Below are 72,089 nucleotides of genomic sequence, written 5' to 3' on the forward strand. Positions count from 1 at the left end.
AAGGGTTTGCTGGGTGGACCATGCTTAATTGACAAAGTTTGAGTTTAGTGGTTATACCCTAGTGCTTGTTATGCGGCCGGATCAAAGCTCCATGGTGTTAATCGACCAAAGAGGTCAAGTCTTTCTCCAAATAAGCTAAGGTAGGGCACGAGGACCAAGTTATAATCTTATTTTGTACTAATGTTAATTAAAGGATTATTAATTAATTTTTAAATTAATTAATAATAAATTAATTAACTAATAGCTTTAGTATAAAGAAGAGTAAAGTGTGAGTGAAAGTTGAAAGGATTGACTTTTGAATACCAAGTTGGGCCTTAAACTCTACTAAGGAAAAAGAGCAAGGTCAGACTATATTGCCTTAGAATCACAAAAGGGAGAATAAGAGTCATTGAAGCTTGAGAAACGCTCAATCAAGCAACAAAAGGTGCTTGAAATGAGGGGGGAAGTGCCATATTTCTAAGCCAAGGGGTGCAAAGTCAAGGCCACGTCAGTACCAAAGTCCCCTTTTTCGGTACCGAAGTGCACCTTTTCAGTACCGATTAGGGCCTTTAGTACATGCCATTTCGATACTGAAATTGGGGTGATCGGCATCGATCAGGGGCAAATTACTTCCTTGCCCTTACTCTTTGATTTAGGGTTTTTGAGCTTTCAGAGGTCCATTCAAGGCCCAAACAACATCTGATCGAGCTAATTCTTGCGTCGTTGGAACCATAGCAAAATTTCCTAAATTGCTAAAATCATGGTCAAAAGCTTGCCCCCTCCTAGGGATCAAAGCCGATCAAAGCTCGATCTAGCAAACTCCAATTTTAGTACTTTAGAAAGGAATTTTGGTTTGAGAACCATGCCTGACAACTTGTGGTAATGTCTGGAAAATCCTGTGTGAATCTCAACTGATTTTGAGAATATTTTTCTACGGCTGGTTCAATCCATATGATTTTTCGAGCCCTTTCTACAAGCATCTGTCAGATAAAAGGTAGGGCTACATTTGGGAATTTATCACGAACGTTTTGACGATAACCATGCATCATTTTGAATCTAGATGAGTCCCAAGAGCCCTGATCTTCTGGGTAAGGGTGAGGCTCGCCCACCCCTTTTCCTATAAATAGTGGAGGGATGAGTGCTAGCCCATTTGCTCCACACATTCTCCTTCTCTCTTTTGTCTTCATTTGTTCTTTCCTCTGCCCAAATTCTGTCAACATGAGTTCTCAAGTACCCTCATCCTCATAGTCTCCTGCTAACGATTCTAAGCGGAGCGTGAATGCATCCTATCCTTTGCTACTGACCAGGCAAGTTGAGTAGGAGCGGCGCCCACCGTCACCAATGAGGCCAGAGACTGGTCGTTGGGCATCTGTAACTGTGGTGCCGGACCTGCTATTCTAGGATATGCAGCGAGTGAGATACGTCACTCAGCACGGCATGGCCTCATACATCCTGACGGACGACATCCCTGACCACTAGCCAGTCTATCCTTAGGGCATGCCAGTATATATATACATACGCCCCCCCCCCCCCTTTTTTGCTGACTATGAAATTTTATGTACTTGGCAGCCTCCTCCAGGTTGGTGTGAGGGGACGATATTCCTGGTGGGTCAACTTAGTGGAGCGCTAACTGAGGCCCTAACTCGAGAGAACTTCCTGGAGGACTAGGTCTAAACACTATAGGATGACCTTAGACGACGCTGAGTTCCCGGGTTCCTACCTTTGTTCGTTTTTATTGCTTTTTAAGATAGGCCATAGATTTAGGTTTGAACAATCTTAGGGACTAACTTTATAGCGCTTTTGAGTTGATGCTGCTCTGATAGCAGCATCTTCTTTTGTACAGTCTTGGAATATACCATTTATGAAAATATCGGATTGTTACTTCTGTGAGTCTACTTCGCTTATTTCATCTGTCTGCAATGAATACTTGACTTTTTTATTCTACACTGATTGCCTGTTTTGTGTAAGTTTGCACTAAATGCCTATTCTAAGTGAGTTTGCATTGAATGCCTGATTTATGACTTTTCCTGAGTTTAGCACTGATCGCCTTGTTCATACTAAATTTACTCTGATAGCTTGCTTTGCACTGAACTGCCCATTTATTCTGTCTGATTTGAAAACTACACTAACTGCCTGGTTTGAAATTGATCTGATTTGAACCCGCACTGAATTGCACTAAGAATTGCACTGACTACCTGTTTCAAATTTGCACTAAATGCTTGATTTATGATTGTTTCTGATTTTGGCATTGATTACGCTATTTATACAGAATTTGCACTGACTGCTTGTTCTGAACTTGCACTGACTACTTGTTCTGAAGTTGCACTGACTGCCTGATTCTTGATTCGAATGACATCCATACTGAATTGCATTGGGATTTGCACTGGCTATCTGTTATGAACTTGCACTAAAAGGCGTTGTACCGCATGTTTTCTTGTGATTGCAGTAAATTGCCTGTTCCAATTCATTTTGACCCCCTCCTGAAAGTCATGGTTAGGTAAAATAGAATATTTGTGCATGATCCATGAGTGCCCTTCTTGATAATTTGGCTTAATTTTTGAGAGTTAGGGGATATGGGCCTAGTTTGCCAAAATCGATAGTTTTTGAAAGTTGTACCGACTTTTGAGTAAAACTCATTAATTTTGCGGCCTGAAAAACACCGGCTTTTGTGAAAAACGGTTGATTTTCTAAGAAAAAGACATTTTCGTTGTTCCGAAAAAGTTTTGGAGAAGGATTTCAGGGGGGACAATCGGTACCAACCGGAAAACCAGTAGTTCCATCCTGTTTCGACCAGCTTTTGGAACCGCCGGTTTGCGATTCCCAAAATGTTAGAACCGAAATGAACCGTATACCTCAAGTTTCGGTTTCGATTCCCACGGTTCCAGTTCGGATCGATTCCGGTTCCCACCGTTCTAGTTCCAATTCCGAACCACCGATTTCGATTCTGGGTACCGTAACATGGCCATGCCTACGCATAAGTGCTACTAAGATAAATGTTCTTGGTTTAGTATTTACAATTTAGTCCTTTGTTAAATTACAATTATGCTCTCCGTTTAGTAAATGTGATCTGTCAAATGTTTTCCCATAAATTTTTGGACATTTGTATTCTAATATGGGCTTGATCCTATGGAGGTCTAGACCAAATGCGAGCCCATAGAATGAATAGGCCCACTCAATGTGCAAAAGCACACCTACTATTAGGGCGATTCGGTTGGTGAATAAGGGTTTAAAAGTTTTTGGCGCGATCCAAAATTTAAATGAAGCATTAAATGGAAATAAATTCCGATATAGCCAATTCTTGGGTTTTCCATTTTTTCAGCCTATAATGAGAGTCTTTTACATTGTTCGCGCACTCTTCAATCTATCTATAATCAGAGCATATCTCTCTCTAGTTCTTTAGTCGACCCTAACTAAGATTAAAAGTTAGTTGTTGTTTCTTTGCTTTCTTTGGGGAATTGAGTCAATCTCCTAAAGAGGAGATTGTATATTAACCTTATCCATGTGAAAATAGAAACACTCTTTATAACCAATTATTAATTGATTACTTTCAGAATTATTGAAATAATCTTAAAATTATAAAAGCAATGTTATGCTTAAAATTCTCTCGAATGGATTCTATGTAACATTTTCACACTAAACATAAAGTTCACAGCTAACAACCTCAAAAGATGCCAAGTCATAAAAATATCCTTAAGAATACTTTAGTCTCAAATAGCTTCTGAATGAATTCCAACCTTTGTAAGGACATTTGAATCATTAAACTTACGCCAAATGTGAACATAAACTACAAATTCATAAAAATAACCAAAATACCGTTATAAGAAAAATATTTAAAAAATCTGAAATTTCACACGACTAAACGTGTCTCTATATATGACTAAAGAATACAATCACACCTATGTATCTCGTCCATAATTAAGAAAAAAATACATAAAACAGTACTAATGTATGCTAATAACTTAAATATGAGACAATTGTATCATCTCAGATTTAAAAGATCACATATACTATCTAATTAATCATAAATCATTACGTCTCAAATCTCATAATGTAATTAAATTATGTTCTAATTTGTGTAATTTAATTTGAGATTAATTGCACTTGATAATTTATAGATTTATATTGACCATTTTTTGTATTCAAATTTTTATTTTTTGAAAATAATTGTCACGACCCGGAACTATATGTCAAACCGACACTAGGGCTCATGTAAACTTAAAACCCCCGAAGACTGTAATAAGCCTAAACCACATAAATCAATCACACTAGACGAATACCTAAGAATAGTAAACCTATAATATTTTATGCATGGGTCTAATAACCACAATATTCCCGATCCAATTTCAACATCTCAAAGTAATTCGTAGTTCAGGCCTAGATATAATATACATCATTCATAATATGGCTAACTGGATCATATACATGCATAGATAAATAATTAATAGATATATATATATATATATATATATATATATATATATATATATATCCTACAACTGCGGAGTTCAAAAATAAATAGGTATAGAAGAGTATTTATATATAAGTTACAGAATTTAAATATCTATGGAAATTAAAAATTACTATTATGACCCTGTGGAGAATAATCAAAGCTCTAGATGAACAACGGAGAACCTACTTCCTAAAATTGGTCAAACAAAAGAAAATTGAGTTTTGCAACTCAGTGAATAATAATAAATGGTGCATAATACACACCTGAAATGCTTCATAAAATACTAAAATGAACGCACAACCAATCAAGCATATGGCACAACCTCGGCACCTACAGATAATTACACCTTCACACAATCAAACAAGTGGAAATTGGTCAGTGATGTCACCGAAACCCTCGACGAGCCGTCCTCACACATGGCTCGTCCTCTCAAGACGTGTGCACCAGGAGCCGATCTCCTATACATGGTTGACCGATCTAATCCTCACTTGATCATCCCTCTCATTGTTTTTTTTTCATTCTCCCCATACATGGCTGACGGTACCGCAGACCGCCCTCACAAACCCATGGTGCCCACTTCATCTCAATCTCACATAAATAAGGCACAACAATATCACAATACAAATAATCAAACAATTCATTTAGTATAATGCATCAAATCAATAATTAATATGCAAACGTAAAAATAGAAATATGATGTAAATAAATATATAAATATAATCATATATTAATAATAACATAGTAATATACAAATAAATGCTAAATTATCATTTATATATATTTTTTATAAAGTAAATAATATATAATTGCAAGTGATAATATACATTATTTATTATTACTCATAGTGATGGTAGTGTTGGAGGAGGGAAGAAGCGATAATACGGATTTTGACTTGTAGAAGCGATAGATGAATTCGGATGATCTTAGATAAAATATAAATGCAAAGGAAAGGACACAATTAAATAAAGAACTTTATCTTAAATAAAAGAGTTAAAGAACTATTGTAAATAAACCTATCTACTCAATCTTTAAAAATCACTAGCCTAGATTTTATTGAAATTTTAGCAACATTTCCTCTAAATATCAGATTACCTCCCTGTTAAGAATGTACAATAAAGCGATATAAACACGGCCCAATCCATGGGCAACCAATAACAAAAATTTCCCATCCTCCATTTTCCTCCTCAGTATCAACATCAATAACAATTTCACTTTTAATATCAATTCTAGTTAATCTTCAATTACACTTATAAATAATGACTGCATATTAGGAATTCATTCACACATAGAGTATACTCAAACATTTCCAATTACAATACAACTTCTTGTGATAACATTCAACCTTCAAGACCAAGCTTACAAATCATATTTAACTTGAGTATACGTATGGCATATCCAATTTGAGCGTAACATGTTTAAAATTTATTGTCCAGGATCTACATAATCCTAGTTAAGTTATAGTAGTTTAAGTTCTACTTACTTTCTAATACAAGGTCAAATTCTCGTTTGTTAGCAGTTGACAATTTAAGAAATTAGAAATCAATTTCTAAAACTAAATTCTAGACAATTCAGGACTAAAATGCTTACCTATTTCATTTCCATTTACAGATTCAGGATCGGCATGGCAAGGGGAGGCTTCTATGTCTTATGCCTCGTCGGAGTCTCACCAGACTGTCGTCAGACAACTGGGACAGCTGCCGTGCACGGTGGCCGGAGCTAGGTCCTTGCCCGGAATCCTCAAGTCTATGCATATAAATGTTCAAAATTTCGTAAGGATTCTTAATCTGCTATCAATTACTAGAACAAACAACTAATTCGAACTAAATTTCAAAATCTCCAATTCATTAAAACCTAGCTCTAGCAATAATAAATTCTCAAGGGAAAGCGAAAACCGACTAAAGAATACTGATTTAAAGAGGCTGGAGAGACGATTTAAACTCACCAAGTCAGATTATGTCGCCGGAAAAGCATTGAGGTCGCTGGAAGTCGAAGAAGAGGAAGCTGTCGAAGGAGGCAGCTTTGATTCGCGCCACTGGAGGTCTGTTTGGCGTGAAGGAAGGTAAGAATAGAGTTCAGTGACAAGAGAGGGGCATTCCTATACCAGTCTCACCGACTGGGACTCGTAGGTAGTCGGGAAAGCGCGCAGAGAGAGACAGCGGTGCTGGAGGGAAAAGGGGGCGTCGATTCGCATGAAGGAGAGCTCGGTCGGTTCAAAGGAGACTGGAATGCTGTCTAGCATCAAAAAGGGCTGATCGCCACCTTGTTCTCGCCGAACGGTGGCCGGGAACGGGAAAAGGGGAGGAGCGGGTTGGTTGTGTGCTGCGATCGCAGCTTCGCCGAAGAAGAGAGTGAAATGGAATGATTCGGTCCGATTCAAGTTTTAACTAAGTGATTTTGGTTCGATTTGAAGAAGATTATAGGCTTTTAGCGATTTCGGAATGGCTTTGGTTTGATATTTGGTTTGCTTTTCGGTTTATGGTCGGTTCTTTGGCTTAAATGGCGGTTTGATTTCCTCTATTTATTTTTTATAGAGTTTAAAATTTGAGTTATTATAATAAAATAATATTTTAAATTCTCAAATTTAAATTGAAAACTTCTAAATTTTATAAATCAAGTTATTTGGATAATAGATTTAAATTATTTTGAAATTTAATTTTCTGTTTTGAAAACCCTTGAATGAAGAAAAAGATTTAGTAGAGAAAATCACAGTTCAAATTAAAATCTAACCGACATTGACCCTTGAATGAAGAACATGTAATTGTTTTTTATCAATCAACACAATCATGAAAGAGATTCAAGAGAAGCATATGGGTCCTAAAGCAAAAGGCTCCATTTCCCATGGGAGTGGAACAATGACAATGCATAACGACTTCATGTCTAAGTATGTTATTCCGTGGACCATAATAAATGATTATCTATTAAATACTCGGTCACAAATAAATAGGACGCAATCCATCCTTGCGTTCACCAGAAGTGCTAATTGAATTAGAATTGAAATTATAATTGTATAAGGTGAAATTTGAATTAAAATTGAGTTTTAAATTTCATTTTGTTTGATTTACAAGTTCATTCTGATCATGTGATTAAATTGCAATACTAAAATTGAGATGGTATTGAAACAAATTCAATTGCAACTTCAATTTCTATCATATAGTATAATTAATTTGGTCCCATATAAGGGTTGTAGCATTTAAATGATATGTGCAATTACATTAGTCCTTATATGTAATAATTAGAATTAATATTATAATTGTAGATGAAATTGCAACGATCAGGCAAAATTTGAAATTGAGGTTTGAACTTCAATTCTTTTGAAATTAGAAGTTTATTGGAATTATATGATAAATTGCAGGTATTAACAATGATGTGGATTAATTTAAATTGTCCAATTCAAAATTTTAATTTATGGTATAATTAATTTTCTACTATTTAAGGGTTTTAGTATACAAATGATATGTGCAATTACCCCATACAAGTGGTAATTTAAATTAGATTGAAATCGTAATTGTAGGATAAAATTGCAAGTATAAGATGAAATTTAAATTAAAATTGAATTTTGAATCTCAATTTTGAACTTGTAATTATGTGATTAAATTATAAATATTGAAATTGATATGGTGTTAATAAAAGTTGAATTACGATTCCATTTTTTTTAAAATACAGTATAGTTAATTTGGTATCAGAATTGTACCAAGATATGGCCCAGTTGATTGAACTGCAAGTTCTGATTTATTAAAACGATATTTTAAAAATTTTAAAATATTAAACTTAAACCGACTCTTGAACTCTAATTTTTATCCGATTTCGATACTAATCGGTTGCGGTTCATCAAATGGTAATATTTATATGTCTTACATATAACTATATTTTGCCATGTTCACCAAGCAATAATCGCAATTTACAATGTCACTTTAGTGTGGTTCTTATTCTTACTCTAAAGGATAATATCGGTTATTATATATATTTCAAATTCTCATTTTCTAGCATACAATCTTTGACTATGATATTATTGGCATTTAACTTTGCAAAACAACTTATGATCTAAATCATAAGTGGTTTTGATCCGGATGATTATGATCCAAAAATATTTTCCATATGTATATTTAATTAACAATGAATATGAAAATGTATACCATATAAAAGCTATATATATCAATAAATATAATGCATAAATACCCAAAAAAAAAAAATAATCACATAAAAAGCAAACAAAAACTAGCAAAAGTTCAGTGGATTAAAATTTTATGAATATATTAAATACAAATAAATAAATAGATAAAACATAAAAATATTTTTTAAATAGACAATTAGTTATTAAATAAACGTAAAAGCAAAATGGATCTTGAGGAGTTAAGGCCCAGTTAAAATCCTGATTATCTAATATGCCAAAAATAAATTTGTAGCTGAAATTCCCACTTCCATTAATTGTTATTTGTTTTGGAAGGATTTAACTTATCCATTCAAATCCAACTTCTTCTATAGGCTTTTACTATTGTACAAACTTAACAATTTCTGTGTAAATACGGAACTTTATTCAAATGACACCTCTTCACTATAAAATTGATTACCGTTAAACTTATAAATTACCTTTTCTTTTATGTTTTTTTAAATAACTTTTATTTATCTTTGAAAGCACATGAACTTCAAATTTATGCTTCATTCAAAAAAAAAAAAAAAAAAAATCATGTATACAATATGCCATTGAGATTTGTATAAATACTAAAAATAAGATTATTTTTATAATTATATAATCTCATATGAAAATATGTAAAATCAATTTCACTTTAAAGATAATTTATTAAAAAAATAGATGTAAATACTACAAAATATTATGATTTAGTATTTTTAATAAAATATATATTAAATAAAATAGAATATATATATATATATATATATATATATATATATATATATATATATATATATATATATATATATATATATTGAAAGATATATTTACAAAGTTAATTGAAATTTTGAAATTATACAATTTTTCATAAATCGAAAGCAAATTTGGCATTATAAAAAAAAGAGAATTAATTATTCGTTAGTTTTTAATTAATTTATTTTGAAGTAGGAACTGGTATCTTAAAAGTTTTGTTTTTACTTTTTAAAAGGTTCAAGTGATGCGTAAAATTAATATTTAAATAATCTAAATATAATACATGGAGAAAAGAAAATTATGTATGGGTATTGAAATTTTTAATTTATTTCTCTAATTTTATACCTCAAGTATTTTTGAATCTCAAAAATAATGATAACAAATGAATAAAACTGAATTTTTCTTTTAAAAAAATGAATATAACTTGTTTTAAAGGTAAAAGGTCATTTAAATATTTTTAAATCTATGACTTATATTTAAATAATGTTATCTAAGAATCACTACAAACTTCTGTATGGATAAAGAAAATCGAAAATCTCCATTATTTACAGTAGTTTCACCCTCTTTTATAAAAGGCAAAACCCTTGGTAAGGGGCTTCACGATGAATAGGCTACATTTAGTAAAGCTCTAATAACCAAATGCTTTTCTAACATGAACTAGAAATACATTGAATTTTGTTATGAAATAAATGGATGTCTTATACAGGCTAGAAGTTTGTATTCTTAATTATTGTGAATTCTATTTTTGTAATTTATGCAGGGCTCTATTAGGGTTCCACTTATGTAACTATATATATGTGGCTTCTCGTCAATAATAATAGCACTCTCATATTCTGAAACAACTCGAATTTTTATTTTCAAAGATTTTTCAATTAAATTTAATAAACCGACAGCCTGAAAATTTATTTCAATATTTTAATGCGAACACTGTGAGAAACTGAACCGAAAACCGATTGAAAAAGCCGAAAACCAATTGAAAATCAAAGATTTGGGTCGAATCGAACCGAATCGAATCGGTTCGACCCAAACCATCTAGAAAATTCCCTTTCTTTTTTTTATCTCCAGCACTGCACCTCTACTCCTCGCCCTCACCAGCGCCTCACCTCTACTCCACCGACACAGCCACCGCGCCTCCTCCTTCGTCTTCTTCTTCTTCTTCTTCTTCTTCTTCTTCTTTCTTTCTTTCTTTCTTTCTTTCCCTTTTCTTCTTCCTCTCTTCTTCTTTCTTGCTGTGACTGCGCCTGCGTCGACCTCAGCCAGCAACAGCAGGGACGCGAACCACCAACACCTGCGCCACGCCGGTCGCAGCCGCACGCAGCTCCAGCGCCACGCCAGTCGCAGCCGCACGCAGCACCAGCTCGAGTGGATCTCCATCACAGCAGCGCCTCCTCCATCTTGTCGCGCCATCGCCGGCCTGCAGCAGCTCCAGCAAGCCTCTGACCACCGGATCACGCCTCTGCCGCCGCTCCAGCGTGCCTCCGACCACCAACAGCTACTGCTCTCCGATCCGGCACGCGTGGAAATTTCCGATCTAGCAGAAATTCGACAAAAAAATTATATTGGGGTATAAATTAATTTAAATACATTTTAGTTAATTAATTTAATTTTATTAATGATAGTTAATTAAATTTAGTCATTTTAGTTAGTTTAATCTTAATAATTTTAGTTGATTAATTTAATTTTAGTAATATAAGTTAATGAACTTAATTGTATTATTTGTAGTTAATAAGTTTAGTTAAGTTAATGTTAGTAATGTTAGTTAATTAAATTAATCTTATTATTTGTAGTTAATTAATGTAGTTAATTTAATTTGGTAAATATGAGTAGTTAATAGCTTTATAATTTTAGTGTTGATTTAATTAAGGTAGTTTAGATATAATGCTATTGTAATGTATAATTTGGATTATGTGGTGATGTTGAGATTGAAGGAGGATGGGAAAAATGTTGTTTGATTAATTGCCCGACGGATGGGCCGTATGGATTGAATATTTGTGAAATTGTTGATATTTTAATAGGTAGATAGTCCAATTTTTAGGGGAGATGCTGCCGAAATTTCGGTAGAAGAATAAAATAAATATTTGTAGAAACTAAAATAGGAAATAAAATATATTGCAGATGAAAACAAATAAAATAGAGTTAGATAGAAAAATAAAAATTTTAGTACAGAAAAGAAATTAAATATCGAGATTTATTTACGTAGAAAAAAAAATGTAGAATATAAAATAAAATTCTTAGAGTGGTAAAGAAATATTGTCTGATAGAATTATTTTCTTTTGTGTCGTTCTAACTTTGCGTAGATCGCCCGGGTCCATCTAGTGCTCCTCCAGGACAGAATCAAAGCTAGAACTTCGCTCTCCATCACTGTGAGTAATAATAAATAATGCATGTCAACACTGCATTTGCATAACATTACATTTTTATATATTTACATATTGTATTTTCTCAAATATATTATGTTATGATCACTATAATTATACTTATGCATAATTGTGCATTTGGATGAAATTGGTGTATTATGATAAATGAATTGTTTGATTATTTGTGTTGTGTATATACTGTGCTCTGTTTGTGTGGAGTTGGGATGAAGTGGGTCACCCTGGGTTTGTGAGGACGGTCGATAAATATGGATCCTGATGAACTGATGAAATTGGACCGTCGGCCGGGTAAATGGGAGATCGGCGCCCCCGTGTGCACCTGATGAATTGATGAAATGATGTTGATGATATGGAAAAGAAAAGAGAGAATGTAAAATAAAATATTGAGAGGACTGGTCAAGTGAGGATTAGACCGGTCGGCCAGATATGGGGGATTGGCTCCCCGGGTGCACATGTTTGAGAGGATGGGCTGTTTGAGAGGACGGCTCGTCGGGGGTTTAGGTGACGCCACTGACTAATTTCCACGTGATGTGATTATTTGAAGGTGATATTGTTTGTGGGTGCTGATGTAATGTCATATGATTGACTGTTGTGTGTTTATTCAGTATACTAGGGTGCATTTTGCTTGACTGTATGTGGTGTGTATTATTTATTATTATTCACTGAGTTGCAAAACTCACCCCCCCAACAAACCTCCCAGGTACTAGGAAGCAGCTGATTCGACTGAAGCTCTGCAATCTTCTCCGCAGAGTTACAAATGTAAACTTTATATTCATGTTATTTAATTTTGGATGTATAAATTATTCTGTTATCAGATTATTTTTGGACTCCGTAGTTATAGGGTTGTGTATTAATATTGGACTTATTGTTAGCACTACACTATAAATTAAATATTATGTAATTAGCTGCAGGTGAACTAGTAAGCCCATAACGTGATTATAATTTATTGTGAATAGGCCCTGGTTATACATTATGTGTTATTTGAGTTTGGGCCAGATGTTTGTATATGGGTTTACTGTTTTGATGAAATTGGAAAAGATAGGTAGACATATTTGATAATTTAGGCTTACTATGGGCCTCGGGGGCCTTAAGCTTACCTGGGCCCTAGTGCCGGTCCGACCCATGGAAACGGGTCGTGACAAAGGTGGTATCAAAGCATAAGTTTATAAGTTTAGATGTAACTACGGAGTAATTCCTGTCATGTCTTGACATCGTCTTCCTTGCTTTCCCCTTCAGCGTTATTCGCAATTAGGTTGAAGTCGAGTTGTTTAATATAATATTCATATATAATTTAAGTATGTAAGAAAATAAGTTACATATGATTAATAAGTTGAAGTCAAATACTGTAAGTGTGCTATGTTATTTAATATGTGTTGAATGTAGAATACATACATAAAAATGCATGAGTGCGTGTATGTGTGTGCCTGCAGAATTGAGAATTAGTTACTAGTTTTATTTAATAAGATAACTAAACGATTCGGATTTGAGGACATTAGAATCTATTTAATTGGTGCCTTGAATTAATATATGTATTTGGTTAAATTTACATGATGTTGGTTGGTGGAATTTATTATAGTTATTGGGGTAAATATTTTTCTGGATGGAATAGTTACATTAATTAGTATAAGTACATAACTGATTTTTATAAGGTTTAAATATTGAAGGATTTGGTGTGATTTGCTATAATAATTGGTGATGAGTGTTTTTCATAAAGAATAATATTGGTGGAATTATTATACCAAGTGATTTTTAATTATGAGAAGTAATTACTGCTTGGTGGAGAAAAGTGTATTGTAGCATTCATCAGCTATTTCTTTTCAAGGGTATGAATATAGGGAATAATATAAATTATTGTGGTTATAAGAAAAGTAAATTGTGATTCGTAGTAAGAGACAAATTACTCTACTCTGTATGCATTTAGTGATGGATATTGTGTGGATTGTGGCATCTTATGGTCTAATATGGTACAAGTAAGAATTAAATCTGATGGTATTTAGCCGTTTGATATTTAAAATAATTGTTGCACACTCGATGGTATGTGAATTACAAACAATGATTTTTGGTTTAACGGGAGATTCTATGATCTGAGGAGGAGTTAATGACTCCATAAGGGAATTAAGGTAATTATGTTATGTAAATAGTGGGCTATGATAATTAAGTGTATTGATGAATGACATCGGACATGGAGAGATAATTGTCCAATTATTGAATTGATGTTATACTAATGAATTAGATAAGTAAGGTTGGATTTAGTACTGATATTGTATGGATATTAAGAAAAGAATCAATTACAGAAATGTGAAGAGTATAAATTAGTATGATTTAAATGAGGATAGTCAGTATTTAGAGTTTTAACAAATTAGGGATCATGGGTAACAAGATTTGAGAAAAATAGGAATAGTGATACCTCAGCAGCTTTAAGATAAAGACTTCTATACTTTGGGAATTCATGAGTGTATTTGACGGGATATAAGTAAGACCCTAGTACATGTAGGATGTTTAATAAGCCAAACTAAGCTTATGGACCAAGTATAATAAAATAAAAGTAAAAGATAGCAAAGGAAATTCGTGGTTTTGGGATTGAAATGCTATTATATTAGGTGATACTTATATTAGGAAAATTATAGCTTGAATATAATTTGAATATAATTTGAATATAAAGAATAGAGGAGAATAATATTTGTATAATTGAACAGTGTCTTGTTATATCTCTTGAAGAATAGAGCTAAGGTAGATATTAAGAATTTAAATGATCATGAATAGTAATTTTATGATGTAAATAAATTTAAGATTTATGAAAATTTAGAAAGTTAAAAGAAGTGGAGTATTATTGAAGGTAGAATGATGGAACATGTATACTATGGAAGGTAGGAAAATGGCTTTGAGGTTTAAAATAATTATCACTGTCGGTAATAATTCTAATAAAATATTAAATAAATAATTGATAATGTCATAACCAAACTTATGAGTTGAGTTAGTCGGGTCTTTGCGAGGTGAGTCTTGAGAATTTCGTGGTTCATATATAGTAAATTCAGATTCTAAAAAGAGATCAAGTGTAGGAAGTCATTGAATGTCTGGTGATAAACAAATAGATAAATGATTCAAGGATTGTAATTCCGATGACAAAAGAACTTAGTACTTATATTCAGAAAGAAAGATAGATTTTCTACTTGAGAGAAAGTGATAAGAAAATTTTGACTTCTGTGATTTGATAGCATCTAGTTAGAAAATAGTTTTATGAGTTATATTAATTGAATCCATATATCGAGCTTATGAATGTATTATGTACAAGTGATAAGTGTTATTAATAGTAATAACCGGAAATATGAGTTGATAAAGAATCAGGAGATTCAGCTTGAGATGGCGATGAATGTGAATAAATGTAATTTCTTAATGCAAAGAAGTTAGAATAAGAAATTCCTATTACTTAGTGCATTTTTATAAGTTACTTAGTTTATTGGATGGAGAAAGGGAGATAAAATTACGCCTCTAGGGAATAGAAGGGTATCTGGAGTATTTTATATATCAATGAACTAACTGAGTTTTAATTACTATTCATTTGGAATATTGAAATTTGTGTAAGAATAAACAAGTGAATTTGGGATAATTTTAGCAAATTTAGGGAGAAGAATAAACGCAAGTATTCAATGACTGAACATAAAGAGTATAAGATTAGTGGATGTGTTAACAAGACGATCTAAGAGTATATCTTAACTATACTTGACGCCTAACTTAAGTGTGATAATCTGGTGATTTATTAATTTAAAATTTGCTCATGGAATTATTGAGATATCAATTAGGATGAGAGCCATTAATATATGATTTGGAGTCAATGTAAAGCTATTCTGAATTCCTTAGCAATTGGTAGCAATTATGATTGAATGAAGAGAATTGTGTTATAAATGGCTGTTTGCGACATATCTAATGGTTTAAGGGAATACTTAATTAGTTAGGTCCATTTGAGAACTGGTACATTAAAACTCAGATGTTGAGGAATTCAATGAGGTATTAACCTTGTTTGGAATAAAGAATATAGAGAGAACATAATTGAGGTTGAGGATATTCCTAGATCATATTAGGTATAAATTTTACAGGTGATAGACATTACAATAGACTTGGAGAAAAGGAATAACCCAATGATATTATTATCGGAATATTCATGGGCATTCATGGGATTAAGAATAAACATAAGACAAAGGACATAGTCTAATCAGGAGTTGAATTATGGGTTTAACATTCTTAATCTCTTACTTAGCTAGAGCAAAAGGCACTACTTAATTTAAGATTCTTGATTTCTGGATACATAAACTTAGGTCTAAAAGATTGATTAAAGACAGAAGAAATGAGTAAATTGGTTTGTAGAATTTTACATCTCAATTAAGCTTGTTAAAAAAAAAAAAATGTAGGCTGGATTTCTTTATGGAATTGAGTATAATAGAATGGCGTTTGCAAATTTTAGCAAAATGAATTAAGAATAATCCGGCATGGTAACAACTAACTTGGCTAATTTCACAAGTTCTTGTCATAATTAGTTAAGAAATGGTATGGTATGACAATTTGGAAAGAGGGATAGATAAGTTAATAACTAAAATAGGGACTTGATGGTGAATTTAAATTCTCTCTACATAGTTGATGTACTACTAGTTGTTATGGGATTCTTATTAGTAGGATTTGAAAAGAGATTGTATATCTATCTTTCGTTGGAAAATGGTTAAGTTGTTAAATAGGTGATGTGCTTGGGATAGAAGCCAAGATCTCTTATCAGTTGATAGCAATTAGCTAGAGAAATGTCATGATTTTGTTTGAAATAAGCTTGTAGTAGTGGCAAGAATTTGTTCTCTTTAATTGGAAATGATCACATAGTACTTAATGGCAGAATTTGATAAGAATCGAAAACTTTCTTGATTTGGCAGCCATCATCTTATTTAATTATGAACAACTTCAATGATTATGAGGGCAAATATATGGAATTGGAATTGATGGAAAATGGATGAGTGAGCATGTAGGTTTTGAATTTTAAAATAAGGAGTCCAACTTGAGATAGTAGTAAATTTGATTGCTTATATCAGTAAGATTAAATATTGGGTTGGTGTATGAGTTTCTTATTGAGTGATGATCTTTGCCTATGATAGCTAGTGAGAGAATAAATGACGATACATCAATGTAAGGACACATGATTTAGAGCTAATGAGATTAATAACCCTTACTTGAGCAGAGGTTATAAGTGATTAAAATTCTTACGTGTAGAGGTGAATACTAATGTCGAATCTATACTTTAGGTAATGAATATTTGACTTGACTTAACGACTTATAGATATAGTACAACTCAAGTTTAAATTAACTATGGTAATAAGGTAGGTAACTTTGGGGCTAGATTCATCTCATAATCATCCTACCCTCCCTATAAATTGAATTTTCTTCCCATTGGTTTGTCTTCATAATTTAATAAAAATTAATTCCACTGGTTTGACTAACGAACTCAAAAATATTTATCTCATCTTCTTGATTCATCCTTCTAGCTGCTCAGAAGAACATGTATTCTATTTCAAAATTCGAGGACGAATTTTTATAAGGGGGGAAGACTGAAACAACTCGAATTTTTATTTTCAAAGATTTTTCAATTAAATTTAATAAACCGACAGCCTGGAAATTTATTTTAATATTTTAATGCGAACACTATGAGAAACTGAACCGAAAACCGATTGAAAAAGCCGAAAACCAATTGAAAATCAAAGATTTGGGTCGAACCGAATCGAATCGGTTCGACCCAAACCATCTAGAAAATTCCCTTTCTTTTTTTTATCTCCAGCACTGCACCTCTACTCCTCGCCCTCACCAGCGCCTCACCTCTACTCCACCGACACAGCCACCGCGCCTCCTCTTTCGTCTTCTTCTTCTTCTTTCTTTCTTTCTTTCTTTCTTTCCCTTTTCTTCTTCCTCTCTTCTTCTTTCTTGATGTGACTGCGCCTGCGTCGACCTCAGCCAGCAACAGCAGGGACGCGAACCACCAACACCTGCGCCACGCCGGTCGCAGCCGCACGCAGCTCCAGCGCCATGCCAGTCGCAGCCGCATGCAGCACCAGCTCGAGTGGATCTCCATCACAGCACCATCTTGTCGCGCCATCGCCGGCCTGCAGCAGCTCCAGCAAGCCTCTGACCACCGGATCACTCCTCTGCCGCCGCTCCAGCGTGCCTCCGACCACCAACAGCTACTGCTCTCCGATCCGGCACGCGTGGAAATTTCCGATCTAGCAGAAATTCGACAAAAATTATATTGGGGTATAAATTAATTTAAATACATTTTAGTTAATTAATTTAATTTTATTAATGATAGTTAATTAAATTTAGTCATTTTAGTTAGTTTAATCTTAATAATTTTAGTTGATTAATTTAATTTTAGTAATATAAGTTAATGAACTTAATTGTATTATTTGTAGTTAATAAGTTTAGTTAAGTTAATGTTAGTAATGTTAGTTAATTAAATTAATCTTATTATTTGTAGTTAATTAATGTAGTTAATTTAATTTGGTAAATATGAGTAGTTAATAGCTTTATAATTTTAGTGTTGATTTAATTAAGGTAGTTTAGATATAATGCTATTGTAATGTATAATTTGGATTATGTGGTGATGTTGAGATTGAAGGAGGATGGGAAAAATGTTGTTTGATTAATTGTCCGACGGATGGGCCGTATGGATTGAATATTTGTGAAATTGTTGATATTTTAACAGGTAGATAGTCCAATTTTTACGGGAGATGCTGTCGAAATTTCGGTAGAAAAATAAAATAAATATTGTTAGAAACTAAAATAGGAAATAAAATATATTGCAGATGAAAACAAATAAAATAGAGTTAGATAGAAAAATAAAAATTTTAGTACAGAAAAGAAATTAAATATCGAGATTTATTTACGTAGAAAAAAAAATGTAGAATATAAAATAAAATTCTTAGAGTGGTAAAGAAATATTGTCTGATAGAATTATTTTCTTTTGTGTCGTTCTAACTTTGCGTAGATCGCCCGGGTCCATCTAGTGCTCCTCCAGGACAGAATCAAAGCTAGAACTTCGCTCTCCATCACTGTGAGTAATAATAAATAATGCATGTCAACACTGCATTTGCATAACATTACATTTTTATATATTTACATATTGTATTTTCTCAAATATATTATGTTATGATCACTATAATTATACTTATGCATAATTGTGCATTTGGATGAAATTGGTGTATTATGATAAATGAATTGTTTGATTATTTGTGTTGTGTATATACTGTGCTCTGTTTGTGTGGAGTTGGGATGAAGTGGGTCACCCTGGGTTTGTGAGGACGGTCGATAAATATGGATCCTGATGAACTGATGAAATTGGACCGTCGGCCAGGTAAATGGGAGATCGGCGCCCCCGTGTGCACCTGATGAATTGATGAAATGATGTTGATGATATGGAAAAGAAAAGAGAGAATGTAAAATAAAATATTGAGAGGACTGATCAAGTGAGGATTAGACCGGTCGGCCAGATATGGGGGATTGGCTCCCCGGGTGCACATGTTTGAGAGGATGGGCTGTTTGAGAGGACGGCTCGTCGGGGGTTTAGGTGACGCCACTGACTAATTTCCACGTGATGTGATTATTTGAAGGTGATATTATTTGTGGGTGCTGATGTAATGTCATATGATTGACTGATGTGTGTTCATTCAGTATACTAGGGTGCATTTTGCTTGACTGTATGTGGTGTGTATTATTTATTATTATTCACTGAGTTGCAAAACTCACCCCCCCCAACAAACCTCCCAGGTACTAGGAAGCAGCTGATTCGACTGAAGCTCTGCAATCTTCTCCGCAGAGTTACAAATGTAAACTTTATATTCATGTTATTTAATTTTGGATGTATAAATTATTCTGTTATCAGATTATTTTTGGACTCCGCAGTTATAGGGTTGTGTATTAATATTGGACTTATTGTTAGCACTACACTATAAATTAAATATTATGTAATTAGCTGCAGGTGAACTAGTAAGCCCATAACGTGATTATAATTTATTGTGAATAGGCCCTGGTTATACATTATGTGTTATTTGAGTTTGGGCCAGATGTTTGTATATGGGTTTACTGTTTTGATGAAATTGGAAAAGATAGGTAGACATATTGGATAATTTAGGCTTACTACGGGCCTCGGCGGCCTTAAGCTTACCTGGGCTTTAGTGCCGGTCCGACCCATGGAAACGGGTCGTGACATATTCTCTCATATTTCACTCTCTATTTCTTCTCTTTCTTCTCTCTAATTTTATATTATTTTATGACACGTTATCACCACGATTAGTTCTACCACTTGATCAAATCGCTTAAAAGAAAGAGTAATCATTGTTTCAATAACGAAATTTAAAGTTGGTGTGATTGAATTTGTTTACACTTGAAAGATTAGTTTATAATCTTTCGTCCATCAAAAAGTTATAACGACCAAAAGCTCACATGAATGGATGTATTATTGCAAGATTATAAAACTGCAAGTTATTTTTGATTTTGCAACATTAAGATTATTATTTTTTATTATAATTATTATAATATATTTGCATTTGTTATTAATGAGCTACCAATTTTGAGAATTGATAGATTTATGTTTAAATATAATTAAGATATTATCGTTATTATATTTGGAGCTATATTAGCTTGATCTAGATTGTCAATGATACTTATACCTCGAATATGCTCATGAAGTAGCAATTTCGAGAGAAAGGTTTTAAGATATGTTTTGAATTTATTTCATATCCTTTTATCATTGAGCAAAATAAAGAGCTCTTATCATGAAGCTCGTCCAATTGGATCTACTCCATTTCTTGAAGTGAATGGAACCATATATAATAATGGGCTTGGGGATAGTAAAACCCACCTAACCAGACATGAAATATTCCCTGAAGTGAATGCAATAAATGTACGTGGGTGTGAATAATAACAAAGATATACTTATCATTGGGAATATTAATAAGGTCATAGTTCAACTAATGATCTTGACAATTATAGTGAAACATAATTAAGAATAAATTTTACCACCAGAAGTGGAACAAATAATGTGGCATATATGAATATTGGTTATATACTTAATGTACACCAAAATATGGAAAGACAAATTTGGCTTTGATAGTAAAAGAATATTTAAAGGCTCCAGAAGAGCAAGTATTACTACCTAAAGGAATAAATTTTATGCATAATGCATTATTCCGAATATATTCATTAAAATTTGTATAGATAATGATTTAAACAAATATAGTTGTAAATCAGAAATTTGCAAATCTAAGTACTTTATTATTTGACATGATCGGTTGGACCATCTCAATCAATAATGATACAAGAAGAAAATTTAAATCCTTATATGGATATTTATTGAAAAACCAGAAGTTTCTTCAACTGTAATGAATTTTTCATGTTTAGTTTGTTCTCAAAGTAAATTAATTATTGAGCAATCACCAAATAAAGTTTGAAAGAACTGCTTACCTTTTTTGAAATATATAAAATGAAATTATTGATCAATTCATCCATGATGTGCATTGTTTATATATTTTATGGATGCATCCAATAGATAGTTATATGATTACTATTAATTTGCAACTTAAATTTTGCAAAGATTATTATCAGCATGCAATTAGAAGTTTGTATGATTATTTGCACAAATAATTTGATAAAGAATATAATTTTCAGATTATGCTATTAAGATAATTTAAAGAGTGATGGCGAATTTATACATCGACCTTTAATGATTATGGTATGTGTTAATTGAAATAATTATAGGGCAACCCGTTGTTGCTTTTATTTATGCTCAAAATGATTTAGTATAATCATTTGTTAAATAATTGCAATTAATTGCAAGGATTATTATAAGAATGAAACTCCCTATTTTTAAGAGGGACATGCTATTAAATTTAATAGTACTTACGCGAATCAGGCTAATAAGTTATTATAAGTTCTCCTCTTTATAATTGATTTTTGGATTAGGAACTAAATATTACTCATCCAGAAATTTTTAAAATGTGCGGGCGTATGTTCTAATTGCTCCCCATTTTTTAGAGGTACATGTTATTAAATTTAATAGCACTTACTTGAATCAAGCTAATAAGTTATTATAAGCTCTTTCTTTTATAATCGATTTTTGGATCAAGAACCAAATATTACCCATCTAGGAATTTTTAAAATGTGCAGTGTATGTTCTAATTGCTCCACCACAACGCACTAAGATGGGTCCTTAAAATGAGGTTGAAAATATATGTCGGGTATAATTTATAATTAAATATGTAGAACTTTCAAATAAGAAATTTATATATGTCAAATTTGCTAATTGTTATAGATCTCGACATGAGGGGAGAAAATAATCAGCTAGAAGAATAATTTATTGGAAAAAAATTATCGTTATTATATCTTGATCCTCATACAAAGTAGTGTGAATTTAAATTTTAAAAGGTAATTCATTTGCAAAATATTGAAAATTAGTTGCCAAATATATTTACTGATCTAAAAGGAGATAATTAAATCCTACATACTAGCTGTAAATCCCTTCTATTATAATTGAAGTACCTAAGGACAAATTGCCTATGTTAATGAATCTACAGTATGCCTGAAGCATGGTAGATTGGTTCCAAAGATGAAAGAAAAGGAGCAAATATTTAAGATGGTCATGTCCTAGAAAAGTAAAATCTAAAAGAGATTCTAGACATGACTAATAAGTTTTCCAAAAAAACTCAAGTAACTGAAATGAATATAAAAGAAATGTCAATAATATTTATATAATATAACGCTTGAAATTGTGAAAAAAGATGAGGATCTTGAGCATATAGTCTATTGGAGAATATAGATAGGGAATTGATTGGCCAAAATAGAACAACACATATGGTATTTAATTTACTTGAAAAGTAAATTTTGAAATTTTAATATAAACATCAAGAGATGTCAAGCAAGTAGAATACAAATATGTATTTGTGCGAAAGTAAAATGGGGTCATGAGATATAAAGCAAATTTGTTGTGCAAGTTTTTCACAAAGAACTGGCATTGATTATGAGGATAAATACCTTTTATAGTGGATGCAATTATAATTTGATATTTGATTAGTCTCACAATTTATAAAAATTCAAAACGTGTCTAATGAGTTAATGACTGCCTATTTATACGCTAACTTGATGTAGATATCTATATGAAAATCTTTAAAGGATTCTAGTCGCTTGAAGCATAAGGTTAAATTCTCGAGGAATTTATTCAACTAATATTATAGAGCTCTATATGGATTAGCGGATAATGATATTCATGAAATATTGAAAAAAATGCTTGAAGCAAACAAATCAAGACCCGAGAATATATTCAAGATTACTATACGGAATAAAAAAATCTCAATACATACGGTATATGAGTAAGAAAATATTATATTATTTTATGATTATATTATTTTTATAATATTTTATTATTGAAAGCATATTTGTACTTTATATGTTATAATGAGTAAGGTGATATCTTGATTAGTGAATATCTATTGAAAGGATGTTTTAATAATATTGTTATATGTTCATTAATTTTTATGAGATGTTTTAATATGAATTTGTCATTATTTAGTTTATCAACATTATTGGAACTCTTGAAGAGTTTCTAAATATTATAAATTCTTTAAAGCAAGAGTTTGAGATTAAAGACATTGGAAATATAAAGTTTTGTCTCGGTCTGAAGATCGAGCATTTCATGAATGAAATTCTGTCTATGAATCTACATATATGATTAAGTTATTAAAATGATTTTATGTGAATCCCAAAGATCTCAAGTTCTATCTTTATGAGGGGAGTAAATACGTACTGTACTCTTTTTTCTTTTAACCAAGGTTTTTTCCACTGGATTTTTCTTGTAAAAGTTTTTAATGAGGCAGTATTTTAACGCGTATTGAAGAAAAGAATAATGTACTCTTTTTTCCTTCACTAAATTTTTTTTCCCACAGGGTTTTTTCTTAATAAGATTTTAACGAGACATATTCTTTTTCCTCGTAGGGTTTTTTCTTATAAGATTTCCAAGGGAGAGTATTGTCCCACAGGGTTTTTTCTTAGTAACATTTCCAAGGGAGAGTATTGTGAAATAAGTGGATGTTCTATACAGGCTACAATTCTGTATTCTTAATTATTGCGAACTCTATCTTCCTAATTTGTATATTATATAGGACTTTGTATATTATATAAGACTATATTAAGGTTTCACTCATGTAACTATATATATATATATGTGTGTGTGTGTGGCTTCTCATTAATAATAACAACAGTTTCGTATTCTCTCAAATTTTGCTCTCTTTATTCCTCCACTTTCTTCTCTCTAGTTTTATTTTATAATAAATTTATTATATTTCATCACAGTTCAAATTTATTACATTACATTTCAGTTCGCCAGACTTATTTTATAATAAATTTATTATATTTCATCAAAGTTCAAATTTATTATATTACATTTCAGTTCGCCAGAATTTGTAATTGACCGTAATTGTAATAATAATACCTTCATTAACTATAATCCGCAATAATAAAGAAAAGGATTCATTCATAACTAAAAGGTGAAACACAATAAAATTGGAAGCAGAGAATGAAAGGAAAAAGACTAAAAGACACTTTTTAACCAGAAAATTACATTTCATTCAAAACGATTTTACCATGTTCATAGCAATTTGCACAAGGAGAAAGATTGCTAATCCTCGATCATCAACAGGATTACATAATGTAGTAGTACATCTATTGATCAACCACACTGTAAGATGGACTCAGTATTATTATTTTCACAAACTAAACAAGCTGAAAAACTTCTATTCCTACAGCTTTGAAGCTGCATCTTTGTCCAAAAACCACTTCAACTCCCCTTCTGGTGAAACCATTTGAACAGGCAGCACATCAGAGCTCTGGGTTTTTCCCAAAGCTTTTTCAACTGCATTAGCTTTACCTGCACCACATACAACAAGGGCAATATATGCGGATGAGTTTATCACGGGAAAGGTGAAGGTAATTCTCTCTGGAGGTGGTTTTGGTGAGTCCTTAATGCAGGTAACCCATTTCTCATTTTCCTTTACAAGCGGATGCCCTGGGAACAGAGAAGCTACGTGTCCATCTGGACCCATACCCAGAAGCATGAGATCAAACTTCGGAAACCCAGTTACTGATGATGTTTCTACCACCTTCATGCCAACCAAATGTTTAAGACAGGTTTCATAATCATCAGCTGCACCCTCACATGAGAGGGCGTCATTGATGGCATATACATTACCAGGAAGAATTGGTACCTGCCAGAAATTGAAAAAGGAGTTAACATTTTTGGTCAGAGAAAGCCATTGACTAGCAGCTTTGAGTAATACATTCACAACCACGAAGGAAAGTTCAATGCTAATATTGTATTGAACATAAGCAACTTCTTATGCCTCAATTACATAAATATATAACTGTAAATAGTAGATTGCTCATTTAATGGCGAAAAAGATCCCAAAGGGATACCATGGAAATGAAGCTTCTTAGTACACAAGACATATATTTACATGAGTGCGAATCCAAAATCTCTCACAAAACACAGCCAAGAAAGGAGTCCATTATAATTTTATAAGTCCCAAGTCAAAAACCAGCAAGAGCAGATAAATTCCTCTTCCTGAAAAGAGGTCATAAAGCTGCATTGCCTCAGAAGTCCAAACCACCCAAACAAGTAATAAAGAGGGATTATATGAACTCTCCTTTTCACTCCATCCCCTTTGAGAACACAACTGCTCCCCCTACAAGAGATTTACTGACGTGCATATCTGTCAAAGCCACCAGCAAAAATCAAAATAATAGTGTGGCAGATGGTTTCACAGGAAAAACACGAGAATAGGCATTGATAATAAAAGAAGTCCACCATCAATCAATTCTGCAAAGTTCAACAATCAATTCTCATTAACTGTCTTCCTCCAGAAGAATGAAGGCACGTTTACATTTGTTAAACATATGGTCACATTTACACATAATTGCGGCATCTTATATTTTCTTCAATGGGCAATTCCACAATGCATCAAGTGCGAGAAAGCTGCCAGTGTTTTAGCATGAAATACTTTCATCCTTCTTTTTTTAAAGTAGACACTTTAGTCTCGATGTTTTAAAAAATTACGAGTTCTAGTCCAAAATTGGTAAAAAATGGATATAAAATGCATCGTTTTGGACTGCTAAAGGATGAAGTTATCTCTTTCTAATTAACTCATATCAACATTATTGCTTTTGTATAAACATGTTCAAAAAAGCATGAGTCGGTAAATTGCTTTGCTCTTTTACTAGAAAATACTCTCCTAAGAGGAATCTTCATTTGATCTTCTTGTGTAAAGTTTATTATGCCACTTTCTTAATTTAGCAGAAAATCTATCCCATCAAAGGTGGATGTTCAAATCAACATACTATATGAAAAGTTGTAGATGTACACACTCATTGTATCACGACACATTACACTCCGTTAATGTACCAAAAGAAAGAATTCTGTGATTACAAAAACACGTATACTGTTTAATTAACATGAACCATTGCAGGTACCCCCAAACAGCAAAATTTATTCTCTCAGGCAACTATTACAACAAACTATTATGCGCATAGTTATTGAATGACTAAAGGGGGAAAAAAAAATAAAAGAGCTAAGCCATCTTTGAGCATAAATTCTAATTCAATATGATTAAGCTATTCTCTCAAAATGACAAAAGTTAACGATCTGAAACTACACAACACTGTTATCAAAATTGCGGGTGAACTCATAAAATCATTCGAGCTTTTGGTTTCAATACGGGAAAATGTATCAAGTCGTATATAACATCTTAATTTCATAAATCATAGTAAAATCGTTAAAATCGGATGGTAAAACTTGTTAAGATCATCTAATCAGTATATTATAGATTGGCACTAAAATTGACTAAATCGGCTGATTGTTTATTAAATCAATGGACTTATTTCTGCAGTTAAAAAACCCTTTAAAGGACCAAAAGACATTAGCCAAAAACAATGCGTTTTAATGAAATTAGGGATTCCAAATTGAAGAATTTTTGCTTCTTTCTAATGAATATTTCTAGTTTTTAATCTCAATCTATTTAGTCTTACAATTTATTTTTCTATTATGATTATGTTTGATATTGTGAACTTGGATTATTAGGTTAGGGTGAGTAGAACTGGTAACTCTATTATGTATGTTCTAGTAAGGATTGTATTTTTAATCACTGGCATAGGGTGTGTGTTGTAGAATAAGTTTGTGCAATCGTTCTATTTTAGGTGGTTTACAAAATCTTATGATTCTTCGATTCAATTTTACAATTCAATTTTATGGACTGTCTACTTATTCTAGTTGAAAAGCGATTTTGATAACCTTGCTACGAAACAAGAGATAACAGAAACACATACTTGACAGTGGGTGATTAGTAAAGCGTGAGCAGACTAATGTAATATTTCTTTGTTATTCATTAGGAACCAGATGATACGATTGAGAAAGGGAAAGAATTACTGTAATGCAGAAATTGAATACATATGAAAATAATATAACTACTGATAAAATCATATTCTTAACAATGGCAAACCTAAAAAGCTCATCTTATGTAGCATAGGATCATGTCATGCCCAATACTGACATCCCTATAATTTGTAACTAATTCTATGCCAATTGAACAATGAAAAACAACATCTTTTGGAAATAATTCCCCAATTTTTTCCCAATAAAGAATGCATATTAAAAAAAAAAAATCCAGGCTAATCACATAAAATGTAAATAATGATAATAATAATGACAATAATAATAAGAGTCATAGTAAAATTAAATCTCTAAAGCAAATAGGAAACTAGAGAAATAAAAATAAATATACCTGACAGAGAAAACCATCATATGCCAGTTTGTAGTTACTGTCAACATGATCTTTAGGTACCACTCTCTCATCCACCCATAAGACGTGCCATTTTGACCATTCTATTGAATCAATATAAGGAGGCTCCAATATTTTTCTGAAATTTCATAAAAAATCACAAAACCCCAATTAATGCCTTCTTAATTCATTTCAAACTACACTATTTAACAAGAAAACAAAAAACAAGTACACGTAATTAACCTGAGGGACTTGATGAGAGAACCACCAGATAAAACGACACTGAAGGAGCCTCTTTCTTTACAAAACTTTTCAGATAAATCAGCAGTGTACTTAGCCAGAGAAACCGCCAGATCCTCCTCCGAGTCAAAGACCTCCACCTGTTTCTTCTCAGTATTCGCCGTTGTTGTCATCCCTGCCGCCGATGATGCTTTTGTTCTGCAATCGAATCTCTTAGAATCGGTTCCAACAACCACCGAAATCGCTCCTCTAAGTCCGGTCGAGTAACTGAGTGTCCTGAGATTAAATGATAGCTGAGTTGAGATTAGTGGAGTGTAGGGTTTACGCAGTCTTCGTACAGTCGTTGACAGAGTACGCAGAGTAGAGGAAGAGAGAGATGAAGAGGCCATTAAGGAGAGTGGAGTGTTGTTTATTTATAGCCGTTGGATCTTTAATGGAAACACTGAACCGTAGTCAAGGAATTGGACACTGGCGAAAGAAAGGAGAGCGAGCGTGGGTTCTTGGGTTGGTGAGTTGGCGTTACCAGCTATGCAGAGGCGCAAGTGAAGGACGCGTGGAGTTTTCTCAAAACCTTTTGACGGTTCTTGGCTTCTACAAAAGGCCAAATAATAAAAAAAATAATAGTTTTTAACTACTGTTGCCTCCGTTCCACTTTAATATTAACGAAATAGTATTTTACCATACAACTTATTTAACTACAAAGTATCCCTTAAATTGAATATTTCTCTTATGATATGGTAAACTATTCAAAAATTCAAATTTAAACATCAATTTCCTTTAGTTTTGATTTGACATAATACACTGTGGTCTATAAGTCATAGTACTAAAAGTTTTAGTTCTTGGTGTATCTGTCTCTAAGTTTCATTGATAGTTTATCTCGTTGTGAACCCCTCCCCAAAACATCAAATGGCATGTGAATGCATGTGACTAAGGAAGAAATGCACGTGATGTGTGAGTCGCCACCTTGTTTAATTATTTTAGGGTAAACTAGGAAAAAACCCTAAGTGACTCCAATTTTAATTAACCTAAATGCTAGATTAATTAGCCCGAATGGTTAAGGCATGGTCCATGAACCCGAGGTGGATCCCGAGACTATGTCATGCTGATGAACTAACCATGAATGAATGCTTTGCAGAGTGTAAGATGAAATAATTGGACCAATGAAAATGTTTATGTGATTTCGACTTGCCGCTCGGGGTTAAATCCCAAACGTGCCTACGTAATTCCGTTTGAATGGAAGATCAAAGTCGACGTAGTTCGATAGGCCTTCTTTGAAGGGCTTTGAATGGGTATGCTTTATGCATGAGTGTGTGTATGCTTTGTGCATTTTGTTTAGTCATTTTGCCTGAAAATTGATTTTTAGGCATTTGATGCCAAAAATGTTGATTTTAATGGCTTTTAGCCAAAAAGATTGATTTAGGCAATTGTTGCCACAAAATTGATTGATTGGGCGTTTGTCGCCAAAGTGCTTGATTTTAAGGCTTTTAGCCAAAAAGTTTGATCTAGGTAATTGTTGCCAAAAATTGATGTGATTTAGGCAATTTATTGCCAAAAATTGGTTAGGCGATTTGTCGCCAAAGTGATTAAGGCATTTGTGCCAAAAGTTGGTATTGGAAGGCGTTTAGCCAAAAGATTTGGGCAATTTGTTTGCCAAAAGTGATTATTCGGGCGTTTGTCGCCAAAATGACTGATTTAAGGCTTTTAGCCAAAATGAATTGAATTAGGCAATTTTTGCCAAAAGTTCATGTGATTTAGGCGATTGTCGCCAAAAATGATTGTTTGAAGGCTTTTAGCCAAGAGATTGATTAATTCTAAGGCATTTTGCCAAAGCTTCTGATTTAAGCGATTTGTCGCTAAAAAGTGGTTAATCTAATTTATTAGCAATTTGTTTGCCAAAAATTGATTGAACTGTGGGCAATTTGTTGCCAAAATGTGATTGATTTAATTGTAGGCAATTTGTTGCCAAAACGTGATTGATTAAGGCTTTTTAGCCACAATTATTGATTAATTAGACTTAAGCCGGACTGTTCGAAATAAGGGCAATTAACCGTAGTTATTGACTAACTAGGCTTTTAAGCCAATATTGTCATGTTTAAGCTTTAATATCACGATTATTTATTAACCGGGCATTTAGCCTAAATTTATTTAATTGAGGCAGTTTATTTGCCTAAAGATGTCATGAATGTATTTATGCAGTTATAGAATTATTAGGAGTAGAAGAGAAGAATGTATGACATGCTAAAATTAAATAGGCAGAGTTTTAGTTCATGTACCTGATTTAATCGGCGGCCACTTCTTAACTCCAGGTTAAGCTCCTCGTTAAGGGAATATTAATTAATTTTAATTTTAATGACCAAATAACAAAGCAAGAAAAATAATAAAGCTAAATAAAAAATGCAGAAAAGCAGTAAAGAATCGCAAGGAGCGTAAGGGAGAAGGAGCGTCCGTCAACACAGACTGAGTGTCGAAAACAGAAGGCCCGGGGCTGCTTTTATAGGGCAAATCGGACTGTTTCGGCGGCCGAGTTCGGCGGCTGGGCCGCCGGGGTTCGGCAGCCGAGCTCGGCAGCTGGGCCACCGGGTCTCGACGGCCGGGCCGCTGGATCTCGGTGGCCGGCGGCCGGGCCGCCTGGGCTCGGCGGACGGGCCGCCGGGGCTCGGCGGCTGGGCCGCTGGCAGTCGGCGGCCAGAGCCGCCGTGCCTGGTGGTTTTGCTATTTCTCGCTCCGGAGGCTTTTTCAGGAGCTCCGGACCTCCGAAAAAAATTCCGGGACTAGTGCCGCGATCCTCGCGACGTCCCGGACGTTTCAAGTACCATATTGGCATACTTTCGGTGAACTTTCAAAATGGCCTTTGGTCCGGTCGGACTGTTTGCAGTCCGGAAAAATTGGCTCTTCGAGCCTCAAAATAATGGGTATTCACAGGCGACTGCAGCCGCTGTCGCCGGCGGCGATAGCGGCTCCGCCGCCTTTAAGGGCGGCGCCAATACTGCGGCCGGGAAAACTGGCTTTTTGAGCCTCAAAATTTGAGTATTCACAGTTGCCCCCCATTGGCTATCATAAAAAATGATTTATGAGAGCCAGTGGCTGTCTGAAGGAGCAAATTTTGAGGATGGGCAGAGGAGGAAAACATCGCCGTGGGTTTTTTCTATGAAATGAAATGATCAAATGCATGGATTTATGTTTGTAACTTAAAGATGTTTTGCCTCTTTGAGGACTTAAAAAGAAGTTTTGCCTCTTAGAGGACTTGAAAAGATGTTTTGCCTCTTAATGAGGACTTGAAAAGAGATTTTGCCTCTTAGAGGACTTGGAAAGATGTTTTGCCTCTTAATGAGGGCTTGAAAAGATGTTTTGCCTCTTAATGAGGGCTTGAAAAGATGATTTTTCCTCTTAGAGGACTTGAAAAGAGATTTTGCCTCTTAATGAGGGCTTGAAAAAAGATTTTGCCTCTTAGAGGACTTGAAAAGATGTTTTGCCTCTTAATGAGGGCTTCAAAAGATGTTTTGCCTCTTAGAGGGCTTGAAAAGAGATTTTTCCTCTTAGAGGACTTTGAAAAAGATGTTTTGCCTCTTAATGAGGGCTTGAAAACAGATTTGTTTTGTTTTTGTTTTTTTTTTCTTTGAGAACCAAGGGTCCACCTAAAGTCGAAATGATCAAATGGCTTGGTTTTGGATGAAAAATGATTGGTTATTGGTTAGGGTTTCACCCTAGGTTTTATGTAAAACAAAAGGTTAACCATTAACCAGGTTCTACCCTGGGTTTGTGTAAAAGAGATTGACGATGGTTGGGTTCCACCCTGGGTTGTGTATTTTTTTTAACACTTGCTCCTGAATCCGACTTGGAGGATTTTGCCCCCTGCTTGAGAGAGTTGATGCCGTTATTAGCTGACATAGAATTTCTTCTTAATAAAAGACTAAAAATTCCGTGATTACTTCTGTGATGGGAGAATGGTGAAGGTTCTTATCACTTTTTGCCCCCAGAATGGTGCTGACCATGGAATACTTCAAGACATTAGTATTGTACTTGTCCAATCGATTGAGGAATCAAAGAGAACCAAGCCACTCATATGACTCGAGGAAACGGACAATGTGGATGACATCGTTCGTCTGAAAGGATCGAAGAAACGATGGTCCGAGTGGAGAGAAGGTATTAAAGAATTACCTCTCAATGATTATGTTTTACATTTTTTTAGGGTTGTTTTGGAAACCCGGGGGATTGAATTGACATTTTCCTCTCTCTCTTTTTTTTTCGAGGAATGACTCAAAGAGTGACACTTTCAAAACGAACTTTTGAGAATGACTCGATCTTTATGACCCGTTGTGGAATGACCACTGGTGATGGAGACTCGATTTTGGAGACTCGATTTAGAGACTCAAATTTTTCTTGTAGTGAATTTTGACTCGAAGGAACTCAGTGATTCCTGGAAAAAATGATTTATATACTCCCAAGGAGACCTTTGAAAGAGATTTTTTTTTTTAAGGACATACTTTGCTGTTTATCCTACAAAAATGGACTCTCTAAAAGAATTCATGAAAGCACTTTTTTATTTTTATTTTTTTTTGTTTTTGCCTTAACTCTTGCCTAGTAGCCGCCCTTTCGGGTTTTCGACTCTAGCAGGCTCTTTGCCCTAACTTTTGCCTAGACCGCCCTTTCGGGTTTTCAGCCTAGCGGGCTCAATTCTTGCCTGAAGCCGCCCTTTCGGGTTTTCAACTCCAGCTTTTATTTTTCTTTTCTTCTCTTTTTTTTTAATTATTTATTTTTTTTATATATTGGCAAAGAGAAAATGTCATTTATGATGCAAACTTATGTTTGTGACCGTGCCTTTGTGGCTGCCTACGTATCTCCAAGAGCTCTTCGGGGGATGGGGAGAATCAGGTCTTTCGTAGTTCCTTCCAGGATGCGAACTTCATGCTCGGCTGGTGCGGAGTTCATCTCCGACTTGATGTTAGCGTGGAATTCCTTTCCGTCTTGGTGCGAAATTTATTTCCGACTTGCTGTTGGGGCAAAATTCAATTTCGCCTTAATGCTGATTGTGGAATTCATTTCCGATTTGATTTCTTCGGGATTCCTTCCCGACTTGATATTAATACAAAATTCATTTCTGACTTGATTTCTTCGCGGGATTTCTTCCTGGCTTGATGTCTTTACGGGATTCATTCCCGATTTGATGTTGATGTAGAATTCACTTCTGACTTAATTTCTTCCCGGGATTTCTTCCTGGCTTGATGTCTTCGTGGGATTCATTCCCGGCTTGATGTCTTTGCGGGATTCATTCCCGACTGGATGTCTTTGCGGGATTCCTTCCCGACTTGATGTTGATGCAGAATTCATTGCTGCCTTGATTTTCTTCGCGAGATTTCTTCCCGGCTTGATGTCTTTGCGGGATTCATTCCCGACTGGATGTCTTTGCGGGATTCCTTCCCGACTTGATGTTGCTGCAGAATTCATTTTGACTTGATTTCTTCGCGGGATTTCTTCCCGGCTTGATGTCTTTATGGGATTCCTTCCCAACTTGATGTTGAATCAACTTATTGACTCGAGCTCGTATGATGGTGATGACCCTAGGCGAATCTGACTTTGTTGTTGTAGTGGTTTTACCACTGGTTGACTGAAATATGACTTGTACTCATCACAAAGAGTTTTGAATAGCCGCATTGTGGTGGTAACTTGAGTGGCTTGAGTGTTGAAGAAGCTTTATGCTTTGAGTTTGTGGCTTCGCCATGTTTGAGTTCTTGAGGTTAATTTGATTCCTTTTCTTGAATTTTATCTTCCTCTGAACTTGAAACTTATTTCCTCAATGGTTCTCCTCTCCATAAGGAATTTTGAGGAGACTCTTCCTTTTCCTTGTTTTGAGAAACGATCCTTGTTTATAAGGACACTTGTACTTATGCTATGCCTGGCGCTTGATTTTCAAGGTGTTTGTTGTCATCCAATTTGTGGAAATGACTGCTTCTTTTAACTTGTTTTTTTTTTTTTTAAATATGAGCAGCCGCTTGATCTTTGTCCTTATGGCTGAAATGATTTGTCATCTACCCTTGATGGGCTTGAATTTAACGGAGAGCTTGCAGTTGACCCGTTTTTGACAACTTGATTTCCTGTAGCTTTGTCCTTGATTTCTTTCTTTTGTGCAGAAGTTCCTTTTGACCCATTTTTTCCTTTGCTTGTTTAGAAGCGGCCTCTCCATAAAGAATTTCGAGGCAACTTGATTCTGAGATGACTTGAGTAGTGTATGGATAGCATTGCGACTTCGTGCAGACCCAACCCAATTCCAAACATAACTTCTTTATTCTGTCGCTTTTAAGCTCAAAATTCAGACACCTCTCTGTCGCAACATCTTCCATTCCTGGGTTTTCGGAGAAACCATTCTGGCCCTAACCCCTTCAATCGGCTTTGCCTTGGTACTGTTTGAAGTCTTACGTACCCTTTGCTGGATCCTTTCTATGATTACCTTTCAAAACTTCCCCTCTGATGGCACTTCTTAGGATGCCCCCAGCTTTGACTGATGCAGAGCAAATGAAAGGATGAATGCATTTTTCTTTGCCAATTTTTATTATCTCTTTTTTTTATCATTTTTTTTTCAATTATTATTTTTTTTCGATTTTTTTTGCTTTCACAGGAAAGGATAGGGAAAGAGTATAAACATGATTGGAACGTAAACTGATCCCTTTTTATTGATAAGACAAAATTTGTGTACAAAAGACACTTAGATTTACAAATTTGAATCGAATGAAAACTTGAATGGAAATGAAAATGAAAAGAAAAAAAAACTAGACCCTAAAAGATAGACTCTAGGTGGACTGTGATGGACTAGGATTGGATTGACTGTAGTGACTTTGTTCTTCTCAATGCTTAAATCGATCAGACAGGTTGTTGTTGGTCTTGAACAATTCCTTTGTTCTTTTGGAGGTTTGATCTCAACCTTCTCAGACACAAACTTCATTCATTTCTAAGAAAAGTTCGAAAGGATCGAACGATTCTTGTTCAACAATTTTTTTTTTGCATTAATCCCATGGTTAGGCAAGGGATTGGTTGATATTCAACTTGCTCTTGGGGATGATGGACCCATTGTCAACCAAGTCTTGTAAACGGTTTTTCAAAGTCCAGCATGATTCGGTCTTATGCCCATGTCCTTGATGGTACTCACAGTATTCATTGGCTTTGAAATTCCGGGGCAGGGGGTTTGGTAATGGCCTTGCTTCTAAAGGCTTCAGTAAATTTGCTTTCACTGCTTCTCGGAACACCAAAAGGATTGGCATGCCGAGATCAGTATATTGCCTCCTTGGCTGATTGCTTCCCAAATTCCCAACACGTAAAGGATTTGTGGGGATTATACTGGCTATTTCATTTGTCTCACTGGACCCAGCATGATTCTGCTTCTTGTATGAGTATTCTTTGAGTTGACCCAACTGGATTAAGTCTTCCACCTTAGTTGCAGTTGCAATGAGCGATTGGAACGTAGGCAAGTATTGTGTTTGAAGCTGTAACTGGTAGACAGGCAGTAAATTCTTGATTATTATATCAACTTGTTCCTGTTCAGAGGGTCGGTTGATCATTTGAGCAGCTTTGGCTCTCCACCTTGAAAGGAACGAGAAGAAGGACTCATTGTTCTTTTGTTTAGTGGTTTCCAGCTCCCTCCAGGTAACATCCACTTCGATATTATAATGGTACTGCGAGTTGAAAGCGTTGCATATGTCCTCCCAATTCTTCATTTTGGAACGATCCAAGCTTACAAACCATCTTAATGCAGCACCAGTCAAAGATTGCTGAAACAACTGAGCAAGGAGCTCGCTGTTCAGGCCAAACGGGTTGAGGGCACTCACATACATTTTCAGGTGCGTTTTGGGACAAGTGGTTCCATCAAACTTGTCCATGTTAGGCATCTTGAATTTTGTAGGTAATCTTGCTTTGGGGAACAAGGACAAGGAGTCCATGTCCACCACTTCCTTGTGGGTTTTGAGAGCAGTGATTGATCTTTCCAACAATTCCAGCTTCTCTCTCATTTTCTGAGCTTTCAGCTCAGAAGCAGTTCTGGAGGGCATGTCATCCAGGTTAAGGGCAGGGTTTGTCGGTTCAGCAACAGGACCCTGATTGGAGGTAGTAGGTCCACTTCCCTCGGCCGAAGCCCCATTTCCATTACCATTACCTAGTTCAGCTATCAGGGCAGTCCTTTGGGCAGCCAATGCCTCATTCATTCTGGCCTCCATCCTGGCCTCCAGTTGTTCAATGAGATTTTGGATGTCAGTGAGTGATGCCATTGGTGCAGGTAGGGTTGTAGGAGTTGTAGGTAAAACTGGTGTAGCTGGTGAAGCTGGTGAAGCTGGTGAGGTCGGTGATAGTACTGTAGGCATGACTGGTACTTGAACGGGGGTTACCTGTGAAAGGACATAGTCAAAACGATTAGACTAATCCTATATAAGGTGTTTTCATAGGGGTATGTGAGATAGTGTGAGGTGGGGTAATGTATGGGTAAGGTATTTGGACTTGACCCTTATGATGTGGGGTGGTATGACCAAACAATGTTGGGTGGTGTTGATATAGGGAAGAATGACTTGACCCAGTGAGATGGGACGGTCTGACCCTATGTGGTAGGGTAATGTTGGTATGCTAGGACACCTCGACTTTTCGAATGGCCCTAAGTTCTCAAAGAAAATTTTTTCTTGGGCCTTAGGGGCCAAAATGTGAACTTTTAGGCCTTTGTGGCCAAATTGGGCATTTTTGGGCCTTTGGGGCCAAATTGAGAATTTTTGGGCCTTAAGGGCCAAATTGTGAATTTTTGGGCCTCTGTGGCCAAATTGTGAATTTTTGGGCCTCAGGGGCCAAATTGAGAATTTTTGGGCCTCTGTGGCCAAATTGTGAATTTTTGGGCCTCAGGGGCCAAATTGGGAATTTTTGGGCCTCAGGGGCCAAATTGAGAATTTTTGGGCCTTCGGGGCCCAATTGAGAATTTTTTGGGCCTTTGGGGCCAAGATGTGAACTTTTGGGCCTTAGGGGCCAAATTGAGAACTTTTGGGCCTTAGGGGCCAAATTGAAAATTTTTGGGCCTCTATGGCCAAATTGAAAATTTTTGGGCCTCTGGGGCCAAAATGGGTATTCTTGGGCCTCTGGGGCCAAATTGAGAATTTTTGGGCCTCTATGGCCAAATTGGAAATTTTTGGGCCTCTGTGGCCAAATTGGAAATTTTTGAGCCTTAGGGGGCCAAAGTGTGAACTTCTGGGCTTTTGGGGCCAAATTGGGAATTTTTGGGCCTTTGGGGCCAAGATGTGAACTTTTGGGCCTTTGGGGCCAAATTGGGAATTTTTGGGCCTTAGGGGCCAAAATGGGAATTTTAGGGCCTTAGGGGCCAAGATGTGAATTTTTGGGCCTTAGGGGCCAAAAATGTAATTTTTCAGGTCTCAGGGACCAAAATGTGATTTTCCAGCTTTTGAAATGGAATGTTCTTTTTAATGAGATGATATGTCATGAATGCGCACAACATCACGTCATACTTCGTTTAATGATATGATTCGTACCATTGGGTGCATACAGTCCTAAAGGATAGGTTCTATAGGCTATGACACAAATAGAGAATTGGCTTATAAAGGGACCCTTGAACCTTGAGTAAGGATATACCTAACCACATGTGAAACAAAGAGTTTCGCGTGGGTCCAACGGTACGCATACTCATGGGCCACCCCCAAAAGGATTAGGGGCGGTTTGCGGTAACAGGGAGGACGCTTTGGCTGTCCGTCGACATAATCAGAGAGACCTGCTGATCAGCGCTACTTGCTATCCAGACTCATAAGTTTGAACAGAGAGAGAAGAAATTCATTTGAAATTCATTTTTTATGAAATGGAGAAAAAGATTCTCGATCGTGCAAATAAATCAACAAATTTAAATGTTTTAATCAAATTTGTCAATTAAGTTCAGATTTTCTCATCAAGTATTCTTAAAGAAAGAACACTCGGTTCATGTCAAGGTACCCTGCAAAACATAGTAAAATAATTCCCTAAGAAGGGCCGGTTAGTCTATGCAGCAATTGTAGTCCTCTTATGTAAAAAGATTATACGCAAATCCCCAGCAGAGTCGCCAAACTGTGAACCCCTCCCCAAAACATCAAATGGCATGTGAATGCATGTGACTAAGGAAGAAATGCACGTGATGTGTGAGTCGCCACCTTGTTTAATTATTTTAGGGTAAACTAGGAAAAAACTCTAAGTGACTCCAATTTTAATTAACCTAAATGCTAGATTAATTAACCCGAATGGTTAAGGCATGGTCCATGAACCCGAGGTGGATCCCGAGACTATGTCATGCTGATGAACTAACCATGAATGAATGCTTTGCAGGGTGTAAGATGAAATAATTGGACCAATGAAAATGTTTATGTGATTTCGACTTGCCGCTCGGGGTTAAATCCCAAACGTGCCTACGTACTTCCGTTTGAATGGAAGATCAAAGTCGACGTAGTTCGATAGGCCTTCTTTGAAGGGCTTTGAATGGGTATGCTTTATGCATGAGTGTGTGTATGCTTTATGCATTTTGTTTAGTCATTTTGCCTGAAAATTGATTTTTAGGCATTCGATGCCAAAAATGTTGATTTTAATGGCTTTTAGCCAAAAAGATTGATTTAGGCAATTGTTGCCACAAAATTGATTGATTGGGCGTTTGTCGCCAAAGTGCTTGATTTTAAGGCTTTTAGCCAAAAAGTTTGATCTAGGCAATTGTTGCCAAAAATTGATGTGATTTAGGCAATTTATTGCCAAAAATTGGTTAGGCGATTTGTCGCCAAAGTGATTAAGGCATTTGTGCCAAAAGTTGGTATTGGAAGGCGTTTAGCCAAAAGATTTGGGCAATTTGTTTGCCAAAAGTGATTATTCGGGCGTTTGTCGCCAAAATGACTGATTTAAGGCTTTTAGCCAAAATGAATTGAATTAGGCAATTTTTGCCAAAAGTTCATGTGATTTAGGCGATTGTCGCCAAAAATGATTGTTTGAAGGCTTTTAGCCAAGAGATTGATTAATTCTAAGGCATTTTGCCAAAGCTTCTGATTTAAGCGATTTGTCGCTAAAAAGTGGTTAATCTAATTTATTAGCAATTTGTTTGCCAAAAATTGATTGAACCGTGGGCAATTTGTTGCCAAAATGTGATTGATTTAATTGTAGGCAATTTGTTGCCAAAACGTGATTGATTAAGGTTTTTTAGCTACAATTATTGATTAATTAGACTTAAGCCGGACTGTTCGAAATAAAGGCAATTAACCGTAGTTATTGACTAACTAGGCTTTTAAGCCAATATTGTCAGGTTTAAGCTTTAATATCACGATTATTTATTAACCGGGCATTTAGCCTAAATTTATTTAATTGAGGCAGTTTATTTGCCTAAAGATGTCATGAATGTATTTATGCAGTTATAGAATTATTAGGAGTAGAAGAGAAGAATGTATGACATGCTAAAATTAAATAGGCAGAGTTTTAGTTCATGTACCTGATTTAATCGGCGGCCACTTCTTAACTCCAGGTTAAGCTCCTCGTTAAGGGAATATTAATTAATTTTAATTTTAATGACCAAATAACAAAGCAAGAAAAATAATAAAGCTAAATAAAAAATGCAGAAAAGCAGTAAAGAATCGCAAGGAGAATAAGGGAGAAGGAGCGTCCGTCAACACAGACTGAGTGTCGAAAACAGAAGGCCCGGGGCTGCTTTTATAGGGCAAATCGGACTGTTTCGGCGGCCGGGCCGCTGGATCTCGGTGGCCGGCAGCCGGGCCGCCTGGGCTCGGCGGCTGGGCCGCCGGAGCTCGGCAGACGGGCCGCTGGGGCTCGGCGGCTGGGCCGCTGGCAGTCGGCGGCCAGAGCCGCCGTGCCTGGTGGTTTTGCTATTTCTCGCTCCGGAGGCTTTTTCGGGAGCTTCGGACCTCCGAAAAAAATTCCGGGACCAGTGCCGCGATCCTCGCGACGTCCCGGACGTTTCAAGTACCATATTGGCATACTTTCGGTGAACTTCCAAAATGGCATTTGGTCCGGTAAGACTGTTTGCAGTCCGGGAAAATTGGCTCTTCGAGCCTCAAAATAATGGGTATTCACAGGCAACTGCAGCCGCTGTCGCCGGCGGCTGCCGTCGCCTTTAAGGGCGGCCGCCACTGCTGCGGCCGGAAAAACTGGCTTTTTGAGCCTCAAAATTTGAGTATTCACACTCGTATTCCTAACAAAATTCCTATTTTGATAGATTCATTCATAATACTAGCATATGACTCTCGCGATATCATAGTGTCACGACCCGTTTCCGTGGGCCGGACCGACACTAAAGCCCAGATAAGTTTAAGGCCCCCGAGATCCGTAGTAAGCCTAAATTGTTCAACTTATATATGCTACACAATTTAATAAGAACAGTAAACCCATATAACGTAGGATATAAATAAATTTCATGCAATCCAGCCCAATCTCAATTAACGAACAAAATTTAATCTGGGCCTAATCATAATAAATTACATTCACAGTATGGGCATACTGGTTCACCTGCGTTTAATTATATGATAAATCATTCGTAGAGTAACGCATACGGTAAGGCCACATGTAATAGACACAATCCTATAACTGCGGAGTTCAACAATAATTTAGAAGTAGAGTAGTTTATACAACACAACTTAAATAGCAAAATTATGACTTTACTTCTATGCGGGAAAGATTGCAGAATTTCAGTCGAATCAAACGCATACGGGGGGTGAGTTTTGGAACTCAGTGAATAATAATAAATAATACACACCACAAACATTCACGCAATATGCACTCTAATATTATAAAATGAGCATACAACAGTCAATCATATGGCACAACACTAGCACCCACAAGTAATGTCACCTTCAAATAATCAAGCAAGTGGAAATTAGTCAGTAGCGTCACCGAAACCCCCAATGAGCCGACCTCTCACATAGCCCATCCACTCACGTGTGCACCACTCACGTGTGCACCAGGGAGCCAATCCCCCATACCTGTCTGACCAGTCTACTCCTCGCATGACCAGTCCTCTCATTGTTTTTCCATTCTCTCTTTACTTTTTCATACCAACAAAAGGCAACCCTGTGGTTTTCCATATCATCCAGATTATATCAGTAGGTGCACACAGGGGCGCCGATCTCCCATTTACCTGGCCAGTTTCCATATCATATCAAAATTTCAGTTTCAGGATCCATATCACATAGAACAGTCTCACAAACCCATGGTGACCCACTTCATCCCAATTCCACACAAACAAAGCACAGTATATACACAGTACAAGTAATCAAACAATTCATCAACATAATACACCAATTCCATCCAAATGTACAATCATACAAATATACTTATATAGTAATAGTGACATAATATATTTATAAGATGCTCATAACAACATACTGTAAGTATATAAATATAAAAATAAATATTAGAGTTTAATATATATATATATATATTTATATATAATGTTTACAAATAAATGTTATGCAAATGCAGTGTTGATATGCATTATTTATTATTACTCACAGTGGTGGAGAACGAAGCTCTAACTTTGATTCTGTCTGGAGGAGCAATAGACGGACCTGAGCGATCTAAGAAATTTAAGAATGACACCGAAAAATAATTATATCAGACAATATATTTATTTATCACTCTAATAATCTTATTCTAGATTTTTAATTTCTATAAATAATTTAATCTCTATAAGTAATTTAATTTCTATAATTAATTTTATTTTCTACCGAAATTTCGGCAACACTTCCCCTAAAATTTAATGATCCACAGATCAATTCATTCAATTATTTTTTTCAGGTTCTCACAGCCCATCTATCAGCAGCAGTCAATCCAGTCAATTATTCCCATCCTCCATATTCTCCATATCAACATTATTTTATAAATTTTTCTTTAATTCCATAAATCATAATTTCCTAATAATTTTATTTATTACTAGCATTTAATTTTAATTAATCAAGCAATTTTAATTAATAGATCAACACTAATTTAAATTACTTCAACTAGTCAGAATTGCTAAAATTAAATTAACTATTCGAGATTACTAAAATCAAATTAATTAACTAAAATTACTAAAATTAATTTATACCCCAAAATTTATTAGTTTTTGTCGCAGATTGCTAGATCGAGCTTTACGCGTGCCGGATCGAAGCTACGCGCACCGAGACTGCAAGCGGGTGGCGCGATCTGACCGGACAGCAGTGGGTGGCGGCGCGATGGCTTGTTGGTGCAACGCGGTGGTGCTGCGCTCATTCTTGGTGGCCGGAGACGCGCTGAAGCACGGCGAAGCTGTGGCGCGACAGGTCCGTTGAGGCACAACAGATTGGTTATGGCGCTGCTCCTGTCGACTGTGCTCGCTTGGACGAAAACCGAGAGGAACGGTGCTGGCGGAGCTACTGCAACGGCGATTGACAGCGAGGTGGCGCGCGAGGAGACCCGATCGTGTCGCTGCAGCTGCTCTTTCTCACCAGAAATGAAAACGCAGGGAAGGGAAGGAAATAAAGAAAGAAAGAAAGAAGAAAGAGGAGGAGGAGGAGGTGGCGGCGGTGGCAGTGTGCTGGTAGTGCTGCGTGGGTGGTCGGGAGGCACGGGAATGGGGAAGGGGAGAGTGAGGCATGCGCTGGATATAGAGGGAGAGGAGCTTCTAGATGGTTTGGACCGGTTCGGCTCGATTCCGGTTTGATTCAGCCCAAATCTTGGTTTTCATTTGATTTTTGATTTTTCAGTTGGTTTTCGGTTCGGTTTATCACTGTACAAATTATTAATTTGCATTTAAATAATAAATACATTTTTTAGGCTGTCAGTTTGTTAAATTTAAATAGAAAATCTTTGAAAATAAAAATTCAGGTTATTTCACATAGAAGAAATGTTATCAGAAGAGTACAGTAGAAATTTAACAAAAGAGTTTGTTGATTAAGGATATTAAGCAATTCCAAAGTTCTAATTTATTAATATTCCTAATGTACATCATTCCGCAATTATGAGTCGTTGGATTTGGTTGTCTAGTCAGAATTCCACTAATGTTTAGTTATGACTACTGAGCTGATAACTGCATTCTATGTAGACCACTTGAAGAGTCTCTACATTACTCAAAAATTTTCAAAATAATTTCCCCTTTCCACTTTTTTTTTTGTCATGTTACACATAGATATCTTTGAAATTCTTTTAACAAGAAATTTGTATTCAACTTTTATTTCCTTTTTAAGACCAATATTAATGTATTATAAAAATGTTTTCATGGAGTTTAGCAATCAATGTGTTCATTATATTTTCTAAAACCTTTTGGTATTTAACAAAAATGAATTGTCTAACTCCATAAGGACAATCCTTTAAGTAGTCTAGTTCAAAGTCTACTATTCGTATTTTGGTCATCGATGATTCTCTTAAATCAGGAACATTCTAGTCTCCAATATTATTGTTCCATTCACCATCACTAGTCCACCAAGTAAAATTGTTCATATTTTACTTTTTTTTTTTCAATTCCTTTTCCTAAGCATAACTCTTACATTTGGTCTTTACTTCTTTTCAAATTCTTTTCTAACTATTTATTCTGGAACACATGAAATAACTTAATTGACTTTATAATTACCATTTCCTATTTACACTATTTAACATCCATTAGACTTACCCAATTTCTTTAAATCTTTGATTCATATTAAATCATTCATGTTCCATTATTGTACTTAACCTCCTTTGAGTCTTATCCTTAAAAGAGTTTAGATGGTGGTTACAAGAATGTATGGAATAAAAATCATCACTCTAAAAAAAAAAAAAATTTAATTTCATCCTAAGATCATTATTTCTTAAATTTCTTATTCTAAATTTTCAATGCCTACTTAACCATTATGAGTTCCCTTTGATCTTATCAGATAATGATGTAGCTTGTAGAGATAAATACTACGAGCAGTTACATTAGCTGTATTATAACAAACATTATCTTGTACGGGTTATTTAAAACCCATGTTTACAGATGAATGTATTATGCAAAAACCTTCATGGTATTAGAGCCACCTAGGGTTTAAACACCTTTCTTTCTTCTTCTCATTCGTGGTCATCATGGCTACAGAATCTATGTCACAAACATCTCTTGTTTATGCGTTACCTACTTCTTCTTCGATTATTACATCTTCTTTACACACCATTCCAAATGTTTCTCATCAGATCAGTGTGAAATTAACTCCTCTCAATTATGTTCTCTGGAAAACCCAAATGCTTCCGTTACTTTGAGGATATAATCTCGACAAACATATTGACAAAGATTATGTTTCGCCACAACCCCCTTCTGCAGACTCTGCACCAAGTCCTGACTATGTTACTTGGTTTCGTGAAGATCAAATTGTGATGAGTTGGCTCAATTCTTCTCTTTCTGAGACTTTATTATCAAGTTCTATTGGTGCCACATCTGCTTTGGAGATCTGGACGCGTCTTGAACAGAGTTTTGCATCAGGTAATGTTGCTCAAGTTCGTCATTTAAAGAAAGCCGTACAGCATTTGGAACGAAATACAGATTCTGTTGAAGTTTATATGCAACGTGTGAAGGCTTTGAGTAATCAACTCATGGCGCTTAATAGTCCGATTTTGAGTGATGATCTGGTCGGTGCTATTCTTGATGGTTTGGGATTTGATTATAGACCTTTTGTTCTGTAGATTGAGGTGCGACTTCAACTTCCCTCTTATGATGAGTTGTATGGCTTGCTTCTATCTAAAGAATTGCAGCAAAAGAAATATGAATCCTTTGCTTCTCCGGTTACATCACTACTTACAACGCGGTATCAACAGTTGGCTATGGGTCTGAATAACCAAAGTGGCAGAGGCAGACGTAGTGGACGAGGATATCGTGGTGGTGGCAGGAATGGTGGTCGATCCCAAAGTTATCAAGCCTAATCTTCACAGCAGCAGCAGTTTCATGGTCAGTTTCTTAGTTCTGCTGTTTGTTTTAATTGTAATGGTTCAGGACATGTAGCAAGACAATGTCCCAGTCAACGAAAAACTTCTCCAGCTCCGCAAGAATATCATACAGTTTCGATTCCTGCTACTCCATCTCAGACTTGGAATTCTACTTCGGTAGAGCCGTCGTATCGTCCTTTGCCTCAGCCCTGGATTGTTGATACTGGTGCAACACATCATCTCATAGGTTCTCTTGGGAACTTGACTATTGATTCTGAATATATGGGTCCTGACGAGGTTACAGTAAGCAATGGTAATACGATTCCATCTCCCATGTAGGCAGTACAATATTGCACAATGGACATGATTTTCGTTTGAACAATATATTGTTTTCTACTCAATCTCCATTTAGTTTGTTGTCCGTTCTGAATTTTACAACTGATAACCAAGTCTCACTTGAGTTCTTTCCTGATTATTTTCTCATCAAGGATATCCCCACGAGGAAGGTCCTTCACAAAAGCCCAGTTGATCAAGGTCTTTATAAACTTTCAGCTTCTGGTTTTCCTTCTGCTGCTGTTCATCATATATCATTTGAGTCTTGGCATTCTCGTTTGGGTCATGCGCATGATGGAGCTGTTCGGTCTACTTTGAAACATAATAATATTGTTTTTTCTTCCAATAAAAAGGAACTTTGTTCTTCTTACTATGTCAGTAAATCACATCGTTTGTCTTTTCCAGTGTCTACTTTTACTGCTTCTGCTCCTCTTGAGCTCGTTTGTTCTGATGTATGGGGTCTATCCCCTATTTCTTCTATTAATGGCAATCGTTACTATGTTCTTTTTTATGACCACTACAGCAAGTATTCCTGGTTATATTGTCTCAAACGAAAATCAAATGTGCTGTCTACTTTTATTAAATTTTGAAAATTTGTTGAGACTTTCTTTGCTACTAAGATAAAGATATTTCAGTGTGATTGGGGAGGGGAATTTTGGTCTTTGGCTGCATATTTGTCTGACAATCGGATTTATTTGAGACTGTCTTATCCTTATACACCTCAACAGAATGGCTGTGCTGAGCGTAAACATAGGCATATTGTGGAAACTGGCTTGGCTACGTTAAATTATGCTACTTTGCCTCTTGATTACTGGGATTTTGCTTTTGAAACTGCAGCTTATATTATTAATCGGCTGGTTACACCACTACTGCATACCTTGCCCTATGAGAAGTTGTTTGGAACTATGCCTGATTTCACTACTCTTTGCACATTTGGGTGCCTTTGTTTTCCATATTTATGCCCATACAATAAACACAAACTAGAAGATAGGTCCTCCCCATGTATTTTTCTTGGGTATAGTTTGGTGCACAAAGGCTACAAATGTTATGATGTTATGGCTAAGAGGTTGTATATTTCCAGACATGTGGTGTTTGATTAGACTCATTTTCCATTTAAATCTTTTCAGTTGCAGGTTTCTAATGTTCTCGTTGCAGTACACTCAAATCCAGGGATTCTTGGCCCTCCATCGTTCCATTTGATACCACAACAGTCCTTACAGAGTCAACTAGTGGTTGTTTCCAATTCTGCACCACTATTTCCTCCATTGGTGCCCTTAACCGAATTGTCTACTACTCCTGATTTGTCTATGCCGTTGCCCCTGTCCACGCCCCAATCTCAAGCAGATTCAGCAGGTTCTCTCCTTCCTCAACCTCTTCGTGTGGTGAATACTCATCCTATGCTTACCAGGTCAAAGACTAGTCATTCAAAACCAAAGGTTCTCTCTGTCGTTAAGCCGCCACTTCAACCAGCTACTTTGACTGAAGCTAAGAAGTATAAAGAGTGGCGAGAGGCTCTTGATAATGAACTTAATTCATTGATTCGGCTTGGGACTTGGGAGCTTGTTGAACCACCACCTAGTGCTAATGTAATTGGTTGTAAATGGGTGTTTAAAGTGAAGGAGAATGCAGATGGCACTATAGAACACTACAAGGCACGACTCGTTGCTAAGGGATTTCAACAAAGGCCAGGAGTAGATTTTGGTGAAACGTTTTCTCCTGTTGTAAAACCAGTTACAATTCGACTGGTGTTGAGTCTTGCTACTTCAAATAAATGGTTTGTTAAACAATATGATGTTTCAAATGCCTTTCTTCATGGCAAATTAGATGAACTGGTTTACATGCAGCAACCTCCGGGCTTTATTGATATTTCTAAACCACATTATGTATGTCGGTTACAAAAATCTCTCCATGGATTGAAACAGGCTCCGCGGAAATGAATCGTTGTTTGAAAGAAGCTCTTCTCCAATTTGGCTTTGCTCAATCCAATCTTGATACATCACTATTTGTTTTTCGGAAAGGCAAAGATGTGCTATATTGTTTGACATATGTTCATGATTTACTTTTGACAGGCAGTAGCTCTCCGTTGGAAGAACAACTACAACAATACTTGAGTTCAAAATTTTTACTCAAGGATTTAGGGAAGCTTCATTATTTTCTGGGGGTAGAAGCTCATTGGCAGAATGGTAATTTATTTTTGACTTAACGAAAGTATGTACTTGATTTGTTACGAAGAGTCAACATGGATACTTTTAAGGCTGTTTCTACGCCGATAGCCGCAAAATCAACAGTGCTGGTGACCACCTCTGCTTTTTCGGATCCCACACTGTATCGCAGTACTATTGGCAGTCTTTTGTATCTTTTGTTTACTCGGCCAGAAATCTCTTTTGCAGTAAATCGGTTAGCATAGTATATGCATAGGCCGACTGATGTACAGTGGCAGGAGGTAAAATGAGTGCTTCGTTATTTATAAGGAACAATTGATTATGGCTTGTGTATTCAACCGTCATCTGTTAATGAACTTTCTGCATATAGTGATTCAGATTGGGCAGGGAGTTTGGAGGATCGAAAATCCACCACTAGCTTTGCCATTTATCTTGGTCGGAATCTAGTGTCCTGGGCGTCCAAGAAATAGAGAAGTGTTTCGCGTTCTTCAACGGAAGCGGAATACAGAGCTATTGCAAATACAACATCAGAGGTCATGTGGGTACGTAATATGCTTCAGGAATTAGGTGTTTCAACCATCGTGCCTATTCTCTGGAGTGATAATTTAGGAGCAACAGCACTCACAGTAAATCCAGCATACCACCGCGGATGAAACATGTTCAAATAGATGTTCATTTTGTTCGAGACAAGGTTGAGGCAAATGAACTTCAGGTACGGTATATCTCTACAAAAGATCAGATTGCTAATGTGTTGACAAAGCCATTATCGAAGCTTCGTTCTCAGCAACTCCGAGCCAAGTTGACTATCTTTCCACATCGATAGTTCAACTTGAGGGGTGTATACATAATGATGTAGCTTGTAGAGATAAATACTACGGGCAGTTACATTAGCTGTATTATAAGAAACATTATCTTTTACGGGTTATTTAAAACCCATGTTTACAGATGAATGTATGTATGCAAAAACCTTCAGATCTCCATCCTCTTCCAAATTTCTATTATTTTTGTGGTTTCTGATTAGTATCTTGTTATAATATTGTTCTTAATCCTTTAAAGAAGATCTTATATAAATTTCTTACTATTAATGACCCTCTTGCTTAAAACTAAAATATCCCCACGATTTCGTCTAATAAGATCTGATATTTAACTTCACTCGGTTAGTAAGGTATCGATCATCCTCTTGATAACTTAGATTAATAAATAGTATTACTCCTTTCTACTTATCTCTTTACCTAGATAGCCCAATTCACCTAATTTATCAAGTTTTCCTCACAACATTCATGTTCTTCTCCATTGCAATCTAATTTTAGCTTCTAACTTTGCCCAATTATCCACTAGCGCTGTTTTAGAATTCTACTTAAAACACTAAATCTTACCTCTTTCCTTTATATCACTTTATTTACTCCATTTAATTTCTATATGATGAGGTCACCCAACTAAGTACCTTTATTGTAATTAGACACAAGTTCTCATCTCTAGATCTAACTCTATTCGATTAGTTTAATACTTCTCCATTCTCCTCACTGTTGTACTTATGCAGTTTACTAATTTTATCCTTTTTCTTCCTCAAGCTTCATCTTGGATCATTAAGGATTTCTTGTCTGTTATGATCATTCATCTTAGATTTTCCCTTTTCTAATCCTTGGCTTATATTACAATTCCATTTCTTAATCCTAATTATAACACTTCAGGGATTTATTTTCTTTTTTATCAATTGGGGTTACTATTCTCATTTGCCCCATCATTTATTATTTATTTCTATCTTCTCTTATAATCCTAATTTAGTCCTCATGATAGATAATATGGTAAGAACAAATCAAGCATGCAATCATTGCAAATAATTTGAGCTTTAAAATAAGTAATTGTGACATGCCATCAAAACAATAAACCTAAACAATTAGTTACTACTTTACAATAAACAATTCTAATAATCGAATATAAAAGAATTATTCTCAAATCATAATTCAAACAAACTCACTTTCTTGATATCTTTAAAACTCTGAGTTCCAAACATTTCAAATGATTCTCGAAGTAGTGTCTCTCATTGGATCAAGGTGTACTGGGTGATCAGACCATTGCATCAATTTCCAATTGATATTATGCTTCAAAAATGGGTGGAGAAAACTTTAGCAAATTTGAAATGACTATTTCATAAATCACCAGTTACCCTAGACCTTTCTATAATTCACCATATATTATGTAGCTTAGATTTTAATCCTAAGTTTCATATAGATTTCCTTCCACCCTAGTGCGCGATGCATCCACCTGCACTAAAATGGAATTCAATTGAGAATAAACCTCCTCTGTTGGTTACAGTCGATCCCAACATAGGAGTCCTATATACAATTTCCTAAGTTCTGCAATTGATTCCTAAGGCCCAACTACTGCTCTGATACCAACTTAGTCATGCCCAAAATTATGGATTGGACCGGCACTAGAACCTGGGTAGGGTTAACCAAAGCCCGTAGTAAGCCAATAATATACCAAACAAACTTCTTGTTCAATAAAAATGGCCTCAGGCCCAATTTCATCAACACTCAAATATCATAAATTAATATAAATAGTAGTTCTCTAGGCCTGTATTAATATACTACATGATAGAAAATTTGATAAGTAATACATCAATAATTTCTAAATTTTATTAGACTTGACTATCATAATTGCAGAACCATTTAAGAATTTAAAACTTTACTTCAATACACTAAACAAAACTAATTAAGGTTTCATTTTAACATTTCCTCTAGATGTCGGGTGGCAAAGAATCACGAGATACTGGAAGACTTGTAACCTCGAAAAATATTAAGGCAGGGATGAGCGCCTAAACTCAATGAGTAGGTTAGTTAACCCTCTCACCCCATACAATCACACAAATGCGTAAATAAATCAATCTAGTTTTCCGACTAGTTATATGGTCATGCAGTCGATCACACAAATGACATAACAACAACAATCACAAAAAAACATATCAACCCCCTTACATAATCACATCATGTGGAAATTGATTAGTGGCATCACCGAAACCCTCGATGTGATGCCCTATTTTTCTGTGTCTGAAATAGTAGTTTACCGGTCTATGAATAGTATCGCTGGTCTGTGAATAGTACCACTGGTCCGAGAATCAATATTATTTCGGTTAAAAAATTACTATTTATATTTTATATTTTATTTAATATTTTTGGATCATGCATATATGGTTTTTATGGGTAGAAAGTAAGTAATGAATTTATTTGGAGAATTTAGATAATTAGTGAATAGTGAATTATGGTGTTTTATTAATTAAGGAAATTTGAGAAATTATTTTTATGAAGTAAATTAAAAAATTTTGTAGAGATAAATAATAATTTGAAGGAATTTAATTAGAGAATATTTTTAGCCATTAGATTAGACTACCATTGATTTAATCTTAACCACCCAAATTTCACTTCTTAAGGAATTTAATTAGAGAAATTATTTTTATAGTCAAATGCCCTTATTGACTATATAAGTCAAAGCTTCTCCATTGAGCAACCACTTTACTTTTTCTTCTTCTTCTCCTCCTCTTAGGCGCACCTTCTTCCTCTCATTCTCTTTGTTTTTCTTCATTTCCTACTTACTAAACACACCATTTTCACTTCATTAAACCTTAAATAAGTAATTATTCTTTGAGATTTAAGCTTGGACAGTGATTTTTGGTTATTATTTTCAAGAAAATTTGGAGATTTCTACTTAAGCCAAGTAACTGTTTTGATGATTTTCTTTCTTATTTTTGGGTTTTGATTTCTCTTTTAGCATTTCCATGTCTATTCATGCTTCCAATTCTTCTTTTATTTATTTTCTTGACTTTGATTTTTGATTTTCTATTTATGTAAAGGTTGGAGAACCCTCCACCAAAGATAAGGGGAAAGTTGAGGTTTAAAGCTTAGAGGGCTTTAATCTAAGCTTGCTTTAGAGGTTAGTGTTCATAAATACACTTTCCCTCTTTTCATTTTTGAATTTTGAGAATTTATGCTATTATGTGAAAATTGAGAATTTTGTATGAAATGTTTAAATTGTTGAATTTTGATTGAATAAATATGCTCTTGGGTGATTTCTAAGCATGACTACATGTTTGATTGAAGAGGAAAATATTTTCCTCTTCTTCTTCCAAGAGAGGCCGAACCTGCTAAGGAAAAAAAGCCTTAAGTTTTTCTTATTTTCTTTGCTTGTTTATACTTTTAAAATGATGCTTGATGAGTATTGAGCATGTATTAGAAATTTCTACCTTGTATCTTTTGTCTTTCATAATCTTTCCATGACTAAAGTAAGCTAAGGTCTAAAGAGGTGAAATGATGTTATGAATATGCTACTAAAATTAAATGCATGATGTTAGAATGAATAAAGAGTTGATTTGTCTAAGTAAATCAAATATGAGACTTTTTCCTACTTATGCCATAACACGGGAAAAGTCATCTTTTGAGATTATAACATACCTTTAAATGATACAATGCTTTTGTTTGATGGTAAATAATATATGTGTGAGAAGTTTGGATGAAATGCTATGCTATACCTTGAGAAATGAGGAATTTCCTATGACTTGAATCATAGGTTTATTTGGATAAAGGTATGTATGAATTATGTGTGATGAAGTTCTCTTGATTATTTTTATGTTTTAGGATCTATTTGATGAAAATAAAACATAAGCTTGAAAAGTGTTCTTTATGATAAGATATTATGCTTAAGCATGAAACTTTATTGAATTACTTGAGTTCTAAACTAAGCATATAATATGATTTTAAGAAGACTAAAGAAAATGAATTTTATGAGAAATTTTATGAATTAAAAAGAATAAAGATATGTTTTTGGGCTCTAATATACTTGGTGTAAATTTGATGTGTGATTTGATTTATTATGTAAGATGAGCATGCTCGACAGTTGATTCCATTATGATATGAAGCTATGATCATATGCTAGGCACGTGGGTGCCTTATGTTAGAGTGGACGCACTCCATATGTTATGATAGGCTCTTGAAGCCCTATGATTATGTTGGCATATAAGGCCATTATGAATAAGTTTATGAAATCTTATCTGCTTCATTTTCTCCTAAGTGTATGCGAGCCCCTTTAGAAAATATTTTTAAGGAATTTAAATTAATGAGATTATATTATTTTAGTTAATCTTAGTTTAGGAATAAATGATTATGTTATCAAATGAATCTTTAAAGCATGATAATTTGGTACATAATTTTAAAATAAATAGCATGCTTATTGGTAAAGTAAATGTCAAAAGTAATGAACATATGATATGAAAGGACGAGTTTATATATGTTATCAAATTGTAAGTTTAGTTGATATTTCCTTTGCTATAAAAGTATATGCATGTTGAATGTTCAAATGATTTTATGATTGTGAACTTTTCTATGAATTTATGTTCTAAGTATGTTGCCATCGCAACGTTGATAAGTATATGATTTATGAGCACCATTGAGTTTTATACTCAGTGCGTTGACTTTTATCACGCGCAAGTTGAAGACCGTTGTTGCTGCTCAAAGACCAGAAGAGTAGCATTAGAGCAGAAGAGACTATTTTGGTAGTAGTAGATTTAGTTTTATGTAATTAAGAATTATGGCATGTATAGTTATTATCTATTTGGAGATTATGTTATTCGAGTTATATAAATTAAGCATGATGCTGTGAACCCTCCCCGAAGGCAAAATTGTGCTAGAACGAGGTATGCTCACATGTGTGTTTTATGAAGTCGCCACCTAGTTTATTTTTATAAGGGAAAACTAAGAAAGAACCCTAAATGACTCCAAATTTAATTAACCTAAGTCTAGATTAATCACCCCAAAGTTTAAGGCACAATCTACGAACCCAAGGTGGATCCCGAGACTATGTCATGCTGATTAACTAACCTAAGTGTAAATGCTTTGCAAGGTAATTTGATGCAATTGGACCAGTAAAGTGTTTTGATGATTTCGACTTGTCGCTCGGGGTTAAATCCCGAACGTGCCTACGTACTTTCATTTGAATGAGAGATCAAAGCTGACGTAGTTCGATAAAGCCTATTCAAAGGCATTTTGAAGGGTTATGCTTCATGCATGAGTGTGTGCATGCTTCGTGCATTTTTTTAGGAATTTTTGCCAAAGATTGATTGATTTTTTTTTGTTTTAGGCATTTGTTACCAAAAGGTGTTTGATTGAGCAATTTATTGCCAAAAAATTGAGGTTTGGGCTATTTGTCGCCAAAAAGGGTTTTGTCGGGCGATTTGTCGCCAAAATGATTAAGGCATTCATGCCAAAAGATGATATGTAATTTAGGCAATTTATTGCCAAAGAAAAGGTGATATTTGGGCAATTTGTCGCCAAAAAAGTGATTATTTGAATTATAGGCAATTTGTTGCCAAAAGCGATTGATTAAACCGTAGGCAATTTGTTGCCAAAACGTGATTGATTAAACTGTAGGCAATTTGTTGCCAAAAAAGTGATTGATTAAGGCTTTTAGCCACAATTATTGATTAATTGGACCTTTAGCCGAACTGTTCGAAATAAAGGCAATTACACCGTAGTTATTAATTAACTAGGCCCTTTAGCAAATATGTTCGGAGTTTAGCATTAATACCACGATTATTGAATAACCGGGCATTTTAGCCTAAACTTATTTACTTAAGGCAATTTGCTGCCAAGATGACGATGGTGTGAATGCAGTTATTTAATTAGAGTTTAGAGTAGAAGAGAATATGCACAAAATGCTGAAATTAAATGGGCAGAGTTACGTTATTACCTGAGTTAATCGGTGGCCGCTTCTTAGCTTCAGTTTGAAAATTCCAGATTAAGCTCCTTCTTTGGGGAATATTAATTAAAATTAATTCAATTAAGTGACCAAATATCACAACAGCAGAGTAATAAGAGCCTAAACTAAATGCAGAAAAGCAGTAGAAGAACCGCAAGGAGCGTAGGAGAGAAGAGAGCGTCCGTCAACACAGACCCGAGCTCCTAAAACTGTCGATTCGGGGCTGTATTTATAGGGAAAAACCAGGTTGGAGGGCGGGTGCCGCCGCCGTGGACGCGGCGGGTGCCGCCACCGAGGACGGCGGCTGCTGTCACCCTATCCTGTCCACTCGCTAGTTTTTTTGTTCCAAAGACTTTTTCGGGAGTTCCGTACCTCCAAAAAATATTCCGGGACCAGTTCTGCGATCCTCGTAATTTTTCGGACGTTTCAAGTACCATATTGGCATACTTTCGGTGAACTTTCCGAATGGCCTCCGGTCCGGCCGGACTGTTTGCAGTCCGGAAAAACAGGCTTTTTGAGCCTAGAAATTTGAGTATTCACAGATGCTAAATTATTTTGGTGTATATATTTGGAGTTAAGCATGAAACTTATTTAATGATTGGATATAAATTATTTTCTAAGTTATTTGGCATGGTTGGAATATTAGGATTTGATATATATAAATGAATGCATTTATTTGATGATTATTATGATACTAATGAGAGATTCTATAGTTATGAAGTTACATAAGTGTTGTTTGTGTTGTGTTGATTATTGGAGTTTAATGGGGGTTTGGAGTTTGAATTTGGGAGAGTTTTGCACTCACATGTTTGGCGAGTTCAATTTTTAGGGAAAACTCTTGCAGTTTTTCTGTAGGATTTCCTCAAATCATTTTTTTAAAAAAATTATTACTTGCTAAACTTGTGAATACTAAATTACTTCTAATTCATAACCTGATAATATGATTTATATGTTAGTTAGGACGGTGCCTCCGGCACTGAATGTGGTATCCGTTGTTTGGTCTCTCGGGACCGGGTGGTGGGTGTCACACTTGACGAGCCGTCCTCCCACATGGCCCGCCCTCTCAAACATGTGCATTAGGGAGTTGATCCCCCATACATGTCCAACTAGTCTAATCCTCACTTGACCAACCCTCTGATTTTTTTATACCCTTTTTTCTTTTCCATACCAACAGGAGGCCACCCTGTGGGTTTTCATATCATATATCATCAGATGTATATGGGGCCCCAATCTCCTCATACATGGCTGCCGGTATCGAAGACCGCCCTCACAAACCTGTAGTGACCCACTTCATTCCAATTCCATACAAGCAAAGCATACTTGAAGCAATAGTAACAAATAATGCAACACAATATAACAATTTAATAAATAATGCATGTCTAGCATTTAGCCGTGTATGCATGGAAGCAAATGCAGATGGATGATGCGAATTATCCAACACTACTCACAGTTCTGTATGCTAAAAGCGTAGCTAATCTTGTTCTCGATCCTCTATCAACTTTCATCGTGCAAATCCTTGTGACTAAAGCATCTAGAAAATAAACTCTAATAAGAAATCCTAGCATAAGATCTTTATAATCATTTATTTAAATTAGCTAGTCTATGTCAAGTTATACTTCTCCTGTTCATTTCTTTATTCTAAGTCAATACCATTACTTCACATATCCTTTGCCCAATTTAGTGTATAATAATAATAATGTAATTAATCTAATTATCTAAAGATACGTTGATGAAAATCCGGCAGCATCTCCCCTAAAATTAGAACAATCTACCTATTTCCAATTCAAGAAAATTCAGCATGTAATCACAACTCATCCGTCGGGCAAATCAATCAACTAAGACCTTCCTCCTTCCATTATCAATACAATCTAGAACCAATCATTTCACATCATCAATTTGATTATATAATTCATTGCTCAATTCAATTACACAATTTAAATAGCAACTCGGTCATCCACAAGTCTGTTATCAAATATTAACTAGAATTACTATCAAACCGTGCATAGCTTTTCTCAACCACAGCTTAATATTCATTAAATAATAATATTCAAACCTTAGAAGCAATAAATGCGCCATTCATAATGGTAACTTATGGATATCAAATTCTACTCTAATTTCATGACGTTTTATGTCGACCATTAGCTCAATTAATTAAATTAGCATTTACTTAAGCTCATTCAATATCAATCCACTTAAGTAAACTAATTTGATCTAATTTAAATTAATAACCTTTAATAGAATTTTAAAAAAAAGTAGTGTCGAGGCCTAAAACTCTCAAATTCAAAATTGGATTGCAGATTTGATATCAGCTTGAAGAGTAGACAATTCTGCCTCGAAGTCCCTGCCGCAGTCTTGCCAAAGCTCGCCGCACAGTGGCCGAAAAATCGTGCCTTGCTAGAACTTCACAAGGCTTACACCACTCTGCTCAGAATTTCATGGGGGACTTGAATTTAGTGTCCATTTGTTGAGTTAGTGATCCATTTGCCCGGAATGAGCCTCGACAGCCACAAAAGGAGCCACCGATCATGGTTCATCGTTCTCCATCGGAAACCTCGATTGACAGAGGGAAAATGTTCTCGCAGGGAGGAGAGATCGACCGGTGCCTATCCCGAAGCCTAAACTCGCCGGAGAATGCATGAATCATCAGAATCGTGCCTGCCATAGTAACTGAATCCTTCTTGCTTCGATTTCTCCCTAGCGAAGCCACCACAACTTGAATCCAGGCCATAATCATGATCATCTCATCGAGTAGATGAGTTTAAAGTAGGTGAGTCCAAGAAAAGGCCAAGGGTAACATAGGCTACTCAATCTACCTCCTCCATTTGAAGATTCTACAGTGGATTCTTTGGTTCAAGTGTTTAATACTCAAACGGTGGAGCAGACTGAGTAGGCCTGCCAAGCACAATGATTTGCATCAGTTGGAACTACCGAGGCTTAGGCAACCTCCAGGCGGTTTGCGCTCTTCAGGAGCTTATTAAGAGTAGTAAGCCTGATGTTTTATTTTTAATAGAAACCTTAGTTCACTGTAGTAGAATAGAGGAGCTACAAGCTCAGTTTCATTTTGATTGTTGCTTTTCAGTTGATAGGTTGGGTAGGTTTGATGGACTTGCTATTTTTTGGAATAATAAAGATTTAATTCGTGTTGTTGGCTATTGTTAGAATCATATTGACATGCTAGTTTTTTTTGTTTTCATAATACGTGGAGATTAACTGCTTTTCATGGCTTTTCAAAAACCAGTTGCCGTAAAGAATGCTGGAAGTTTCTCATAGCTTTGTCTCAACGATAAATGCTGCCATGGACTATTTTCGATGATTTTAATAACTCGCTGTCTATTGAAAATAAATGGGATGGTGTTGATCCATCTATGAATCTTATTAATGGGTTTAGGGAGACTGTTGATTGGTGTAGATTATTTGATTTGCCTCTTTTTGGGGCTTCTTTCACTCAGTACCGACATAGATAGGGGGCTATAATTATGAAAGGAAAACTCGACAGGTGCATGATGATGAAGTCTTGGCGGGATATGTTTCCAAATTCTAAGTTATCAACTGTGGTTGCTTCTGTTTCTGACCATTGTTTGCTCAAGTTGGATGTCCAAGCCAATCTTGGAGCGATTTTAAGAGGAGATTCAAATTCGAGAATGCCTGGTTACTGCAGGATGGGTTAGCATCAGCTATTGAGCATAACTGATTGAATTTGGTTTCTTTATCCTTATTGCAATGCTTCTCAGCATGTAGTGATTCATCCTAAGAATGGGCCAAAGGCCTTAATTCTAATTTCTCTAGGCGTATTAAGGAGGTAAAAAATCTTACTTCCGATGCTCGTTCTATTAATGATAACTCAGTTTTGCAGGATTAGTAGTTATTGTCCAAGTTAAATTTGCTTCTAGCTCAAGAGGAGAGCTATTGGAAAAAAAGATCTAAGACGTTTTTACTACAATATGGGGATCAAAACTAGAGGTTTTTCCACGCTCAAGCTTCCTCTAGGAGAAAGAATAACAGGATCTCTGCTCTTCAAGATGAGATTGGCTATTGGGTTTTGGACCAAGTTGGAATGAGAACTATTATTCGTAATTATTTTTCTTAGTTTTTTTTCTCAATGTTCAGGTATTTATGGTGATGTGATGAATATTATTGATCCTAGAATTTTTGTTGAGAATAATGCTATATTGTTAGCCCCTTTATCCCCAAATGAGTTTAAGACAGTTATTTTTCAAATGCACCCTGAAAAAACCCCAGGCCCTAATGGTAATGACATAGTGAATCAGTGTTGTCAATGGTTAAGTAATGGATCTTTCGCATTCCCTTAATAATTCCACGAATGTCCTTATTCATAAGATTGAGAATCATACTTGTCTTAAATATCTAAGACCTATTTCTCTTTGCAATGTGATTTATAAATTAATTTCTAAAGTTCTTGCTAATAGACTCAAATTGCTCTTGCATGTTGTTAGTTGTTGACACTGATTTCTACACGGGGCATAGGAAAAGGCCTGATTCTAGATTCCAAGGCATAACAGGCCGGACCTAAGGCACAATGAGCCCCGCCCATGGTACCAAGACATAGGAAATTCCATCATGATTCCAACACATCAAGAATCAGCTCAATCAGACATAGTTTGGACCTCAAACGGACTCCTAGAAGCCCGAAAACTCAGAAATTAAGCCAAAAGGGCAAAGCAGTAATTTCCTTGATCGGTACTGACAAGCACAACGAAGGTACCAATCATCTGCCACTCGATACTGGTAGAGCACCTCGAAGTAGCCCTCACCAGTATTGATGCTGACATGGCCGATACCAGTGCTGACATGGTCGGTACTGACCAGAGGGTAGTCTAGCCTATAAATTCAGCACTCCCCCCCTAATTTCAGGCACCTCTTGTTGTTTGATTGAATGGTTCTTAAGCATCAATGATTTTATTTTTCCCTCAAACACAATTCTAAGGCAACATAGTCCGACTTTGCTCTTTTTCCTTAATTGAGCTAAAGCCTGACTTGGTTCTCAAAAGTCGATCCTTTCGACTTTCACACTTTGGTCTTTCTTAGACCAAAGCTACTTAATATATAATTAAGGACTTAATCAAGCCCTCATGCCCATCCTTAACATTATTTTAGGGCAAGACTCGATCTCCTTGATCAAGAAGGTGAATAATGGAACTCTAAAGCACACGCACGCACAATCCGACCTTCAAGCCCTGAGTAGGCCTAGAGTATAATCGCTAAACTCAATCTTTGTCAATTAAGCCTGTCTATCCGGCACATTATACCGGTCCATCCGGCACTTTATATGGGTCCATTCGGCACCTTATACCAGTCCATCTGGAATTCAAAAAGCTTTAAGCCTGGACCATTCGACGCACAATACAAAACCAGTTTTCAAACTAAAGCCCGGTCCATCCGGCACCTCATAAACCCACTCTAAGAGTGGCACCTCAAAACCCTACCATCCTAATTGATGGTAGAACTTCATGCGCCATGATCCTCATACAAATGAGGAACGAAGGCATACCTACGGATTTTAACCTAGGTAGCGTGCCCCTGACCAAACTGACTGTTCAGGATCCAAGGTATCGCACGACCTAGAATCCTCGATAAATGAGACTAGAGTCGAGCTCCCCTCCAAATTACACCATTTACTCATTTATGCTCTTAATGCATTATATTTCTAATATTGCCATGCATTATAAGTATGATCATGCATCGATAAACTGACATTCATGCAAATCCTATTTTTGATTGCTTGCTTAATTCGCAAACCATTGATTTATACGAAAGAATTCGAAAACCTAGTCCCCGAACCCAATGATTTGAGACTAGTGCATTTTATCCTTGTGGCAAATTAAAAATGGACTCAATCACGAGGTTTTTACCTTATATTTTTCCCAAAAACAAAAACAAATTAAGGTGGCGACTCTAAACACATCACACACCATCAAAACGCTCTAAAGCGCCAACCCGATACACTTAAACACTAAACTGAGCCATAACAAACAAAAGGCACTATAAAGAGTTCCCGTCACTCTGTGACAAACTGACCAATAGGCTCGTCTGGATTGATTCCCTTCTTTGGATCTTTCCCATGACACTCAAGAGGGACTAATAGCTGGCTACTCTATTGGGCTTTAGTTTTAAAAAATGTAGTAAGATGACTATCGAGTAGGCTTTGAATCTCCGGTTTGGGTTTAATCAAGAAATCACTCTTTGTATAAATTTAGATGCATCATCTTGGATCCTTTCTCGCCATTAGAACTAAGCAAATCGAGTTGCTATTATCACCTAGGGGCAATCTTCCTTAGAGCTGCCTCAGATCGAGAAAGCTGCTCACCTTATCCTGCGCACCTCCTATCCTTTCGGTAGGATAAAGGGTTTGGTTTACCAATCGTTCTATTTGATACGACATGGTCAAATGACGAGGTATATTCCAACTCTAGTGAATGTGACCCTTAAACCTAATCCAACTAAAGCATGTAATGGCCCTAGAATCGATCCCTAGAATTATATGCACCAAAAATCATAAAACCATTTTGGCATGACATTCACGCATCAAAGAATTTTATATCTTGGACCAAGTAATCCCTAAACATCATCCAAGTGGTCAAATCCAAACACTATCCAGTGGTCAAACCTAAGCACCAATTCAGTGATCAACTTAAACACCAACCAATGGTTAAACCTAAAAACCATCCCGTGGTCAAATCCAAACAACATCCAGTGGTCCAACCTAAGCACCAGCCAGTGGTCAAACCTAAACATCATCCTGCGGTACCAACGAATGGTGATCCCTAAATACCAACCAGTGGTCATCTTAAACACCAACCATGGTCACCCTAAACCCATGGTCAAACCTAAACACCAATCCGTGGTCAAATCCCTAAACACCATTCCGTGGTCATACTAAACACAAAGCCTTACCTGAGGAGACTTAACCTACTAAACACATACCAGAAGCCTCAAACACTGACTTGAGCATTATCATTGCCAAAAAGCTTTAAACATCGACTTGAGCACCCCTACCTACTCAAAGCCTCAACCGAGCATCTTTAATTCTCAAAGTCTCAAATTCTGACTTGAGATACCAAAAAGCCTCAGTCATTGACTTGAGCACTCTTACTTACTCAATGCCTTAATCGAGCACCTTCAAATTCCAAGAGCCTTAAACACTAACCTAAGCACCCAAACCTAGGGAAGTGCCCCGATCTAAGCCTCAAACACTAACCTAAGCATTCTAGAATTATCAAAAAGCCTCAAACACTAACTTGAGCATTATTAAATACTCTAAAGCTTTAAACTAGATCTAAGCACCTCAATTGGGGGCATTCCCTTCGAGTTAAGCCTCAAATATCGACCCGAGCACTGCTTAAAACCCTTGAGTTGAGCTTTGAAAAATTGAAAAATGTCAATTTCTAGGCAAAATAAAATGATTTTGGTAGAGCTCGAAAAGTTGAGTGGATTCAAAAAAAGAATTCACATCGGCTGGACACCCGAGTCAAAAGTTATGCCCATTTAAAGTTTTTGGTAATGTCTCAAAGACCGACCTAAGCATCATAGATTACCAAAAACCTCAAACCTGACCTGAGCATACTCAAAGCCCAAAAACCCTTCGCTCTTACCTAAGCACTTTAACTGGGGCATTTGCTTTAAACCCAAGCCTCGAACGTTGACATGAGCATCCTAAATTACCAAAGCCTCAAACACCAACTTAAGCACCATCAAAATTGCCAAAAACCTCAAACTTGACCCGAGCACCCCAAAAGCCTAAAATCTGACCTCAGCCCACCAAAAGCCTCATATTTTGACAGGAGAACATCAAAAGCCTCAAATTTGGCATGAGCCCAACAAAAGCCTCAAATCTGGCATGAGCTCAACAAAAGCCTCAAATCTGGCCTGAGCCTACCGAAAGCCTCGAATCTTATCTGAGCACACTCAAAGCCTCAAACCTGACTTAAGCACCCCAAAAGCCTCAAATTTGACATTAGCCCACCAAAAGCCTCAGATCTGACATGAGCACACTACAAGCCTGAAATTTGGCCTAAGCCAACCAAAAGCCTCAAATCTGGCCTGAGTCCACCAAAAACCTCAAATCTAAGCTGAGCACGCTCAAAACCTCAAACCTGACTTAAGCACCCCAAAAGCCTCAAATCTGACCCGAACACCCCAAAAGCCTCAGATCTGACATGAGCACACCAACAGCCTCAGATTTGGCCTGAGCCCGCCAAAAGCCTCAGATCTGAGCCGAGCACACTCAAAGCCTCAGATCTGACCTGACCACACTCAAAGCCTCAAACTTAACTTGAGCACACCTAAAGTCTCAGATCTGACTTGAGCATGCTCCAAGCCTCAAACACTGACCCGAGCACTACCAAATTTCCTAAGCCTCAAACATTGACCTGAGCACCCCTATTCATCCAAATCTCGACCTAAGCCTCAAACATTGACTTGAGCTACCAAAAAGCCTTAAACACCAATCTAAGCACCTAAATTGGGGGCAATGTCTTGATCTTAGTCTTAAATACTAATCTAAGCATTACCAAATACCCAAAACCTAAAACACTGACTTGAGAAAAGCATCATACCTAAAGCCTTAAGTCGAACCTAAACACCCAAACTAGGGGCAATGCCTGGACCTAAGCCTCAAACACTGACTTGAGTCGCCAAGAGCCTTAGACAAAACTAAGCACCTATAGATTACTAGAAGCCTTATACTGTACCTAAGCACCTCCAAATCACCAGAAACCTTAGACCGGACCTAAGCACCTCAAGAACCTAAACTGAGGGCAACGTCCCAAACCAAAAGCCTCAAACCTGTCATGGGCACACTAGATTCCCAAAAAGCTCAAGTCTAACCTGAATACACCAGCCTTAAAATTGACCTAAGCACTTCAAATCGGGGGGCATCTTACCCAAATTACTATCATAGCCTCAAAACACTGCCAATAAATTGTCAAAAGCCTTAAACCGAACCTAAGAACCTCAAAAGCCTTAAATCTGACTGCCTCAATAACTTGAACCCGATCCAAGCACCTCAATTGGGGCATCCACCTCGAATCAAGGCTTGAAGCCTAACTCGTGCATCACCAATTACCAAAAAGCTCAAGCCCGACATTAGTCATACCAACAGCTTGAACCCAACCCAAGCACCTCAACTGGGGGCATCCACTCCAAATCAAAACCTCAAACCTGACATGAGCATATCTTAAACCTCAGATTTGGCCTGAGCGCTTTCCTAAACTCAAGCTTCAAATTGCCTACCCAAAGTGCATGTTGACTTTCTTTTGTCTATTTTGTGATTGGTGACCTAGGATGGAAGTAGACCCCATCTTGCCTAACCGAGAATATATATTATCATCTTGATTTTGTAATCATTTTATTTTTTTATCATTACTTAAATTTTTTTTCGAAATGGTTCATGCTCAATTGAAACAATAGGTTAGGTCAAAAAGTTATCGAATAACAACTCGATAATACTTTATCAAGTTTCTATATACCAAAATGGGGCTGATGAGATTTTATGCAAAGAGTGAGACAATTGATAAGAAAATATGCATGAAAAATGATGTTGACTACAATTGAACTGAATTTAGAGGTAAATTGCATAGTTTCATTGTAAAATGACAAATTGTGACCAAATTCAAAAATTATTTTGCTGTAGGTATAAATATTATACCTCGATCCATTTCAAGAATGTGTATGTTTATTTCCTACACACACACACACACACACACACACATATATATATATATGGAGAGAGAGAGAGAGAGAACAATCAATACGCTTACAAGTATATCACGTTATGTCTATTTGCACCGTCATACAATTACTAATAAAATTCAAGAAAATTTTTGTTGTTTGAAAATTATAAAGATGTAAATCCATACTTTTTTAATGCGTATAAGATGCTTAGTGAAAATCATTGTTATTTTGATTGTTAAAAGAGGAATACCAGTAAAATGTATAGGATCTAAAAGAAATTAATTAATGTCCTTATTATATTAATATTTAATTCTTATATATAATCAAGTGAAAATAGGAAAATAGTTTTCAAATGAACATAAGGAAATACAATCTATCCAAATAGAATAAAGAAGAGATAAAGAGTGTATAAAAACATAATTTGATCTTTGAACATTCAAATAAATAAGAATTAAATATTATTTTTAATCAAAACTTTATTTGGAATATTTCTAATTATTTTTATTCACAAATTAAAAACTTTTTAAAATAATAACATAATTCAATGATAATATTTATTTAAAAAATATATAACACTTAGGGTGCGAAGCGCGGAATTTCTACTGGTAGTAATATGAGATGGGTAAGATGCTTTCGAGATCTGGGTACAACCATGTACGCGATCTTTTTTATTTGGAATTACATTTATATAATTTTTTCCTATAATTCCGGAACTTTTGTTTATTTCTATTGGCCATTGGAAAAGTATCATTCTTCTGTATTAATTAATTAATTCTAAAATATATTTACCATATAGTGATTTTTCATTTAATTAACGAAATGATATCTTTCCCTTTGTTAAAAAAAAAAAAATCCCTTGGACATAAAAATTTCTAATAAAATACACATAAAACAAAAACGGTTCTTTAGATTTAGAGATGAAAAAGGCAGGCGAGAGAAGACAAATACACAAATTAATTGTTTGATGAGGGAAGAGAAAAATGATCCCGACTCGTCGAATGTGACGTGTTCAAAAATATAATTTTTAATTAACTCGAGTTAGCCTTGTCACTTGTCCACTTCTCCACGCAGAATCACTCTTGTATTACAATTATATAAGATGAGCCAGTTTTATGAGACAAGATGAGGGACCATAAAGTGAGTAATCCTTAAATGAGTTACTGCAGGTGAAAATAAGCCTTCTTTCACATAAAAAGTATGTTTGGGAGCTATTGGAAGAATATGTACTTGGAGCTAAGCCAAGTTCAATAGCTTGTCCATCCAGATCACGATAAGCTGAAAGACCCCAATGTTTACAGACATAGGGAAACTCATGCATGACTAAACCTGATCTTTCTTATGGAGTTCACATGCTTGCTCAATTTATGGATTCTCCATCTAATCAACATATGTAAGCAGCTGTTTAGGTTTTTAGATATTTAACGGGCTCTTTAAGACGAGGATTATTCTTGTCATCAGAATCTAAATCAGAGTTGACAGCATATTCTAATAGTGATTGGACATCATGCATTGAAACTAGGAAGTCTCTTACAGGCTACCGTGTATTTTTTGGTCATTCACTCATTAGCTGTAAATCAAAGAAGTAATCGACAATTTCTAGAAGTTCAGATGAAGCTAAATATAGGTCAATGACTGCTGCAACTTCAGAAGTAATATGGCTCATTGCTTTATTTAAGGATTTCCAGACTTGTGTACTTCAAGCTGTGCTGTTGTACTCAGATAGCATCTCTGCTATCCATATTGCCAAGAATCCAGTATCACATGAAAGAACAAAGTGTATATTGAAATAGATATCCATTTTATAAGAGAATAGGTATTGAATGGTGTTATCAAGACTCTGAAGTCTAGTGAGCAAATGGCAGATATAATATACAATGTAAACTGTTGACTTGGTCTAAGCTACAACTTTCTAGCTAAGCTACTTTACACTTTAGTTTGAATGTATAGACAGTAACAAGTATTGAAGATACACAGAATTGATTTCATCTTCTCCTCCATAAACTTGTGACAGGGCTAAAATATTTGCTACAGAATTCTCTAGATGATAAAGACATGTTTTAATTCCAACCAAAAACAAAATTAGTGAGAAGAAGCACCCTCACCAACACTAACTCATTTTCATCCTGCTACATCCACAGGCTTGATGGTGGTCAAAGTCATCTATCTGTTGTTTGAGATTTGAAAAGATTTACAATCAAAGACTTTTTATTTGAAAAATTGCCACACAAATTATAACATGCATACCTGGTTTGAAAAATGTTTTGGATCATTTTCTGGGGAGACTCACGAGCTGCGACTTCTAACTGAAGCAACTCATCTGAACTTAGTCGCCAACCAAGAGCGCCCAAATTTTCCTCTGCTTGTTTTATCGTCTTAACTCCTGGGATGGGAATGGCGCCATTCGAGATGCACCAGTTTATAGCAACCTGTTACAATAATTATTAGACTGAATGTCCAAACATCTAATATTTAATTTGGGATCTTTAGAATTGAGAAAGATTAATTGAATGTGGAAAATAGTAAATCCGCTGCATAACTAGCATAAGTGAATTAAACAAACAGAAACAGATTGTAGAACTCCACTCCATGACATTTCACCAAAAAATTCCCTAAAACTGTAAGTGTCAAGTATATCAGACAAGAAAACTCTAGCCAGAAAAAAGTATTGGAATTAATTTCTACAATTTTCTAACAAGTACAGATGAGAAGAAATGGAACAAGGAAGTGAAAAGACAAACCTGTGGCAGAGTTTTACGCCTTTTCTGTGCAATTTCTCTTAGTGCACTCAGTAAAGGCTCCAATCCAGGAAGGATTTGTCTGAATAGCAGGCCCCTAAAACATATTTGAGAGGAGTAAAAAGAAGGACCAGTCTTCCCCTATGAAAATTAAAAAAGAAAATGATAAATGCATGCACCTAGGGCCGAGAGGAAGATTTGAAGATGTATATTTCCCAGTAAGCATTCCAAGTCCTAAAGGACTATAAGCAATCAAGCGAATTCCCAAAGAATCACATATATTCTTGATTTCCATCTGATCGTTTCCCATGCTTAGCAAAGAAAATTGCACCTAAGACAACATCATCTTGAATGTCAGATAAATAGTGGTACAATCTGGCATAGGTAAATAGTCTACAATACGCAATACAATTATCCCACCCACCATTACTTTTATAGTAATTCATATGCATTGTAAATTTAGAGTCACATCATGGTTAAAATATTTGGCATCTTAGAGATATACCATAGTTGATATCAAGTTTAAAGATTTAGCGAGACATTGCTCTTAGAGTGACATCTATGCATCTTGAGATATGCATAAATTACCTGTGCTGAGCATAGGGGTACTCCTCGGGCTTTGAGGTAATCATGTATCTTTACAAGTTGCTTTGGACCATAATTGCTAACTCCAACAGCTCGAACTAAGCCCTAAATAATGCCATTCATGAGTTCAACCATATGGATTCTGGAAGCGCAATTGGAGAGCTTAACAAAATTTTTGTCAATACTAGGAACTACAGAAATCAAAATATTGTCATTGCCACTAAAAAGGAATTATTTCTATGATTTGAAAACAAAATTATGGTAACCTTCTCAAACATTGCCAATAAACCGTCCCAAAGAGCTAATTCTTGTGGAGGAGCATAGTTTGCAGTTGACCAATGTAATTGACCTATGCCTATTTGCTCAAGTTGCAACCTTTCCAGTGATCCCCTGGAAAACCATTTTTTATCAGTTTTTATCAGAAGAAATAAGCTTTTGAAATTGATAATTGATATGTGGAGAGTCTAGCATGGAAGTGTAAATAGAAGAAACTTCAGCACTTAGAAGTTCTAGGCAATGCTATTTGTTGGTTGTGCTCACATCAACAGTTAGAAACAGTTAGTCCTATTAGCAATTAGTTTGGTAATTGTTGAGTGTACAAACTTAATTCCACTTTTGACAATCTCAAGGTCACTTTTCTCTTCCTCTCTCTCTTTCTAATTCCTCCTCAAATTTTCCTCTTTTTTTTTTTTTTTTTTTTTTTTTTTTTTTTTTTTTTTTGTCGATATTTTTCCTTTTCAAGTTATTCTCTAATTTCTCTCTCAGAATTACATTCAGTGGTTGGCATTGCAGCAAGTCCTGGAATCTGGGAATCATACATCTTTAACCACTATCTTTCCTCCTTTTCGCTATATCAGTCTTTAGTTACAGATCTTATGAGCAATATTTTCGGTATCAGAGTTTCAAGATTACTGCATCAGCAAAACCATTCCTGATAACCATCTCCTCTTGGATGGAGTTGTCTATTGCACCAATAGCTTGAAGATTCCCTCCAAGAATTATTCATCAGATTTTCTTCTATTTCCCTCCATCGATTCTACAGTATTTGAAACTTGCTATCCTTACACTTCAATTTCTTTCAAATTTTAAATATCACCATTCTTGGTGCCTGAACCTTCATCAGAATAATATAATATGTTCCCAACCATTTACACTTAATCGAGATTCTCTTTACATAGCAAATTGAAAAATAAAAAAAAGCTACAATTTGCTATTAGGCATCTCAGTGATCACACTAGTAATGTTATTTTCAGAAGGACAATAACTACACCTAATTCATTCCGCATTAAATAAGACTGAATTGACTTGATTCTTAGTGCAGTGAAAAGCATTTTGATGCTTCAGAAGAATTTTGACATGGAAGAACAAATGCATATAAATAAAAATAAGTAGAAGACAGGAACAATGAGAAACAAGAAATTCAAGAGAGCATCGATGCTGTGCAAGTGATAATTAAGAAGTTTTGATGGAGAGTACAGTCACAGAGGATACTAGAAGAATGTCAGGGCTATCGAGGGGAAATGAGTGCAGTAATAGCCAAGAATCTTGGATACTAAAAGACGAATCTGCATTCAAAGCGAAGCCTCCAATGACAAAGAAAAAGAGCTCAAAAAAATCTGCAAGAATTAAGAAGACGAGATGCTTGGAAGCAATTGAATGTAATTTGATCATGTAAAATTGAAAAAGAGAGTATAGCTGATTTTGACAGTCATCTAAAAACTTAAATGATCTTAATTTCTTGTTTTGATAAAATTTTCATTTCATTTGTTAGTGAATTTCATTAATAAAATTTATGCATAAATGAATTCTCATGTTTGGTATCCTAACCAAGTAAATATTAAGCACAGAGATAATATAATTCAATTTGGAAAGTCAACTAATTTTAGTCAAGTCAAAGTTAAGTCAAATTTGTTGTTATAAATGAATTTGAAGTACAGAATTCAATTGAATAATAGAATTTGACATGTTTATATGTTCATACAATAAAATGAGCATTTTTCATCCATACAGAAGGTAAAAACATGAAATCCCAAATGAGTTTCACAAAATTTTGAGGAATCCATTTGTACCCAACAAGTTTATTTAGATTAAGTTGTCAAACAATGAAAAAATACATCTAAATACAATCAATGGCTTATTTTCAATTGCCGTCTCTGAATTATGGAACCTATCATTGTCTTAGACTTCAATTCATCACTTAAAAATGGGTAACAGAAAAGTTTTCTTTTTTACCGGAGTTAAATTTTAATAAGAAATTTTAAGAAAACTTAAGGGAAGTTTACCTGCAAGCTGCGACAAATTGCCCTGGTGTGAGACGCCATGGATATGCAGCAAATTTTGTAGCAATCACAATATCATCTTGCATCCTCTTTCCTGAGAAAATTTGTTACTATTAATCTAAGCTTCTTTCTCTATCCCAAAATTAATAAAAACCCAGAAATTGAAAGATATCCTGATTCTTGACCTGGATATTCTTGAATGAACTTTCCAAGAAGCTTTTCGCTCTGCCCATTTAACCTTCCAGTCCCATAAGAATCAGCAGTATCAAAAAGATTGATTCCATTTTCTACGGCCAAATTGAAAGTCTTTTGAAGTTCAGTGTCCATTGATTCTTGATAACCCCACAAAAGCTTATTTCCCCACGCCCATGTCCCAAACCCCATTGGAGACACAGTCAGTGGGCCCATCTTCACCTTTTGCCATGGCCAGAAAGAAGGGAATTTGAAAGGCCTAAAGGGTGATGACGATGGAGCAGAGGTTAAATCTGAAGAGCTAACACAGTGAAAAGGCTTGACGGATGTTGAGATTGAAAATGCCATACTATTATCCCTTTTGAGCTTCTTCTCCTTATAGACTAGCTCCTAAGAATAAACAGTGTTACAAGCAAGAATTGGAGAAAACAGTTGCAAGAGGAGTTGGTTAGTAGGTGCTTTTATTTTTTTTTTATGCCACATCCATATGCGGTCAGGATTGTTTCATTGGACGCATTTGGTGGATAATATTATTGCAGTGGATCACTTGTATAAATTTTTTCTAATTTGCTGTATTCTAATTTTACTATTTTAATTACTGTCTATCAATTCCATAAATTTATTGGAAATAATCCCTTACCTTGGTAGCAAGGGCCATGCTCTGAGACGAGAGATGGCAAAGGGTCGGGTATCCACTTAAAATGAATAATCCGAATTCGAATTTGATTATAAATTAACTACTGGAATCCGTTTAGAATTTCATTTTTAATATCTGAATTCATCCCAAACTTATTAATTACCCGTTTAGCATTAAAAATATTTTTAATTTTCATTTTTCAAAAATAAAAATTATAAAATTATTATTTTGACTTAATAAAAAAAATATAATTATAGCATTAATTATAATTAAAAAGGTGTCTATATATAAACTTTTTTTTAAAAAATAACTATTTTAAATATTTTTCAATATTTATTAAACGATAACGGATGGTGGGTATTCGAGTTCTTGAACCCGAACCTAGCACGAATAATAAAAATACTATTCGAACACATTCTAAATCCATTTATTTACTATCCTAACCCACTAAAATTAGATCAGATTGGATCGGGTACCCGTCGGGTCGGATAAATTTATCATCCCTAAATGGGACATAAATTTTATTGCAATTGTATGCATGGTAAAATTTGAATTAAAAATAATAATTAAAAATGGGTGTATGGTACGATGGTAAAGCTTTATTTTCTGTAATTTTGAGTCCTTTCTTTTTTGAGAGTTAGGGTTCTACTATCATGGTGGCTAGGATTTCGTTTTCTACGAACAAATGTCTTCTCCTACAGTAAAAGCCTTAGATTTCGTTGTATTTTTTTTATGTGTTTTATTTGTGCTTTTTTCGTCTTGCATTATTCATCTCATTAGTTATTTGATCTCTATTTCTATTCAGTGTGTTCTTTGGTGTGGTATTGTAGTGGAATAGATTGACAAAGTGATAATTCTATACCTGGTGGTACTCCAAATCAGGTCCTTATGTCGCAAGAAGCTGAGGTCTTGAGATGCTAGGGGCAGATAGTTTATATATATTATTTTTGAAAATATAATTCATTAAAAATAATATAAGACTGACAAATATTCATATAGATTAGATATAAAACATTAATATTAGTAACAAATAGAGTTTGTTGATTTTTTAAGAAAAGAAAAATTTATATTCTTTTGAATAATGAAACTAAATTAAAAAATATAATATTAGATCTTTCCGTTTGGAGTTGATTTTGACAAAAGATATAAATCTTTATAGCAGTAACTAGTTCGTTAATTAATTTAGATGACAAAATAATAATTTATCTAGATCTTCTATAATTGGATTTTTTTTCTAAGAATTTGCAACAGAAGAGTTTCTATCACTATGAATCAATATCATCAATGGAGGAACAAACCACACTACTAAGCTTCATTGATCGAAGACCCATACCTTCAAATCAAGATTTAAAGTCTTCAACCAAGTAAAATCAAATATTATACTTTTATTTAGTAATAAATCTCTCACGAAGAAGGGATTACTTTTACAAAAAATAGACAAAAAACTTCAAATATAGAGACAAAGTAATAATAATAAAAAAAGACAGATATATTATAGGAAAAACGTATCTAAATTTGTCTAATGACATGAGAAGAATTATTTTTGAGAGTTTAATGAAACAAATTCAAAATGGCATGCTAAAAAAGAGGGCTATATCAGATGTTGCTGCTGCGTTTTCTGTCCCACCAAAGCAGTCTCTAGAATTTGGCATCAAGGAAAAGCTTGTTTAGATAATGGCACTTTGGTTGAACTCTTCCAAGATACCAATCAAGTGTGGTCGCAAAAGGGTGCATGTTAACTACGAACAAATTACTCAAATTCCTTTAAGTCGTTGAACTAATATCAGATCAATGTCTCAAGCTTTGAATATTTCAAAATCTACACTTCGTACACGAATCAAGGAAGGAAAAATTAGGCCACACTCCATGCCTTAAAGCCTATGCTAATAGAAAGAACAAGAGAGCAAGAGTAAAATTTTGTCTCCCCATGATTGTGATAGCTATATGACCTATAGCCAATTTGATTGATTATATTTTAGATATAATATTTCATATAATAAATATTTTATTATTAATAAAGACATTTATTTATTGTTTATATTCTATTAATTGAATCTTAGTAAAAGATGAAGTCCTTGAGACAATATTACTTTGC

At 35.4% G+C, this 72,089-nt stretch overlaps 2 protein-coding genes and 2 long non-coding RNA genes across 8 annotated transcripts; 1 reads left to right on the forward strand and 3 right to left on the reverse strand.

The window, feature by feature from the left end:
- Nucleotides 1–4,495: 4,495 nt before the first annotated feature.
- Nucleotides 4,496–7,237, reverse strand: LOC105634452 (uncharacterized). 3 transcript variants are annotated; one of them, XR_002284380.3, is made up of 3 exons: nt 6,372–6,957; nt 6,017–6,172; nt 4,496–4,775 (listed from the first exon to the last, which is right to left on the reverse strand). It is a non-coding gene; the product is annotated as an uncharacterized LOC105634452 (long non-coding RNA). The 3 variants fall into 3 exon arrangements; XR_002284379.3 differs by having other exon boundaries at nt 4,496–5,017; XR_001046876.4 differs by lacking the exon at nt 4,496–4,775 and having other exon boundaries at nt 5,457–6,172; nt 6,372–7,237.
- Nucleotides 7,238–10,316: 3,079 nt separating this feature from the next.
- On the forward strand, nt 10,317–19,836 carry LOC149496236 (uncharacterized). Of its 2 annotated transcripts, XR_016320953.1 has the most exons (6): nt 10,317–10,875; nt 11,609–11,674; nt 12,387–15,673; nt 15,739–17,965; nt 18,699–18,764; nt 19,478–19,836. It is a non-coding gene; the product is annotated as an uncharacterized LOC149496236 (long non-coding RNA). The 2 variants fall into 2 exon arrangements; XR_016320952.1 differs by having other exon boundaries at nt 12,387–17,965.
- A 4,465-nt stretch (nt 19,837–24,301) lies between these two features.
- LOC149496237 (6-phosphogluconolactonase 3, chloroplastic-like) lies at nt 24,302–28,307 on the reverse strand. Its single transcript, XM_089721937.1, has 3 exons — nt 27,772–28,307; nt 27,532–27,667; nt 24,302–24,963 (listed from the first exon to the last, which is right to left on the reverse strand). The coding sequence occupies exons 1-3, from the start codon at nt 28,155–28,157 to the stop codon at nt 24,499–24,501; spliced, it is 987 nt and encodes a 328-aa protein (XP_089578063.1). The 5' UTR covers nt 28,158–28,307; the 3' UTR covers nt 24,302–24,498.
- Nucleotides 28,308–65,343: 37,036 nt separating this feature from the next.
- On the reverse strand, nt 65,344–69,818 carry PLR1 (NAD(P)-linked oxidoreductase superfamily protein). 2 transcript variants are annotated; one of them, XM_012217310.4, is made up of 8 exons: nt 69,351–69,815; nt 69,169–69,259; nt 67,153–67,276; nt 66,890–66,991; nt 66,481–66,632; nt 66,305–66,398; nt 65,811–65,992; nt 65,344–65,730 (listed from the first exon to the last, which is right to left on the reverse strand). In XM_012217310.4, exons 1-8 carry the CDS (start codon nt 69,703–69,705, stop codon nt 65,727–65,729), a joined length of 1,104 nt encoding a protein of 367 aa, XP_012072700.1. In that variant the 5' UTR covers nt 69,706–69,815; the 3' UTR covers nt 65,344–65,726. The 2 variants fall into 2 exon arrangements, with proteins under 2 accessions (XP_012072700.1, XP_020535077.1); XM_020679418.2 differs by lacking the exon at nt 66,481–66,632 and having other exon boundaries at nt 66,305–66,442; nt 69,351–69,818.
- Between the last annotated feature and the right edge of the window lie 2,271 nt (nt 69,819–72,089).

This window comes from Jatropha curcas, chromosome 5, assembly GCF_041381405.1.
Source record: "Jatropha curcas cultivar XTBG-Jc1 chromosome 5, XTBG_Jcur_1.0, whole genome shotgun sequence".
Classification (NCBI taxonomy): domain Eukaryota; kingdom Viridiplantae; phylum Streptophyta; class Magnoliopsida; order Malpighiales; family Euphorbiaceae; genus Jatropha; species Jatropha curcas.

What these genes read in the sequence shown, in the direction of transcription:
- LOC149496237 (XM_089721937.1), bottom strand. Translation starts at nt 28,157, where the DNA reads ATGGCCTCTTCATCTCTCTCTTCCTCTACTCTGCGTACTCTGTCAACG. An exon ending in TCTCTCATCAAGTCCCTCAG is followed by an intron (nt 27,668 to 27,771) that starts GTTAATTACGTG and finishes ATGAAATTTCAG; the next exon opens with AAAAATATTGGAGCCTCCTT. An exon ending in ATGATGGTTTTCTCTGTCAG is followed by an intron (nt 24,964 to 27,531) that starts GTATATTTATTT and finishes AATTTCTGGCAG; the next exon opens with GTACCAATTCTTCCTGGTAA.
- PLR1 (XM_012217310.4), bottom strand. Translation starts at nt 69,705, where the DNA reads ATGGCATTTTCAATCTCAACATCCGTCAAGCCTTTTCACTGTGTTAGC. An exon ending in GTTCATTCAAGAATATCCAG is followed by an intron (nt 69,260 to 69,350) that starts GTCAAGAATCAG and finishes AAATTTTCTCAG; the next exon opens with GAAAGAGGATGCAAGATGAT. An exon ending in GGCGTAAAACTCTGCCACAG is followed by an intron (nt 65,993 to 66,304) that starts GTTTGTCTTTTC and finishes TTATTGTAACAG; the next exon opens with GTTGCTATAAACTGGTGCAT.